This window comes from Nansenia antarctica, assembly GCF_963989245.1.
Source record: "Nansenia antarctica genome assembly, contig: SCAFFOLD_59, whole genome shotgun sequence".
Lineage (NCBI taxonomy): Eukaryota > Metazoa > Chordata > Actinopteri > Argentiniformes > Microstomatidae > Nansenia > Nansenia antarctica.
This window is the reverse complement of record NW_027663094.1, coordinates 520,259-592,347: the sequence shown is the minus strand read 5'-3', so window position 1 is coordinate 592,347 and position 72,089 is coordinate 520,259. Positions and strand designations below refer to the sequence as shown.

The following is a 72,089-nucleotide window of genomic DNA, read 5'->3' as shown; positions in this document are numbered from 1 at the left end:
TGTCATAAACTGTTTATTGTTGTTATTCATTCTGCTGATTCATTCATTTTCATTTCCTTAGTTTTCATTTTATTTCAATTGTACTGACACCAGTCTACAGAATATTGCATTCTTTGAGTACTGTAATTCCTTTAAGAAAGGGGGAAATGTTGTGTCCTGTTTATACCGCCAGTGGGCGCTAGTATGCTTGTGATGTATGCAGTGACGGAAGTGATGTATGCACTTACGGATGTTAAGAAGAGGAGTTGAATAAACGTGTGAAGTGAAAAGCAGCAGCGTGTCTCCCGGTCTCATTCTTTCCTAACTACGGTACTTTCTTACTACAGAATACCACAACTGTCCCAATAGAAGGTCTCTGTGTGTGTCCTGTGTGTCTGCGCGCGTGCCCGAGCGTGCTTGTTTTTGCTACGCTGACACAGAGGACAATGGCGTCAGACACACTTCTTTGCCACAGTTCTGAAGATTTACAAAACAGACTACACAGTCCAATTACACTTTAACACAATTTTACACACACACACTCACGATATTCCGTAATACCATCCAAACAAATCACAACTATTAGTTACTGTGGTATATTTTAAGTTACATGAAACACACACACATAACATGGATTATATGTAAGGCTTTGTAAAAGTCTGACCTCTCCTGAAGGCCTGCAAGGGCATGTTGTATTCTAACAAATGGGGGTTTTATGGCAGCCAGAGAACGCAAGGCGCCCAGGGGGGTTGAGACCGATTGTAAGCAACCACACACACACACATACTTTGAGTCTCACCCCTCCTGACTAAGTTTAAATTACTTGAAACACACACATACCATGAATTTGTATAAGGCTTTGTAATATTTACATTTACATTGTTGGCATTTGGCAGACGCCTTGTCCCAAGGCAACTTTCTTGTAAATACTTGCAATACTTGCCTGACCGCTCCCTTTCTCTGAAACAAGGGGGTCTTACGACAGACCACATGGTCAAACACACACACACACACACACACACAGGCACGCACACGCACGCGCACACACATACACACACACACAGAGGTTGAGGAACGATCGATCAGCTCCTTATTAGGGCAAAGGCTGAGGAGGAAGGGTCATCATTGGCCAAGAACTATGAAACAAGGATTGAACTGATACTGTGATGTGGTTGGCTCAAAGGTGAGCTGGGGTGGTATAAAACTTGAAGAGACACAAGGATCATTCTCTTTGTCCTCGGAAGCCCCCACCGTGATGCCTTGTGTGATGACCTGATCCTGTGATGACCTGATTGCTGACTTTTTTGAATAAACAGTCTTAATCTTTGCTCAGAACTTTTCCTCATTTTTGACAATCATCAGAAGACGAAAATATACAACATTACCAAACTAATATCTCAACACAATTTTACACAAAAAGCGAATTACCAAATTCGGCCCTATCACCAACCCAGGCTTATTAAAGATTATGAAAGGTTTGTTTCTATTCCAACAAGAGTTTAACTTTACACAAGATTATTTTGACTATAACTTATCTGAGATTTACAGTCCTTGCACACACCAATCGACGGGGGAGGGGTCCCTGCAGAAAACCTACCTTCCTTTGTTGGATTGAAGAGTTTGCAAAAGACTGTAAATCAAGCTATATTTATCTCCTGGCTAGCTCGCCACTTATGATGTTAATTATTGTTGGTTATGAATCAAAGAACAGTTATTGAGTTTAAGACGATTTAATCAAAGTACACAACAGATACATACATACATACATACATACATACATACAGCTGGAGTCTGATCTCTGCTCCTGTGCTGGTCTGGGCTGGAAAGAGAACCTCCCTCCCCCTGTCTTCTCTTTTTGTCCCAGTCACCTAGATGCCTGCCCTCTTATGCAAATATCTACCAGTGCCTTGTAGCTGGACAAGGGGAGAGACATCTGTTAATGATCAGTGTGTGTGTGTGTGTGTGTGCTTACAAGGGTCCCAACCCCCAGAGGTCTCTGTTGGTCATCTGGTTGCCATAGAACCCCCATTTGTTAGAGGGCATCATGCCCTTGCATGCCCTGGTATGTGTGTGTGTTTAAAATATACTACATACAGATATTTGGGTCTCACCCTGGTTCATCAAGAAGGCCGTCCCCTGTGATGTCACTATGGCCTTAAGTCAGGGGGCTATTGCCCAACATTGCACAACACTCAGGGGGCTATTTGCACAACATTGCACAACATTCCCCTACAGCATATATACAGGCCCCTATCATACTATCTATGCATGTGTGTGTGTTTAAGTAGAAATACACGACACAAGCATCATGATATATCCAGTAAGTGGCCATGTGTGAATCTGGAAAATGCAGCAATCTCTTTTCTTCACAATCGTTACCCTAACCTTAGCATTGACTTGATCTCATAATGCAGTAAGTGCTACACGTTGGGGTAGATTGAAGTGATTAATGCAACTACTACTCTTTAGAAGAGACTCTGTTTGTTGCTGGAAACACACATATATTTCTTCAAATGTCAGCATTACTTGATGCCTATGTCATGAGTGCTTCTCTTTGGCTTAGTCTCAAATGTTTAACAGTACTTTAGCTATGTCTCTGCAAGCAAACAGGCTTTCTTAGAACATCAAGAAGTATACTTCAACTTTAGCAGCTCTCTTGTATCTGGTCTAGGAAAGTGCTATCAAGTTGGGGTATGACTCTGGATGTAATGACCACAATGCTTTCAAAGCCCAACAATTACCTTGATTGATTGATTGATTGAAAACTTTATTAGAAGATTTGCAGAAGTAGGTACATGAAAGTACATAATACATACAAGGTCAACTAACAGGATAAAAACCCAAGAAAGCCACTGGCTTATTTCAATTGGGGTCCTTGACCTATGGCAAGTATCATTATGGGGTGAAATACCAGGTCAACTCTTGACTAAAAATGACATGGTTATAGTAAAGCATTCTTTCTTGAGATCACTGTAAGCTTTTAATAGGAAGGGGAATTAGCTCAAATGGTAGAGCGCTCGCTTAGCATGCGAGAAGTAGCGGGATCGATGCCCGCATTCTCCAATTGTATTTTGACACAAGCCCACCGCCGGATTGAACGGACACATGGAGAACAGCAGGCCTATTCCTTTCTTGTAAAGTATGTCCCCCATAATTTGTGTCGAAACATTGCTTCACAGTAAATGCTTGCGTATGGAAAGTGACCTTTTCTGAACCTCATGTAAAGATTCTTTGTAAGCCTGATGTTTATACTCCATGGGAATATGTTCAGTAAAATAGCCACAGGTGTGTGTTGAAGGTGGACATCTAAACTTGATGAGGGACTAAGGCTATTATAGTACAGTTGCTTCAACCAAGGAGTTACGGCATTGCTTATTTCCAGACATATGCAGAGGGCCATGGAAACCTCCAAAGTATTGGCCAGTACGGGTATCGAACCCGTGACCTTCGCGTTATTAGCACGGCGCTCTAACCAACTGAGCTAACCGGCCATGCACTGCTTGACTCAAAAAGACACTGTTAAAATATACCATTCTTTCTTGCGATCACTGTAGCCTTGTGATAGGAAGTGGAATTAGCTCAAATGGCAGTTCCTTCAACTAAGGAGTTATGGTAGTGGTAATTCATTTTGTATCCATTAAGTAAGTGCTACTCTCTGGGGTAGCAGTAACAGCCACTAGGTGGTGACCATGTGTACCAAGAGACACGACAATAACATGTCATAGCAGAGAAATTCTGATCACCATGGAAGATAACCTCAATTCAACCATGCTATTATGAATTCCATTGCCATGTATTTAACCCAATCTATAGACTAGAATGGGGATGTTGTAGTGACCGCTCGTTAGTGAGCAGAGTATTCGTAATTCACGGCGTTCCAGCCTGTACAAAGCACTGTTGATATGTTTGTGTTTACTCAATCACCCAGGCTGCTTAGCGGCTGATATGACGGGATATAAGTGGGACAAAGATGGATGAATGTTGTTGTTGTCAGTACGCATGCAGAGAGTGAGAATAAAGCACATGATTGTTTTTCTACCGGCAAACCGACTACATCGTCCTGTTATTGCCGTCACTCCTACATTGGTGACCCTGACATTCTCTCGAACGTTTTCGGAGATCATTTGAACATGACAACAAACGCAGTTTCACTCAAGCTGCCCGTTTTTTGGGAACAAAATGCCAACGCATGGTTTGCACAAGCTGAAGCTCAATTCGCCCTCAGGGATATTACCGTGGATCATACCAAATACTACTACGTGGTAGCAGCTTTAACCAATTCAACGGCAGCGAGAGTGGTGAGTCTTATTGAAAACCCACCGGCACAGCACAAATATGTTACCTTGAAGGCGCACCTCATAGATACGTTTTGTTTGTCTGAATCTGAACGTGCACGCCAGCTCCTCTCTCTCCCTGGGCTCGGTGACACGAAACCCTCTGAACTGATGGACCACATGCTAGCTCTGCTGGGCGACCATCAGCCGTGTTTTCTTTTTAAAGAGCTTTTTCTGCAACAGTTACCAGACCAGGTTCGTTTTTCAATGGCTAATTCCATCAAAACAGACTTTCGTCAGCTAGCCAAGGAAGCGGATATATTTTTCTCAGCTGGGAAGAAGTGTTTTACAGCCACCATGGATGAGTTTGGGTTCCAACCACTCTCCATCTCCACTACTGCTGTGGCCCGACGGGTGAGGCCGTCGGGGTTGTGCTTTTACCATATGAAATTCGGGGACAAAGCTAAGAAGTGCCTACCACCATGCAACTTCAGTGTGTCGGGAAACGCACAGGCCGCCACTCATTAGCAGCTGTGGGTGCCGGCCATTCTGCAGGCTTGCTGTACGTCACTGACTCCCTCTCCGGCCGCCGTTTTCTGTGTGACACAGGTGCCCAGGTGAGCGTGCTGCCTGTATCGGCAATAGACATTAAAACAGGGAAACAAGGACCCTCCCTTGAGGCTGCCAATGGCAGTGCTATCGCTACCTTCGGCAGGCGCACTGTGGGTTTGTGTTTTGCTGACCAGCGTTTTACCTGGAGTTTTGTGTTGGCCAAAGTGTCTACTCCCCTCTTAGGCGCTGACTTTCTCTGCGCTAACAGCCTCCTGGTGGACGTGGGGAACCGCCGACTCGTCAACGCTGAGACATTCGGCTCTTTGTCATGTGAGCGCAGTGACGCAGCCACAATGAAGCTGTCCAGTGCTGTCTCGCCGGCTGATGATTTCTCTCCTCTTCTATTGGAGTTCTCAGACATCACAACACCTACCTTCTCGGCTGCTACCACCAAACACGGCGTCATGCATTACATCTCCACGGAAGGCCCACCAGTGCATGCCAGGGCCCGTCGCCTCGACCCACACAAGCTCACCATCGCGAAAGAGGAGTTTGCAGCCATGGAGGCACTTGGCATCATTCGCCGTTCTGACAGTCCTTGGGCCTCGCCTCTCCATCTCGTTCCCAAGTCCAACGGAGGCTGGCGTCCGTGCGGCGACTACCGGCGTCTAAATGATGTCACCACACCTGACCGTTACCCCGTTCCACACATTCAAGACTTTTCAGCCCATCTAGCGGGCGCGTCTATTTTTTCTAAAGTGGATTTGGTACGGGGATACCACCAGGTGCCAGTTAGCCCTCAGGACGTCCCCAAGACAGCGGTTATAACACCATTCGGACTTTTTGAGTTTTTGAGGATGCCGTTTGGCCTCAAGAATGCTGCCCAGACCTTTCAGAGGTTGATGGACGCCATGCTGGGCAACCTCCCTTTTGTGTTTGTCTACCTAGACGATATCCTGGTAGCTAGCACGTCCAAGGCAGAGCACCTATCCCACCTCCGTCTCCTCTTCAGTCGCCTCCGGGAACATGGATTAATCATCAACCCAGCAAAGTGCCAGTTTGGACTGCCTGCCATGGATTTCCTCGGCCACCACATCACTACTGCTGGGGCGGTCCCGCTGCCATCAAAGGTGGACGCTGTGCTGCAGCTCCCACGCCCTACCAGCATTAGAGCTTTACAGGAGTTCCTGGGGATGGTGAATTTCTACCATCGATTCATCCCCCAGGCTGCCCACCTAATTCGACCCCTGTATGGGGCTCTCAAGGACAAGACCCCTAAGCACATCATCGCATGGTCCGACGAAATGTCAAAGGCATTCTCAGACACCAAGGAAGCCCTCGCGAGCGCGACCATGCTGACTCACCCCGTGCCTGAAGCTTCCGTGGCCTTGACAACTGATGCCTCAGATTATGCCGTTGGAGGCGTTTACGAACAGCTGGTCAAGGGGGTTTGGCAACCCCTGGCATTTTTCAGCCGACAACTCCGCTCCAGTGAGCAAAAATACAGCACCTTTGACCGAGAGCTCCTCGCTCTGTACTTGGCAGTCAGGCACTTCCGTTTCCTGCTGGAGGCTCGTCCATTCACAGTTTTTGTGGACCACAAACCCTTGATTTTTGCCATGGCTAAGGTGTCGGAGCCGTGGTCTGCCAGGCAGCAGCGTCATCTGGCTTATATCTCCGAGTTCACTACAGACATTCGGCATGTGGCGGGGAAGGACAACCCTGTAGCTGACTGCCTCTCTCGTGCCACTATCGGGGCTGTCCACCTCGGCATCGACTACGCCCATATGGCTGCGGATCAGGTTTCGGACCCAGACATCCAGGCATGCAGGACTGAAGTTTCTGGCCTCCAGTTGGCGGACATCCCCTTCAGTGACGACGGCACAACGCTGCTTTGTGACGTGTCCATGGAGCAGCCGCGCCCCGTGGTTCCACATGCATGGAGACGGCAAGTTTTCGAGGCCATACATGGCCTCTCACACCCAGGCAGGAAACCTTCGCAGCGCCTGATTGCGGCGAAATTCGTCTGGCCCAGGATGAAGGTTGACATTGGTGGGTGGGTCAAGACCTGCGTGCCATGCCAACGTGCGAAGGTCCATCGTCATGTTAAGGCCCCGCTGGAGCGGTTCACGGTCCCAGAAAGACGCTTCGACCATGTCAACATTGATCTGGTGGGTCCCCTTCCCGCCTCCAGGGGGTACACTCACCTTCTGACGATGGTGGACAGGACCACCCGTTGGCCAGAGGCCGTCCCACTGACGGAGACTACCACAGCTGAGGTGGCCCGCGCATTCATCGGCACCTGGGTCTCCCGGTTTGGGGTCCCCTCAGACCTTTCCTCTGATCGGGGGGCCCAGTTCACTTCTGGCTTATGGACTTCCATTACTCAGCAGCTGGGTGTCTCCCTCCACCGCACTACGGCTTACCACCCACAGGCCAATGGCCTGTGTGAACGTTTTCACCGGTCCATGAAGGCTGCCCTTAAAGCCGATCTCCGGGGCGACGGCTGGGTCGACAGGCTTCCTTGGGTGATGCTGGGACTCCGTACTGCACCTAAGGAGGACCTCCTTTCGTCCTCTGCTGAGCTGGTGTACGGCCAACCCCTCCGGGTTCCGGGGGATTTCCTCCCCTGTGCTACGGTCCCCTGGTCAGCACCAGAACAGCGAAGTGCGCTGCTGGACAAGGCCAAGTCCTTCCGGCCGATCCCTACCTCATGCCATGGCGTTCCTAAGGTACGTGTCCCGCCTGATCTGAAGGCAGCGGGGTATGTCTTTATCCGCCAAGACGCCCATCGAGCCCCTCTGCAACCGCCCTATGATGGTCCCTACCGGGTCGTGGAGACAGGCGACAAATCCTTTATTATCGACATGGGGGGTAGTAAGGAACGCATCTCGGTGGATCGCCTTAAGCCAGCTCATCTGGACTTGGACCGTCCCATCGAGGTGGCCCACCCGCCCCGCCGCGGTCGCCCCCCTGTTAAAACAGTCCCGACCCTAGCTCCTGCAGACCCCCTGCCCTGCCGTCCGAGGCCGGCCAAACGTCCGCCTGTTGTTTTTCCCCTGCCTCGGTCTCCTGTGCCTGCTCAAGGGCGCCAGAGTCGCTTTGGGCGAGTGATCAGAGTCCCTGACCGTTTTTTGGGGCCGGTTCTTGTGAATTCTGGGGGGACGTGTGTAGTGACCGCTCGTTAGTGAGCAGAGTATTCGTAATTCACGGCGTTCCAGCCTGTACAAAGCACTGTTGATATGTTTGTGTTTACTCAATCACCCAGGCTGCTTAGCGGCTGATATGACGGGATATAAGTGGGACAAAGATGGATGAATGTTGTTGTTGTCAGTACGCATGCAGAGAGTGAGAATAAAGCACATGATTGTTTTTCTACCGGCAAACCGACTACATCGTCCAGTTATTGCCGTCACTCCTACAATGTGCCTTTTTTCAAATCAAGACCCAGTTCAATTGTTGCCACACAATTGTTCAGGCTCATGAATCTGAATCGTTAATTGCACATTAACATGGTGATCACAGCGTATGTAACTGGGGGCGTGGCGTTTAACAACACAGCCACCATTTTCTGTCCAAAGTCATTTAAAATGAACTCATCCCTGGTCAGAAATGCACTTCAGTTGGACTCTTGGAGGACATACAGCTTGGAAAAGACCTCCTGGGAAAACAAGCATCATGATATATCCAGTAAGTGGCCATGTGTGAATCTGGAAAATGCAGCAATCTCTTTTCTTCACAATCGTTACCCTAACCTTAGCATTGACTTGATCTCATAATGCAGTAAGTGCTACACGTTGGGGTAGATTGAAGTGATTAATGCAACTACTACTCTTTAGAAGAGACTCTGTTTGTTGCTGGAAACACACATATATTTCTTCAAATGTCAGCATTACTTGATGCCTATGTCATGAGTGCTTCTCTTTGGCTTAGTCTCAAATGTTTAACAGTACTTTAGCTATGTCTCTGCAAGCAAACAGGCTTTCTTAGAACATCAATAAGTATACTTCAACTTTAGCAGCTCTCTTGTATCTGGTCTAGGAAAGTGCTATCAAGTTGGGGTATGACTCTGGATGTAATGACCACAATGCTTTCAAAGCCCAACAATTACCTTGATTGATTGATTGATTGAAAACTTTATTAGAAGATTTGCAGAAGTAGGTACATGAAAGTACATAATACATACAAGGTCAACTAACAGGATAAAAACCCAAGAAAGCCACTGGCTTATTTCAATTGGGGTCCTTGACCTATGGCAAGTATCATTATGGGGTGTAATACCAGGTCAACTCTTGACTAAAAAGGACATGGTTATAGTAAAGCATTCTTTCTTGAGATCACTGTAAGCTTTTAATAGGAAGGGGAATTAGCTCAAATGGTAGAGCGCTCGCTTAGCATGCGAGAAGTAGCGGGATCGATGCCCGCATTCTCCAATTGTATTTTGACACAAGCCCACCGCCGGATTGAACGGACACATGGAGAACAGCAGGCCTATTCCTTTCTTGTAAAGCATCTCCCCCATAATTTGTGTCGAAACATTGCTTCACAGTAAATGCTTGCGTATGGAAAGTGACCTTTTCTGAACCTCATGTAAAGATTCTTTGTAAGCCTGATGTTTATACTCCATGGGAATATGTTCAGTAAAATAGCCACAGGTGTGTGTTGAAGGTGGACATCTAAACTTGATGAGGGACTAGGGCTATTATAGTACAGTTGCTTCAACCAAGGAGTTACGGCATTGCTTATTTCCAGACATATGCAGAGGGCCATGGAAACCTCCAAAGTATTGGCCAGTACGGGTATCGAACCCGCGACCTTCGCGTTATTAGCACGACGCTCTAACCAACTGAGCTAACCGGCCATGCACTGCTTGACTCAAAAAGACACTGTTAAAATATACCATTCTTTCTTGCGATCACTGTAGCCTTGTGATAGGAAGTGGAATTAGCTCAAATGGCAGTTCCTTCAACTAAGGAGTTATGGTAGTGGTAATTCATTTTGTATCCATTAAGTAAGTGCTACTCTCTGGGGTAGCAGTAACAGCCACTAGGTGGTGACCATGTGTACCAAGAGACACCACAATAACATGTCATAGCAGAGAAATTCTGATCATCATGGAAGATAACCTCAATTCAACCATGCTATTATGAATTCCATTGCCATGTATTTAACCCAATCTATAGACTAGAATGGGGATGTGCCTTTTTTCAAATCAAGACCCAGTTCAATTGTTGCCACACAATTGTTCAGGCTCATGAATCTGAATCGTTAATTGCACATTAACATGGTGATCACAGCGTATGTAACTGGGGGCGTGGCGTTTAACAACACAGCCACCATTTTCTGTCCAAAGTCATTTAAAATGAACTCATCCCTGGTCAGAAATGCACTTCAGTTGGACTCTTGGAGGACATACAGCTTGGAAAAGACCTCCTGGGAAAACAAGCATCATGATATATCCAGTAAGTGGCCATGTGTGAATCTGGAAAATGCAGCAATCTCTTTTCTTCACAATCGTTACCCTAACCGTAGCATTGACTTGATCTCATAATGCAGTAAGTGCTACACGTTGGGGTAGATTGAAGTGATTAATGCAACTACTACTCTTTAGAAGAGACTCTGTTTGTTGCTGGAAACACACATATATTTCTTCAAATGTCAGCATTACTTGATGCCTATGTCATGAGTGCTTCTCTTTGGCTTAGTCTCAAATGTTTAACAGTACTTTAGCTATGTCTCTGCAAGCAAACAGGCTTTCTTAGAACATCAAGAAGTATACTTCAACTTTAGCAGCTCTCTTGTATCTGGTCTAGGAAAGTGCTATCAAGTTGGGGTATGACTCTGGATGTAATGACCACAATGCTTTCAAAGCCCAACAATTACCTTGATTGATTGATTGATTGAAAACTTTATTAGAAGATTTGCAGAAGTAGGTACATGAAAGTACATAATACATACAAGGTCAACTAACAGGATAAAAACCCAAGAAAGCCACTGGCTTATTTCAATTGGGGTCCTTGACCTATGGCAAGTATCATTATGGGGTGAAATACCAGGTCAACTCTTGACTAAAAATGACATGGTTATAGTAAAGCATTCTTTCTTGAGATCACTGTAAGCTTTTAATAGGAAGGGGAATTAGCTCAAATGGTAGAGAGCTCGCTTAGCATGCGAGAAGTAGCGGGATCGATGCCCGCATTCTCCAATTGTATTTTGACACAAGCCCACCGCCGGATTGAACGGACACATGGAGAACAGCAGGCCTATTCCTTTCTTGTAAAGTATGTCCCCCATAATTTGTGTCGAAACATTGCTTCACAGTAAATGCTTGCGTGTGGAAAGTGACCTTTTCTGAACCTCATGTAAAGATTCTTTGTAAGCCTGATGTTTATACTCCATGGGAATATGTTCAGTAAAATAGCCACAGGTGTGTGTTGAAGGTGGACATCTAAACTTGATGAGGGACTAGGGCGATTATAGTACAGTTGCTTCAACCAAGGAGTTACGGCATTGCTTATTTCCAGACATATGCAGAGGGCCATGGAAACCTCCAAAGTATTGGACAGTACGGGTATCGAACCCGCGACCTTCTCGTTATTAGCACGACGCTCTAACCAACTGAGCTAACCGGCCATGCACTGCTTGACTCAAAAAGACACTGTTAAAATATACCATTCTTTCTTGCGATCACTGTAGCCTTGTGATAGGAAGTGGAATTAGCTCAAATGGCAGTTCCTTCAACTAAGGAGTTATGGTAGTGGTAATTCATTTTGTATCCATTAAGTAAGTGCTACTCTCTGGGGTAGCAGTAACAGCCACTAGGTGGTGACCATGTGTACCAAGAGACACCACAATAACATGTCATAGCAGAGAAATTCTGATCATCATGGAAGATAACCTCAATTCAACCATGCTATTATGAATTCCATTGCCATGTATTTAACCCAATCTATAGACTAGAATGGGGATGTGCCTTTTTTCAAATCAAGACCCAGTTCAATTGTTGCCACACAATTGTTCAGGCTCATGAATCTGAATCGTTAATTGCACATTAACATGGTGATCACAGCGTATGTAACTGGGGGCGTGGCGTTTAACAACACAGCCACCATTTTCTGTCCAAAGTCATTTAAAATGAACTCATCCCTGGTCAGAAATGCACTTCAGTTGGACTCTTGGAGGACATACAGCTTGGAAAAGACCTCCTGGGAAAACAAGCATCATGATATATCCAGTAAGTGGCCATGTGTGAATCTGGAAAATGCAGCAATCTCTTTTCTTCACAATCGTTACCCTAACCTTAGCATTGACTTGATCTCATAATGCAGTAAGTGCTACACGTTGGGGTAGATTGAAGTGATTAATGCAACTACTACTCTTTAGAAGAGACTCTGTTTGTTGCTGGAAACACACATATATTTCTTCAAATGTCAGCAGTACTTGATGCCTATGTCATGAGTGCTTCTCTTTGGCTTAGTCTCAAATGTTTAACAGTACTTTAGCTATGTCTCTGCAAGCAAACAGGCTTTCTTAGAACATCAAGAAGTATACTTCAACTTTAGCAGCTCTCTTGTATCTGGTCTAGGAAAGTGCTATCAAGTTGGGGTATGACTCTGGATGTAATGACCACAATGCTTTCAAAGCCCAACAATTACCTTGATTGATTGATTGATTGAAAACTTTATTAGAAGATTTGCAGAAGTAGGTACATGAAAGTACATAATACATACAAGGTCAACTAACAGGATAAAAACCCAAGAAAGCCACTGGCTTATTTCAATTGGGGTCCTTGACCTATGGCAAGTATCATTATGGGGTGAAATACCAGGTCAACTCTTGACTAAAAATGACATGGTTATAGTAAAGCATTCTTTCTTGAGATCACTGTAAGCTTTTAATAGGAAGGGGAATTAGCTCAAATGGTAGAGAGCTTGCTTAGAATGCGAGAAGTAGCGGGATCGATGCCCGCATTCTCCAATTGTATTTTGACACAAGCCCACCGCCGGATTGAACGGACACATGGAGAACAGCAGGCCTATTCCTTTCTTGTAAAGTATGTCCCCCATAATTTATGTCGAAACATTGCTTCACAGTAAATGCTTGCGTGTGGAAAGTGACCTTTTCTGAACCTCATGTAAAGATTCTTTGTAAGCCTGATGTTTATACTCCATGGGAATATGTTCAGTAAAATAGCCACAGGTGTGTGTTGAAGGTGGACATCTAAACTTGATGAGGGACTAGGGCGATTATAGTACAGTTGCTTCAACCAAGGAGTTACGGCATTGCTTATTTCCAGACATATGCAGAGGGCCATGGAAACCTCCAATGTATTGGCCAGTACGGGTATCGAACCCGCGACCTTCACGTTATTAGCACGACGCTCTAACCAACTGAGCTAACCGGCCATGCACTGCTTGACTCAAAAAGACACTGTTAAAATATACCATTCTTTCTTGCGATCACTGTAGCCTTGTGATAGGAAGTGGAATTAGCTCAAATGGCAGTTCCTTCAACTAAGGAGTTATGGTAGTGGTAATTCATTTTGTATCCATTAAGTAAGTGCTACTCTCTGGGGTAGCAGTAACAGCCACTAGGTGGTGACCATGTGTACCAAGAGACACCACAAGAACATGTCATAGCAGAGAAATTCTGATCATCATGGAAGATAACCTCAATTCAACCATGCTATTATGAATTCCATTGCCATGTATTTAACCCAATCTATAGACTAGAATAGGGATGTGCCTTTTTTCAAATCAAGACCCAGTTCAATTGTTGCCACACAATTGTTCAGGCTCATGAATCTGAATCGTTAATTGCACATTAACATGGTGATCACAGCGTATGTAACTGGGGGCGTGGCGTTTAACAACACAGCCACCATTTTCTGTCCAAAGTCATTTAAAATGAACTCATCCCTGGTCAGAAATGCACTTCAGTTGGACTCTTGGAGGACATACAGCTTGGAAAAGACCTCCTGGGAAAACAAGCATCATGATATATCCAGTAAGTGGCCATGTGTGAATCTGGAAAATGCAGCAATCTCTTTTCTTCACAATCGTTACCCTAACCTTAGCATTGACTTGATCTCATAATGCAGTAAGTGCTACACGTTGGGGTAGATTGAAGTGATTAATGCAACTACTACTCTTTAGAAGAGACTCTGTTTGTTGCTGGAAACACACATATATTTCTTCAAATGTCAGCATTACTTGATGCCTATGTCATGAGTGCTTCTCTTTGGCTTAGTCTCAAATGTTTAACAGTACTTTAGCTATGTCTCTGCAAGCAAACAGGCTTTCTTAGAACATCAAGAAGTATACTTCAACTTTAGCAGCTCTCTTGTATCTGGTCTAGGAAAGTGCTATCAAGTTGGGGTATGACTCTGGATGTAATGACCACAATGCTTTCAAAGCCCAACAATTACCTTGATTGATTGATTGATTGAAAACTTTATTAGAAGATTTGCAGAAGTAGGTACATGAAAGTACATAATACATACAAGGTCAACTAACAGGATAAAAACCCAAGAAAGCCACTGGCTTATTTCAATTGGGGTCCTTGACCTATGGCAAGTATCATTATGGGGTGAAATACCAGGTCAACTCTTGACTAAAAATGACATGGTTATAGTAAAGCATTCTTTCTTGAGATCACTGTAAGCTTTTAATAGGAAGGGGAATTAGCTCAAATGGTAGAGAGCTTGCTTAGCATGCGAGAAGTAGCGGGATCGATGCCCGCATTCTCCAATTGTATTTTGACACAAGCCCACCGCCGGATTGAACGGACACATGGAGAACAGCAGGCCTATTCCTTTCTTGTAAAGTATGTCCCCCATAATTTGTGTCGAAACATTGCTTCACAGTAAATGCTTGCGTGTGGAAAGTGACCTTTTCTGAACCTCATGTAAAGATTCTTTGTAAGCCTGATGTTTATACTCCATGGGAATATGTTCAGTAAAATAGCCACAGGTGTGTGTTGAAGGTGGACATCTAAACTTGATGAGGGACTAGGGCGATTATAGTACAGTTGCTTCAACCAAGGAGTTACGGCATTGCTTATTTCCAGACATATGCAGAGGGCCATGGAAACCTCCAAAGTATTGGCCAGTACGGGTATCGAACCCGCGACCTTCGCGTTATTAGCACGACGCTCTAACCAACTGAGCTAACCGGCCATGCACTGCTTGACTCAAAAAGACACTGTTAAAATATACCATTCTTTCTTGCGATCACTGTAGCCTTGTGATAGGAAGTGGAATTAGCTCAAATGGCAGTTCCTTCAACTAAGGAGTTATGGTAGTGGTAATTCATTTTGTATCCATTAAGTAAGTGCTACTCTCTGGGGTAGCAGTAACAGCCACTAGGTGGTGACCATGTGTACCAAGAGACACCACAATAACATGTCATAGCAGAGAAATTCTGATCATCATGGAAGATAACCTCAATTCAACCATGCTATTATGAATTCCATTGCCATGTATTTAACCCAATCTATAGACTAGAATGGGGATGTGCCTTTTTTCAAATCAAGACCCAGTTCAATTGTTGCCACACAATTGTTCAGGCTCATGAATCTGAATCGTTAATTGCACATTAACATGGTGATCACAGCGTATGTAACTGGGGGCGTGGCGTTTAACAACACAGCCACCATTTTCTGTCCAAAGTCATTTAAAATGAACTCATCCCTGGTCAGAAATGCACTTCAGTTGGACTCTTGGAGGACATACAGCTTGGAAAAGACCTCCTGGGAAAACAAGCATCATGATATATCCAGTAAGTGGCCATGTGTGAATCTGGAAAATGCAGCATTCTCTTTTCTTCACAATCGTTACCCTAACCTTAGCATTGACTTGATCTCATAATGCAGTAAGTGCTACACGTTGGGGTAGATTGAAGTGATTAATGCAACTACTACTCTTTAGAAGAGACTCTGTTTGTTGCTGGAAACACACATATATTTCTTCAAATGTCAGCATTACTTGATGCCTATGTCATGAGTGCTTCTCTTTGGCTTAGTCTCAAATGTTTAACAGTACTTTAGCTATGTCTCTGCAAGCAAACAGGCTTTCTTAGAACATCAAGAAGTATACTTCAACTTTAGCAGCTCTCTTGTATCTGGTCTAGGAAAGTGCTATCAAGTTGGGGTATGACTCTGGATGTAATGACCACAATGCTTTCAAAGCCCAACAATTACCTTGATTGATTGATTGATTGAAAACTTTATTAGAAGATTTGCAGAAGTAGGTACATGAAAGTACATAATACATACAAGGTCAACTAACAGGATAAAAACCCAAGAAAGCCACTGGCTTATTTCAATTGGGGTCCTTGACCTATGGCAAGTATCATTATGGGGTGAAATACCAGGTCAACTCTTGACTAAAAATGACATGGTTATAGTAAAGCATTCTTTCTTGAGATCACTGTAAGCTTTTAATAGGAAGGGGAATTAGCTCAAATGGTAGAGAGCTCGCTTAGCATGCGAGAAGTAGCGGGATCGATGCCCGCATTCTCCAATTGTATTTTGACACAAGCCCACCGCCGGATTGAACGGACACATGGAGAACAGCAGGCCTATTCCTTTCTTGTAAAGTATGTCCCCCATAATTTGTGTCGAAACATTGCTTCACAGTAAATGCTTGCGTGTGGAAAGTGACCTTTTCTGAACCTCATGTAAAGATTCTTTGTAAGCCTGATGTTTATACTCCATGGGAATATGTTCAGTAAAATAGCCACAGGTGTGTGTTGAAGGTGGACATCTAAACTTGATGAGGGACTAGGGCGATTATAGTACAGTTGCTTCAACCAAGGAGTTACGGCATTGCTTATTTCCAGACATATGCAGAGGGCCATGGAAACCTCCAAAGTATTGGCCAGTACGGGTATCGAACCCGCGACCTTCTCGTTATTAGCACGACGCTCTAACCAACTGAGCTAACCGGCCATGCACTGCTTGACTCAAAAAGACACTGTTAAAATATACCATTCTTTCTTGCGATCACTGTAGCCTTGTGATAGGAAGTGGAATTAGCTCAAATGGCAGTTCCTTCAACTAAGGAGTTATGGTAGTGGTAATTCATTTTGTATCCATTAAGTAAGTGCTACTCTCTGGGGTAGCAGTAACAGCCACTAGGTGGTGACCATGTGTACCAAGAGACACCACAATAACATGTCATAGCAGAGAAATTCTGATCATCATGGAAGATAACCTCAATTCAACCATGCTATTATGAATTCCATTGCCATGTATTTAACCCAATCTATAGACTAGAATGGGGATGTGCCTTTTTTCAAATCAAGACCCAGTTCAATTGTTGCCACACAATTGTTCAGGCTCATGAATCTGAATCGTTAATTGCACATTAACATGGTGATCACAGCGTATGTAACTGGGGGCGTGGCGTTTAACAACACAGCCACCATTTTCTGTCCAAAGTCATTTAAAATGAACTCATCCCTGGTCAGAAATGCACTTCAGTTGGACTCTTGGAGGACATACAGCTTGGAAAAGACCTCCTGGGAAAACAAGCATCATGATATATCCAGTAAGTGGCCATGTGTGAATCTGGAAAATGCAGCAATCTCTTTTCTTCACAATCGTTACCCTAACCTTAGCATTGACTTGATCTCATAATGCAGTAAGTGCTACACGTTGGGGTAGATTGAAGTGATTAATGCAACTACTACTCTTTAGAAGAGACTCTGTTTGTTGCTGGAAACACACATATATTTCTTCAAATGTCAGCATTACTTGATGCCTATGTCATGAGTGCTTCTCTTTGGCTTAGTCTCAAATGTTTAACAGTACTTTAGCTATGTCTCTGCAAGCAAACAGGCTTTCTTAGAACATCAAGAAGTATACTTCAACTTTAGCAGCTCTCTTGTATCTGGTCTAGGAAAGTGCTATCAAGTTGGGGTATGACTCTGGATGTAATGACCACAATGCTTTCAAAGCCCAACAATTACCTTGATTGATTGATTGATTGAAAACTTTATTAGAAGATTTGCAGAAGTAGGTACATGAAAGTACATAATACATACAAGGTCAACTAACAGGATAAAAACCCAAGAAAGCCACTGGCTTATTTCAATTGGGGTCCTTGACCTATGGCAAGTATCATTATGGGGTGAAATACCAGGTCAACTCTTGACTAAAAATGACATGGTTATAGTAAAGCATTCTTTCTTGAGATCACTGTAAGCTTTTAATAGGAAGGGGAATTAGCTCAAATGGTAGAGAGCTTGCTTAGCATGCGAGAAGTAGCGGGATCGATGCCCGCATTCTCCAATTGTATTTTGACACAAGCCCACCGCCGGATTGAACGGACACATGGAGAACAGCAGGCCTATTCCTTTCTTGTAAAGTATGTCCCCCATAATTTGTGTCGAAACATTGCTTCACAGTAAATGCTTGCGTGTGGAAAGTGACCTTTTCTGAACCTCATGTAAAGATTCTTTGTAAGCCTGATGTTTATACTCCATGGGAATATGTTCAGTAAAATAGCCACAGGTGTGTGTTGAAGGTGGACATCTAAACTTGATGAGGGACTAGGGCGATTATAGTACAGTTGCTTCAACCAAGGAGTTACGGCATTGCTTATTTCCAGACATATGCAGAGGGCCATGGAAACCTCCAAAGTATTGGCCAGTACGGGTATCGAACCCGCGACCTTCGCGTTATTAGCACGACGCTCTAACCAACTGAGCTAACCGGCCATGCACTGCTTGACTCAAAAAGACACTGTTAAAATATACCATTCTTTCTTGCGATCACTGTAGCCTTGTGATAGGAAGTGGAATTAGCTCAAATGGCAGTTCCTTCAACTAAGGAGTTATGGTAGTGGTAATTCATTTTGTATCCATTAAGTAAGTGCTACTCTCTGGGGTAGCAGTAACAGCCACTAGGTGGTCACCATGTGTACCAAGAGACACCACAATAACATGTCATAGCAGAGAAATTCTGATCATCATGGAAGATAACCTCAATTCAACCATGCTATTATGAATTCCATTGCCATGTATTTAACCCAATCTATAGACTAGAATGGGGATGTGCCTTTTTTCAAATCAAGACCCAGTTCAATTGTTGCCACACAATTGTTCAGGCTCATGAATCTGAATCGTTAATTGCACATTAACATGGTGATCACAGCGTATGTAACTGGGGGCGTGGCGTTTAACAACACAGCCACCATTTTCTGTCCAAAGTCATTTAAAATGAACTCATCCCTGGTCAGAAATGCACTTCAGTTGGACTCTTGGAGGACATACAGCTTGGAAAAGACCTCCTGGGAAAACAAGCATCATGATATATCCAGTAAGTGGCCATGTGTGAATCTGGAAAATGCAGCAATCTCTTTTCTTCACAATCGTTACCCTAACCTTAGCATTGACTTGATCTCATAATGCAGTAAGTGCTACACGTTGGGGTAGATTGAAGTGATTAATGCAACTACTACTCTTTAGAAGAGACTCTGTTTGTTGCTGGAAACACACATATATTTCTTCAAATGTCAGCATTACTTGATGCCTATGTCATGAGTGCTTCTCTTTGGCTTAGTCTCAAATGTTTAACAGTACTTTAGCTATGTCTCTGCAAGCAAACAGGCTTTCTTAGAACATCAAGAAGTATACTTCAACTTTAGCAGCTCTCTTGTATCTGGTCTAGGAAAGTGCTATCAAGTTGGGGTATGACTCTGGATGTAATGACCACAATGCTTTCAAAGCCCAACAATTACCTTGATTGATTGATTGATTGAAAACTTTATTAGAAGATTTGCAGAAGTAGGTACATGAAAGTACATAATACATACAAGGTCAACTAACAGGATAAAAACCCAAGAAAGCCACTGGCTTATTTCAATTGGGGTCCTTGACCTATGGCAAGTATCATTATGGGGTGAAATACCAGGTCAACTCTTGACTAAAAATGACATGGTTATAGTAAAGCATTCTTTCTTGAGATCACTGTAAGCTTTTAATAGGAAGGGGAATTAGCTCAAATGGTAGAGAGCTTGCTTAGCATGCGAGAAGTAGCGGGATCGATGCCCGCATTCTCCAATTGTATTTTGACACAAGCCCACCGCCGGATTGAACGGACACATGGAGAACAGCAGGCCTATTCCTTTCTTGTAAAGTATGTCCCCCATAATTTGTGTCGAAACATTGCTTCACAGTAAATGCTTGCGTGTGGAAAGTGACCTTTTCTGAACCTCATGTAAAGATTCTTTGTAAGCCTGATGTTTATACTCCATGGGAATATGTTCAGTAAAATAGCCACAGGTGTGTGTTGAAGGTGGACATCTAAACTTGATGAGGGACTAGGGCGATTATAGTACAGTTGCTTCAACCAAGGAGTTACGGCATTGCTTATTTCCAGACATATGCAGAGGGCCATGGAAACCTCCAAAGTATTGGCCAGTACGGGTATCGAACCCGCGACCTTCGCGTTATTAGCACGACGCTCTAACCAACTGAGCTAACCGGCCATGCACTGCTTGACTCAAAAAGACACTGTTAAAATATACCATTCTTTCTTGCGATCACTGTAGCCTTGTGATAGGAAGTGGAATTAGCTCAAATGGCAGTTCCTTCAACTAAGGAGTTATGGTAGTGGTAATTCATTTTGTATCCATTAAGTAAGTGCTACTCTCTGGGGTAGCAGTAACAGCCACTAGGTGGTGACCATGTGTACCAAGAGACACCACAATAACATGTCATAGCAGAGAAATTCTGATCATCATGGAAGATAACCTCAATTCAACCATGCTATTATGAATTCCATTGCCATGTATTTAACCCAATCTATAGACTAGAATGGGGATGTGCCTTTTTTCAAATCAAGACCCAGTTCAATTGTTGCCACACAATTGTTCAGGCTCATGAATCTGAATCGTTAATTGCACATTAACATGGTGATCACAGCGTATGTAACTGGGGGCGTGGCGTTTAACAACACAGCCACCATTTTCTGTCCAAAGTCATTTAAAATGAACTCATCCCTGGTCAGAAATGCACTTCAGTTGGACTCTTGGAGGACATACAGCTTGGAAAAGACCTCCTGGGAAAACAAGCATCATGATATATCCAGTAAGTGGCCATGTGTGAATCTGGAAAATGCAGCAATCTCTTTTCTTCACAATCGTTACCCTAACCTTAGCATTGACTTGATCTCATAATGCAGTAAGTGCTACACGTTGGGGTAGATTGAAGTGATTAATGCAACTACTACTCTTTAGAAGAGACTCTGTTTGTTGCTGGAAACACACATATATTTCTTCAAATGTCAGCATTACTTGATGCCTATGTCATGAGTGCTTCTCTTTGGCTTAGTCTCAAATGTTTAACAGTACTTTAGCTATGTCTCTGCAAGCAAACAGGCTTTCTTAGAACATCAAGAAGTATACTTCAACTTTAGCAGCTCTCTTGTATCTGGTCTAGGAAAGTGCTATCAAGTTGGGGTATGACTCTGGATGTAATGACCACAATGCTTTCAAAGCCCAACAATTACCTTGATTGATTGATTGATTGAAAACTTTATTAGAAGATTTGCAGAAGTAGGTACATGAAAGTACATAATACATACAAGGTCAACTAACAGGATAAAAACCCAAGAAAGCCACTGGCTTATTTCAATTGGGGTCCTTGACCTATGGCAAGTATCATTATGGGGTGAAATACCATGTCAACTCTTGACTAAAAATGACATGGTTATAGTAAAGCATTCTTTCTTGAGATCACTGTAAGCTTTTAATAGGAAGGGGAATTAGCTCAAATTGTAGAGAGCTTGCTTAGCATGCGAGAAGTAGCGGGATCGATGCCCGCATTCTCCAATTGTATTTTGACACAAGCCCACCGCCGGATTGAACGGACACATGGAGAACAGCAGGCCTATTCCTTTCTTGTAAAGTATGTCCCCCATAATTTGTGTCGAAACATTGCTTCACAGTAAATGCTTGCGTGTGGAAAGTGACCTTTTCTGAACCTCATGTAAAGATTCTTTGTAAGCCTGATGTTTATACTCCATGGGAATATGTTCAGTAAAATAGCCACAGGTGTGTGTTGAAGGTGGACATCTAAACTTGATGAGGGACTAGGGCGATTATAGTACAGTTGCTTCAACCAAGGAGTTACGGCATTGCTTATTTCCAGACATATGCAGAGGGCCATGGAAACCTCCAAAGAATTGGCCAGTACGGGTATCGAACCCACGACCTTCGCGTTATTAGCACGACGCTCTAAACAACTGAGCTAACCGGCCATGCACTGCTTGAATCAAAAAGACACTGTTAAAATATACCATTCTTTCTTGCGATCACTGTAGCCTTGTGATAGGAAGTGGAATTAGCTCAAATGGCAGTTCCTTCAACTAAGGAGTTATGGTAGTGGTAATTCATTTTGTATCCATTAAGTAAGTGCTACTCTCTGGAGTAGCAGTAACAGCCACTAGGTGGTGACCATGTGTACCAAGAGACACCACAATAACATGTCATAGCAGAGAAATTCTGATCATCATGGAAGATAACCTCAATTCAACCATGCTATTATGAATTCCATTGCCATGTATTTAATCCAATCTATAGACTAGAATGGGGATGTGCCTTTTTTCAAATCAAGACCCAGTTCAATTGTTGCCACACAATTGTTCAGGCTCATGAATCTGAATCGTTAATTGCACATTAACATGGTGATCACAGCGTATGTAACTGGGGGCGTGGCGTTTAACAACACAGCCACCATTTTCTGTCCAAAGTCATTTAAAATGAACTCATCCCTGGTCAGAGATGCACTTCAGTTGGACTCTTGGAGGACATACAGCTTGGAAAAGACCTCCTGGGAAAACAAGCATCATGATATATCCAGTAAGTGGCCATGTGTGAATCTGGAAAATGCAGCAATCTCTTTTCTTCACGATCGTTACCCTAACCTTAGCATTGACTTGATCTCATAATGCAGTAAGTGCTACACGTTGGGGTAGATTGAAGTGATTAATGCAACTACTACTCTTTAGAAGAGACTCTGTTTGTTGCTGGAAACACACATATATTTCTTCAAATGTCAGCATTACTTGATGCCTATGTCATGAGTGCTTCTCTTTGGCTTAGTCTCAAATGTTTAACAGTACTTTAGCTATGTCTCTGCAAGCAAACAGGCTTTCTTAGAACATCAATAAGTATACTTCAACTTTAGCAGCTCTCTTGTATCTGGTCTAGGAAAGTGCTATCAAGTTGGGGTATAACTCTGGATGTAATGACCACAATGCTTTCAAAGCCCAACAATTACCTTGATTGATTGATTGATTGAAAACTTTATTAGAAGATTTGCAGAAGTAGGTACATGAAAGTACATATTACATACAAGGTCAACTAACAGGATAAAAACCCAAGAAAGCCACTGGCTTATTTCAATTGGGGTCCTTGACCTATGGCAAGTATCATTATGGGGTGAAATACCAGGTCAACTCTTGACTAAAAATGACATGGTTATAGTAAAGCATTCTTTCTTGAGATCACTGTAAGCTTTTAATAGGAAGGGGAATTAGCTCAAATGGTAGAGCGCTCGCTTAGCATGCGAGAAGTAGCGGGATCGATGCCCGCATTCTCCAATTGTATTTTGACACAAGCCCACCGCCGGATTGAACGGACACATGGAGAACAGCAGGCCTATTCCTTTCTTGTAAAGTATGTCCCCCATAATTTGTGTCGAAACATTGCTTCACAGTAAATGCTTGCGTATGGAAAGTGACCTTTTCTGAACCTCATGTAAAGATTCTTTGTAAGCCTGATGTTTATACTCCATGGGAATATGTTCAGTAAAATAGCCACAGGTGTGTGTTGAAGGTGGACATCTAAACTTGATGAGGGACTAGGGCGATTATAGTACAGTTGCTTCAACCAAGGAGTTACGGCATTGCTTATTTCCAGACATATGCAGAGGGCCATGGAAACCTCCAAAGTATTGGCCAGTACAGGTATCGAACCCGCGACCTTCGCGTTATTAGCACGACGCTCTAACCAACTGAGCTAACCGGCCATGCACTGCTTGACTCAAAAAGACACTGTTAAAATATACCATTCTTTCTTGCGATCACTGTAGCCTTGTGATAGGAAGTGGAATTAGCTCAAATGGCAGTTCCTTCAACTAAGGAGTTATGGTAGTGGTAATTCATTTTGTATCCATTAAGTAAGTGCTACTCTCTGGGGTAGCAGTAACAGCCACTAGGTGGTGACCATGTGTACCAAGAGACACCACAAGAACATGTCATAGCAGAGAAATTCTGATTATCATGGAAGATAACCTCAATTCAACCATGCTATTATGAATTCCATTGCCATGTATTTAACCCAATCTATAGACTAGAATGGGGATGTGCCTTTTTTCAAATCAAGACCCAGTTCAATTGTTGCCACACAATTGTTCAGGCTCATGAATCTGAATCGTTAATTGCACATTAACATGGTGATCACAGCGTATGTAACTGGGGGCGTGGCGTTTAACAACACAGCCACCATTTTCTGTCCAAAGTCATTTAAAATGAACTCATCCCTGGTCAGAAATGCACTTCAGTTGGACTCTTGGAGGACATACAGCTTGGAAAAGACCTCCTGGGAAAACAAGCATCATGATATATCCAGTAAGTGGCCATGTGTGAATCTGGAAAATGCAGCAATCTCTTTTCTTCACAATCGTTACCCTAACCTTAGCATTGACTTGATCTCATAATGCAGTAAGTGCTACACGTTGGGGTAGATTGAAGTGATTAATGCAACTACTACTCTTTAGAAGAGACTCTGTTTGTTGCTGGAAACACACATATATTTCTTCAAATGTCAGCATTACTTGATGCCTATGTCATGAGTGCTTCTCTTTGGCTTAGTCTCAAATGTTTAACAGTACTTTAGCTATGTCTCTGCAAGCAAACAGGCTTTCTTAGAACATCAAGAAGTATACTTCAACTTTAGCAGCTCTCTTGTATCTGGTCTAGGAAAGTGCTATCAAGTTGGGGTATGACTCTGGATGTAATGACCACAATGCTTTCAAAGCCCAACAATTACCTTGATTGATTGATTGATTGAAAACTTTATTAGAAGATTTGCAGAAGTAGGTACATGAAAGTACATAATACATACAAGGTCAACTAACAGGATAAAAACCCAAGAAAGCCACTGGCTTATTTCAATTGGGGTCCTTGACCTATGGCAAGTATCATTATGGGGTGTAATACCAGGTCAACTCTTGACTAAAAAGGACATGGTTATAGTAAAGCATTCTTTCTTGAGATCACTGTAAGCTTTTAATAGGAAGGGGAATTAGCTCAAATGGTATAGCGCTCGCTTAGCATGCGAGAAGTAGCGGGATCGATGCCCGCATTCTCCAATTGTATTTTGACACAAGCCCACCGCCGGATTGAACGGACACATGGAGAACAGCAGGCCTATTCCTTTCTTGTAAAGTATGTCCCCCATAATTTGTGTCGAAACATTGCTTCACAGTAAATGCTTGCGTATGGAAAGTGACCTTTTCTGAACCTCATGTAAAGATTCTTTGTAAGCCTGATGTTTATACTCCATGGGAATATGTTCAGTAAAATAGCCACAGGTGTGTGTTGAAGGTGGACATCTAAACTTGATGAGGGACTAGGGCTATTATAGTACAGTTGCTTCAACCAAGGAGTTACGGCATTGCTTATTTCCAGACATATGCAGAGGGCCATGGAAACCTCCAAAGAATTGGCCAGTACGGGTATCGAACCCACGACCTTCGCGTTATTAGCACGACGCTCTAAACAACTGAGCTAACAGGCCATGCACTGCTTGAATCAAAAAGACACTGTTAAAATATACCATTCTTTCTTGCGATCACTGTAGCCTTGTGATAGGAAGTGGAATTAGCTCAAATGGCAGTTCCTTCAACTAAGGAGTTATGGTAGTGGTAATTCATTTTGTATCCATTAAGTAAGTGCTACTCTCTGGAGTAGCAGTAACAGCCACTAGGTGGTGACCATGTGTACCAAGAGACACCACAATAACATGTCATAGCAGAGAAATTCTGATCATCATGGAAGATAACCTCAATTCAACCATGCTATTATGAATTCCATTGCCATGTATTTAATCCAATCTATAGACTAGAATGGGGATGTGCCTTTTTTCAAATCAAGACCCAGTTCAATTGTTGCCACACAATTGTTCAGGCTCATGAATCTGAATCGTTAATTGCACATTAACATGGTGATCACAGCGTATGTAACTGGGGGCGTGGCGTTTAACAACACAGCCACCATTTTCTGTCCAAAGTCATTTAAAATGAACTCATCCCTGGTCAGAGATGCACTTCAGTTGGACTCTTGGAGGACATACAGCTTGGAAAAGACCTCCTGGGAAAACAAGCATCATGATATATCCAGTAAGTGGCCATGTGTGAATCTGGAAAATGCAGCAATCTCTTTTCTTCACGATCGTTACCCTAACCTTAGCATTGACTTGATCTCATAATGCAGTAAGTGCTACACGTTGGGGTAGATTGAAGTGATTAATGCAACTACTACTCTTTAGAAGAGACTCTGTTTGTTGCTGGAAACACACATATATTTCTTCAAATGTCAGCATTACTTGATGCCTATGTCATGAGTGCTTCTCTTTGGCTTAGTCTCAAATGTTTAACAGTACTTTAGCTATGTCTCTGCAAGCAAACAGGCTTTCTTAGAACATCAATAAGTATACTTCAACTTTAGCAGCTCTCTTGTATCTGGTCTAGGAAAGTGCTATCAAGTTGGGGTATAACTCTGGATGTAATGACCACAATGCTTTCAAAGCCCAACAATTACCTTGATTGATTGATTGATTGAAAACTTTATTAGAAGATTTGCAGAAGTAGGTACATGAAAGTACATATTACATACAAGGTCAACTAACAGGATAAAAACCCAAGAAAGCCACTGGCTTATTTCAATTGGGGTCCTTGACCTATGGCAAGTATCATTATGGGGTGAAATACCAGGTCAACTCTTGACTAAAAAGGACATGGTTATAGTAAAGCATTCTTTCTTGAGATCACTGTAAGCTTTTAATAGGAAGGGGAATTAGCTCAAATGGTAGAGCGCTCGCTTAGCATGCGAGAAGTAGCGGGATCGATGCCCGCATTCTCCAATTGTATTTTGACACAAGCCCACCGCCGGATTGAACGGACACATGGAGAACAGCAGGCCTATTCCTTTCTTGTAAAGTATGTCCCCCATAATTTGTGTCGAAACATTGCTTCACAGTAAATGCTTGCGTATGGAAAGTGACCTTTTCTGAACCTCATGTAAAGATTCTTTGTAAGCCTGATGTTTATACTCCATGGGAATATGTTCAGTAAAATAGCCACAGGTGTGTGTTGAAGGTGGACATCTAAACTTGATGAGGGACTAGGGCTATTATAGTACAGTTGCTTCAACCAAGGAGTTACGGCATTGCTTATTTCCAGACATATGCAGAGGGCCATGGAAACCTCCAAAGAATTGGCCAGTACGGGTATCGAACCCACGTCCTTCGCGTTATTAGCACGACGCTCTAACCAACTGAGCTAACCGGCCATGCACTGCTTGAATCAAAAAGACACTGTTAAAATATACCATTCTTTCTTGCGATCACTGTAGCCTTGTGATAGGAAGTGGAATTAGCTCAAATGGCAGTTCCTTCAACTAAGGAGTTATGGTAGTGGTAATTCATTTTGTATCCATTAAGTAAGTGCTACTCTCTGGGGTAGCAGTAACAGCCACTAGGTGGTGACCATGTGTACCAAGAGACACCACAAGAACATGTCATAGCAGAGAAATTCTGATCATCATGGAAGATAACCTCAATTCAACCATGCTATTATGAATTCCATTGCCATGTATTTAACCCAATCTATAGACTAGAATGGGGATGTGCCTTTTTTCAAATCAAGACCCAGTTCAATTGTTGCCACACAATTGTTCAGGCTCATGAATCTGAATCGTTAATTGCACATTAACATGGTGATCACAGCGTATGTAACTGGGGGCATGGCGTTTAACAACACAGCCACCATTTTCTGTCCAAAGTCATTTAAAATGAACTCATCCCTGGTCAGAAATGCACTTCAGTTGGACTCTTGGAGGACATACAGCTTGGAAAAGACCTCCTGGGAAAACAAGCATCATGATATATCCAGTAAGTGGCCATGTGTGAATCTGGAAAATGCAGCAATCTCTTTTCTTCACGATCGTTACCCTAACCTTAGCATTGACTTGATCTCATAATGCAGTAAGTGCTACACGTTGGGGTAGATTGAAGTGATTAATGCAACTACTACTCTTTAGAAGAGACTCTGTTTGTTGCTGGAAACACACATATATTTCTTCAAATGTCAGCATTACTTGATGCCTATGTCATGAGTGCTTCTCTTTGGCTTAGTCTCAAATGTTTAACAGTACTTTAGCTATGTCTCTGCAAGCAAACAGGCTTTCTTAGAACATCAATAAGTATACTTCAACTTTAGCAGCTCTCTTGTATCTGGTCTAGGAAAGTGCTATCAAGTTGGGGTATGACTCTGGATGTAATGACCACAATGCTTTCAAAGCCCAACAATTACCTTGATTGATTGATTGATTGATTGAAAACTTTATTAGAAGATTTGCAGAAGTAGGTACATGAAAGTACATATTACATACAAGGTCAACTAACAGGATAAAAACCCAAGAAAGCCACTGGCTTATTTCAATTGGGGTCCTTGACCTATGGCAAGTATCATTATGGGGTGAAATAACAGGTCAACTCTTGACTAAAAAGGACATGGTTATAGTAAAGCATTCTTTCTTGAGATCACTGTAAGCTTTTAATAGGAAGGGGAATTAGCTCAAATGGTATAGCGCTCGCTTAGCATGCGAGAAGTAGCGGGATCGATGCCCGCATTCTCCAATTGTATTTTGACACAAGCCCACCGCCGGATTGAACGGACACATGGAGAACAGCAGGCCTATTCCTTTCTTGTAAAGTATGTCCCCCATAATTTGTGTCGAAACATTGCTTCACAGTAAATGCTTGCGTATGGAAAGTGACCTTTTCTGAACCTCATGTAAAGATTCTTTGTAAGCCTGATGTTTATACTCCATGGGAATATGTTCAGTAAAATAGCCACAGGTGTGTGTTGAAGGTGGACATCTAAACTTGATGAGGGACTAGGGCTATTATAGTACAGTTGCTTCAACCAAGGAGTTACGGCATTGCTTATTTCCAGACATATGCAGAGGGCCATGGAAACCTCCAAAGAATTGGCCAGTACGGGTATCGAACCCACGACCTTCGCGTTATTAGCACGACGCTCTAAACAACTGAGCTAACCGGCCATGCACTGCTTGAATCAAAAAGACACTGTTAAAATATACCATTCTTTCTTGCGATCACTGTAGCCTTGTGATAGGAAGTGGAATTAGCTCAAATGGCAGTTCCTTCAACTAAGGAGTTATGGTAGTGGTAATTCATTTTGTATCCATTAAGTAAGTGCTACTCTCTGGAGTAGCAGTAACAGCCACTAGGTGGTGACCATGTGTACCAAGAGACACCACAATAACATGTCATAGCAGAGAAATTCTGATCATCATGGAAGATAACCTCAATTCAACCATGCTATTATGAATTCCATTGCCATGTATTTAATCCAATCTATAGACTAGAATGGGGATGTGCCTTTTTTCAAATCAAGACCCAGTTCAATTGTTGCCACACAATTGTTCAGGCTCATGAATCTGAATCGTTAATTGCACATTAACATGGTGATCACAGCGTATGTAACTGGGGGCGTGGCGTTTAACAACACAGCCACCATTTTCTGTCCAAAGTCATTTAAAATGAACTCATCCCTGGTCAGAAATGCACTTCAGTTGGACTCTTGGAGGACATACAGCTTGGAAAAGACCTCCTGGGAAAACAAGCATCATGATATATCCAGTAAGTGGCCATGTGTGAATCTGGAAAATGCAGCAATCTCTTTTCTTCACGATCGTTACCCTAACCTTAGCATTGACTTGATCTCATAATGCAGTAAGTGCTACACGTTGGGGTAGATTGAAGTGATTAATGCAACTACTACTCTTTAGAAGAGACTCTGTTTGTTGCTGGAAACACACATATATTTCTTCAAATGTCAGCATTACTTGATGCCTATGTCATGAGTGCTTCTCTTTGGCTTAGTCTCAAATGTTTAACAGTACTTTAGCTATGTCTCTGCAAGCAAACAGGCTTTCTTAGAACATCAATAAGTATACTTCAACTTTAGCAGCTCTCTTGTATCTGGTCTAGGAAAGTGCTATCAAGTTGGGGTATGACTCTGGATGTAATGACCACAATGCTTTCAAAGCCCAACAATTACCTTGATTGATTGATTGATTGAAAACTTTATTAGAAGATTTGCAGAAGTAGGTACATGAAAGTACATATTACATACAAGGTCAACTAACAGGATAAAAACCCAAGAAAGCCACTGGCTTATTTCAATTGGGGTCCTTGACCTATGGCAAGTATCATTATGGGGTGAAATACCAGGTCAACTCTTGACTAAAAAGGACATGGTTATAGTAAAGCATTCTTTCTTGAGATCACTGTAAGCTTTTAATAGGAAGGGGAATTAGCTCAAATGGTAGAGCGCTCGCTTAGCATGCGAGAAGTAGCGGGATCGATGCCCGCATTCTCCAATTGTATTTTGACACAAGCCCACCGCCGGATTGAACGGACACATGGAGAACAGCAGGCCTATTCCTTTCTTGTAAAGTATGTCCCCCATAATTTGTGTCGAAACATTGCTTCACAGTAAATGCTTGCGTATGGAAAGTGACCTTTTCTGAACCTCATGTAAAGATTCTTTGTAAGCCTGATGTTTATACTCCATGGGAATATGTTCAGTAAAATAGCCACAGGTGTGTGTTGAAGGTGGACATCTAAACTTGATGAGGGACTAGGGCTATTATAGTACAGTTGCTTCAACCAAGGAGTTACGGCATTGCTTATTTCCAGACATATGCAGAGGGCCATGGAAACCTCCAAAGAATTGGCCAGTACGGGTATCGAACCTGCGACCTTCGCGTTATTAGCACGACGCTCTAACCAACTGAGCTAACCGGCCATGCACTGCTTGACTCAAAAAGACACTGTTAAAATATACCATTCTTTCTTGCGATCACTGTAGCCTTGTGATAGGAAGTGGAATTAGCTCAAATGGCAGTTCCTTCAACTAAGGAGTTATGGTAGTGGTAATTCATTTTGTATCCATTAAGTAAGTGCTACTCTCTGGGGTAGCAGTAACAGCCACTAGGTGGTGACCATGTGTACCAAGAGACACCACAATAACATGTCATAGCAGAGAAATTCTGATCATCATGGAAGATAACCTCAATTCAACCATGCCATTATGAATTCCATTGCCATGTATTTAACCCAATCTATAGACTAGAATGGGGATGTGCCTTTTTTCAAATCAAGACCCAGTTCAATTGTTGCCACACAATTGTTCAGGCTCATGAATCTGAATCGTTAATTGCACATTAACATGGTGATCACAGCGTATGTAACTGGGGGCGTGGCGTTTAACAACACAGCCACCATTTTCTGTCCAAAGTCATTTAAAATGAACTCATCCCTGGTCAGAAATGCACTTCAGTTGGACTCTTGGAGGACATACAGCTTGGAAAAGACCTCCTGGGAAAACAAGCATCATGATATATCCAGTAAGTGGCCATGTGTGAATCTGGAAAATGCAGCAATCTCTTTTCTTCACGATCGTTACCCTAACCTTAGCATTGACTTGATCTCATAATGCAGTAAGTGCTACACGTTGGGGTAGATTGAAGTGATTAATGCAACTACTACTCTTTAGAAGAGACTCTGTTTGTTGCTGGAAACACACATATATTTCTTCAAATGTCAGCATTACTTGATGCCTATGTCATGAGTGCTTCTCTTTGGCTTAGTCTCAAATGTTTAACAGTACTTTAGCTATGTCTCTGCAAGCAAACAGGCTTTCTTAGAACATCAATAAGTATACTTCAACTTTAGCAGCTCTCTTGTATCTGGTCTAGGAAAGTGCTATCAAGTTGGGGTATGACTCTGGATGTAATGACCACAATGCTTTCAAAGCCCAACAATTACCTTGATTGATTGATTGAAAACTTTATTAGAAGATTTGCAGAAGTAGGTACATGAAAGTACATAATACATACAAGGTCAACTAACAGGATAAAAACCCAAGAAAGCCACTGGCTTATTTCAATTGGGGTCCTTGACCTATGGCAAGTATCATTATGGGGTGTAATACCAGGTCAACTCTTGACTAAAAAGGACATGGTTATAGTAAAGCATTCTTTCTTGAGATCACTGTAAGCTTTTAATAGGAAGGGGAATTACCTCAAATGGTAGAGCGCTCGCTTAGCATGCGAGAAGTAGCGGGATCGATGCCCGCATTCTCCAATTGTATTTTGACACAAGCCCACCGCCGGATTGAACGGACACATGGAGAACAGCAGGCCTATTCCTTTCTTGTAAAGTATGTCCCCCATAATTTGTGTCGAAACATTGCTTCACAGTAAATGCTTGCGTATGGAAAGTGACCTTTTCTGAACCTCATGTAAAGATTCTTTGTAAGCCTGATGTTTATACTCCATGGGAATATGTTCAGTAAAATAGCCACAGGTGTGTGTTGAAGGTGGACATCTAAACTTGATGAGGGACTAGGGCTATTATAGTACAGTTGCTTCAACCAAGGAGTTACGGCATTGCTTATTTCCAGACATATGCAGAGGGCCATGGAAACCTCCAAACAATTGGCCAGTACGGGTATCGAACCCGCGACCTTCGCGTTATTAGCACGACGCTCTAACCAACTGAGCTAACCGGCCATGCACTGCTTGACTCAAAAAGACACTGTTAAAATATACCATTCTTTCTTGCGATCACTGTAGCCTTGTGATAGGAAGTGGAATTAGCTCAAATGGCAGTTCCTTCAACTAAGGAGTTATGGTAGTGGTAATTCATTTTGTATCCATTAAGTAAGTGCTACTCTCTGGGGTAGCAGTAACAGCCACTAGGTGGTGACCATGTGTACCAAGAGACACCACAATAACATGTCATAGCAGAGAAATTCTGATCATCATGGAAGATAACCTCAATTCAACCATGCTATTATGAATTCCATTGCCATGTATTTAACCCAATCTATAGACTAGAATGGGGATGTGCCTTTTTTCAAATCAAGACCCAGTTCAATTGTTGCCACACAATTGTTCAGGCTCATGAATCTGAATCGTTAATTGCACATTAACATGGTGATCACAGCGTATGTAACTGGGGGCGTGGCGTTTAACAACACAGCCACCATTTTCTGTCCAAAGTCATTTAAAATGAACTCATCCCTGGTCAGAAATGCACTTCAGTTGGACTCTTGGAGGACATACAGCTTGGAAAAGACCTCCTGGGAAAACAAGCATCATGATATATCCAGTAAGTGGCCATGTGTGAATCTGGAAAATGCAGCAATCTCTTTTCTTCACGATCGTTACCCTAACCTTAGCATTGACTTGATCTCATAATGCAGTAAGTGCTACACGTTGGGGTAGATTGAAGTGATTAATGCAACTACTACTCTTTAGAAGAGACTCTGTTTGTTGCTGGAAACACACATATATTTCTTCAAATGTCAGCATTACTTGATGCCTATGTCATGAGTGCTTCTCTTTGGCTTAGTCTCAAATGTTTAACAGTACTTTAGCTATGTCTCTGCAAGCAAACAGGCTTTCTTAGAACATCAATAAGTATACTTCAACTTTAGCAGCTCTCTTGTATCTGGTCTAGGAAAGTGCTATCAAGTTGGGGTATGACTCTGGATGTAATGACCACAATGCTTTCAAAGCCCAACAATTACCTTGATTGATTGATTGAAAACTTTATTAGAAGATTTGCAGAAGTAGGTACATGAAAGTACATAATACATACAAGGTCAACTAACAGGATAAAAACCCAAGAAAGCCACTGGCTTATTTCAATTGGGGTCCTTGACCTATGGCAAGTATCATTATGGGGTGAAATACCAGGTCAACTCTTGACTAAAAATGACATGGTTATAGTAAAGCATTCTTTCTTGAGATCACTGTAAGCTTTTAATAGGAAGGGGAATTACCTCAAATGGTAGAGCGCTCGCTTAGCATGCGAGAAGTAGCGGGATCGATGCCCGCATTCTCCAATTGTATTTTGACACAAGCCCACCGCCGGATTGAACGGACACATGGAGAACAGCAGGCCTATTCCTTTCTTGTAAAGTATGTCCCCCATAATTTGTGTCGAAACATTGCTTCACAGTAAATGCTTGCGTATGGAAAGTGACCTTTTCTGAACCTCATGTAAAGATTCTTTGTAAGCCTGATGTTTATACTCCATGGGAATATGTTCAGTAAAATAGCCACAGGTGTGTGTTGAAGGTGGACATCTAAACTTGATGAGGGACTAGGGCTATTATAGTACAGTTGCTTCAACCAAGGAGTTACGGCATTGCTTATTTCCAGACATATGCAGAGGGCCATGGAAACCTCCAAAGTATTGGCCAGTACGGGTATCGAACCCGCGACCTTCGCGTTATTAGCACGACGCTCTAACCAACTGAGCTAACCGGCCATGCACTGCTTGACTCAAAAAGACACTGTTAAAATATACCATTCTTTCTTGCGATCACTGTAGCCTTGTGATAGGAAGTGGAATTAGCTCAAATGGCAGTTCCTTCAACTAAGGAGTTATGGTAGTGGTAATTCATTTTGTATCCATTAAGTAAGTGCTACTCTCTGGGGTAGCAGTAACAGCCACTAGGTGGTGACCATGTGTACCAAGAGACACCACAATAACATGTCATAGCAGAGAAATTCTGATCATCATGGAAGATAACCTCAATTCAACCATGCTATTATGAATTCCATTGCCATGTATTTAACCCAATCTATAGACTAGAATGGGGATGTGCCTTTTTTCAAATCAAGACCCAGTTCAATTGTTGCCACACAATTGTTCAGGCTCATGAATCTGAATCGTTAATTGCACATTAACATGGTGATCACAGCGTATGTAACTGGGGGCGTGGCGTTTAACAACACAGCCACCATTTTCTGTCCAAAGTCATTTAAAATGAACTCATCCCTGGTCAGAAATGCACTTCAGTTGGACTCTTGGAGGACATACAGCTTGGAAAAGACCTCCTGGGAAAACAAGCATCATGATATATCCAGTAAGTGGCCATGTGTGAATCTGGAAAATGCAGCAATCTCTTTTCTTCACAATCGTTACCCTAACCTTAGCATTGACTTGATCTCATAATGCAGTAAGTGCTACACGTTGGGGTAGATTGAAGTGATTAATGCAACTACTACTCTTTAGAAGAGACTCTGTTTGTTGCTGGAAACACACATATATTTCTTCAAATGTCAGCATTACTTGATGCCTATGTCATGAGTGCTTCTCTTTGGCTTAGTCTCAAATGTTTAACAGTACTTTAGCTATGTCTCTGCAAGCAAACAGGCTTTCTTAGAACATCAAGAAGTATACTTCAACTTTAGCAGCTCTCTTGTATCTGGTCTAGGAAAGTGCTATCAAGTTGGGGTATGACTCTGGATGTAATGACCACAATGCTTTCAAAGCCCAACAATTACCTTGATTGATTGATTGATTGAAAACTTTATTAGAAGATTTGCAGAAGTAGGTACATGAAAGTACATAATACATACAAGGTCAACTAACAGGATAAAAACCCAAGAAAGCCACTGGCTTATTTCAATTGGGGTCCTTGACCTATGGCAAGTATCATTATGGGGTGAAATACCAGGTCAACTCTTGACTAAAAAGGACATGGTTATAGTAAAGCATTCTTTCTTGAGATCACTGTAAGCTTTTAATGGGAAGGGGAATTAGCTCAAATGGTAGAGCGCTCGCTTAGCATGCGAGAAGTAGCGGGATCGATGCCGCATTCTCCAATTGTATTTTGACACAAGCCCACCGCCGGATTGAACGGACACATGGAGAACAGCAGGCCTATTCCTTTCTTGTAAAGTATGTCCCCCATAATTTGTGTCGAAACATTGCTTCACAGTAAATGCTTGCGTATGGAAAGTGACCTTTTCTGAACCTCATGTAAAGATTCTTTGTAAGCCTGATGTTTATACTCCATGGGAATATGTTCAGTAAAATAGCCACAGGTGTGTGTTGAAGGTGGACATCTAAACTTGATGAGGGACTAGGGCTATTATAGTACAGTTGCTTCAACCAAGGAGTTACGGCATTGCTTATTTCCAGACATATGCAGAGGGCCATGGAAACCTCCAAAGTATTGGCCAGTACGGGTATCGAACCCGCGACCTTCGCGTTATTAGCACGACGCTCTAACCAACTGAGCTAACCGGCCATGCACTGCTTGACTCAAAAAGACACTCTTAACATATACCATTCTTTCTTGCGATCACTGTAGCCTTGTGATAGGAAGTGGAATTAGCTGAAATGGCAGTTCCTTCAACTAAGGAGTTATGGTAGTGGTAATTCATTTTGTATCCATTAAGTAAGTGCTACTCTCTGGGGTAGCAGTAACAGCCACTAGGTGGTGACCATGTGTACCAAGAGACACCACAATAACATGTCATAGCAGAGAAATTCTGATCATCATGGAAGATAACCTCAATTCAACCATGCTATTATGAATTCCATTGCCATGTATTTAACCCAATCTATAGACTAGAATGGGGATGTGCCTTTTTTCAAATCAAGACCCAGTTCAATTGTTGCCACACAATTGTTCAGGCTCATGAATCTGAATCGTTAATTGCACATTAACATGGTGATCACAGCGTATGTAACTGGGGGCTTGGCGTTTAACAACACAGCCACCATTTTCTGTCCAAAGTCATTTAAAATGAACTCATCCCTGGTCAGAAATGCACTTCAGTTTCAATTGTTGCCACACAATTGTTCAGGCTCATGAATCTGAATCGTTAATTGCACATTAACATGGTGATCACAGCGTATGTAACTGGGGGCTTGGCGTTTAACAACACAGCCACCATTTTCTGTCCAAAGTCATTTAAAATGAACTCATCCCTGGTCAGAAATGCACTTCAGTTGGACTCTTGGAGGACATACAGCTTGGAAAAGACCTCCTGGGAAAACAAGCATCATGATATATCCAGTAAGTGGCCATGTGTGAATCTGGAAAATGCAGCAATCTCTTTTCTTCACGATCGTTACCCTAACCTTAGCATTGACTTGATCTCATAATGCAGTAAGTGCTACACGTTGGGGTAGATTGAAGTGATTAATGCAACTACTACTCTTTAGAAGAGACTCTGTTTGTTGCTGGAAACACACATATATTTCTTCAAATGTCAGCATTACTTGATGCCTATGTCATGAGTGCTTCTCTTTGGCTTAGTCTCAAATGTTTAACAATACTTTAGCTATGTCTCTGCAAGCAAACAGGCTTTCTTAGAACATCAAGAAGTATACTTCTACTTTAGCAGCTCTCTTGTATCTGGTCTAGGAAAGTGCTATCAAGTTGGGGTATGACTCTGGATGTAATGACCACAATGCTTTCAAAGCCCAACAATTACCTTGATTGATTGATTGATTGAAAACTTTATTAGAAGATTTGCAGAAGTAGGTACATGAAAGTACATAATACATACAAGGTCAACTAACAGGATAAAAACCCAAGAAAGCCACTGGCTTATTTCAATTGGGGTCCTTGACCTATGGCAAGTATCATTATGGGGTGTAATACCAGGTCAACTCTTGACTAAAAAGGACATGGTTATAGTAAAGCATTCTTTCTTGAGATCACTGTAAGCTTTTAATAGGAAAGGGAATTAGCTCAAATGGTAGAGCGCTCGCTTAGCGTGCGAGGGCCAGTCGAGTATTGCTATAACGGAGATTTTTAACCATTTATTGCAGTGGTGTGCCGTCAGGGCCAGCAAGGCCTTCTCTGCTGGCCTAAACATCATCAGAATATACATTTTATTTTAATATATATTTTCCACAAATATGTATTAATGATTCCCCATAGTCTATTCTCTTCATTTCATAGCTTTCCTCTTGGTTGCGCTGCTTCCAGTCTCCGATTGAGATTTGGAGGGCTGGCCTTTATGTTAGAGCTTTTATCCAATCAAAATGTGTTGCTAGGGGGCTCAAAAATCTGCCCGCCTTCACATTAAACGGTGAAGCGGATTCGACCTGTAACTTAACGTTGGAACGAGAAAACATGTGGCGTACCTAGTAAACCTACGTAGATGCGAGCAAAAGCAACAACGGCGCCTGCTGTAAGGCTCAATGATGTCAGCACCCAGCACGTCTTTTGATTGGATACGCACTATTGCTACGCACTATTGCTACGCACTATTGATATTCACTATTGAGATGCGGAACTATGCCGGTAGATGTGAAACGTTTGAAAGTGCACAGGGAAACGGAGCCTCACAACGAAAGCTTTCGTTGACTGATCGATAATACTGATCGATTGTGTCCTGTTTGGGTAAACAATAACTTTCATTTAGGGGACAGGATGAAAGCGCCAAGTCCACAAACAGAGGAAACTACGTTGAGCTTCTTTCTTTTCTGGCTGAAAACAACCCAGATTTACATTACCACCTGTCCACAAACAAAGTGTTTACTGGGACGTCAGGCAAAATACAAAACGACCTGATTTTTGCTATTGCTGAAGTGATGGAAGAAGAGATCAAAATGGAGATTAAAAAGGCACCCTTTGTCGCTATTATGGTGGACGAGACGACAGAAGTGGGTAATGTAGCGATCTTAAAGATGTTAGTTTAACACTCTTCATTGTAAATGCGGATTTATTGATTAAAAATGCTTCGGAAATATTAATATAACTCTGTTGTACTTGTCTGACTATGTTAAGGTGATGCAACGCCCGGTTATACTGTGTTTCTGTCTAGTTTCTAGAGCCATGGCGTCATAACGATGGTATTAAGAGGTAGAATAATTCAGGTAGGAATGTGTCGGACATCACTGAAGGCCTAGGTGTGAAATGCACCGCCCGCCACTGGTTTATTGACCCTTTCTTGCCGTCTTTTCAGCCGCGGGTTCGAATCCACCTGAGGACATTACTGTCAAAAATATTTTCTTTTTTAAAGTCTTAATCAATTAAATGTTTAATGTAACACAACATGTTTTGATGATTTATAATTCATTTCATTAAAGAAAACAGTACATCTTATGCTATTTATTGGTTTAACATTGCAATGTATTCTGCCCTGTTGAGTTCTCTAACCCTAAGCTCCATTGTTGATGTTAATGTAACCATTATACTGTTTTAAAACATACACAGACACGTGGATGTATTGAACTCCACACTTGATTTATTAAAAAGCACACACGCACAACTGCTAAACCATGTACATAAAAAATAAACAAAACTGATTAAACCTTGGTTGTATCGAACTAAAACAAAATGTGCATATTTAAAACAATTTCCAACAGTGTTACAACATTAATTAATCATTTCATTGTAAATAAAAACTCTACTATGTGTGTGTGTGTGTGTGTGTGTGTGTGTGTGTGTGTGTGTGTGTACAGTCTCTTTCCCTTCTAAGGTGCCACACTGATCAGGACCCTGGCCACCCAACCCATGGCCATTCAGCCCCATCTTCATCCAGATGCTCTGATGGGGACAGCAGTTCCAGCGGCCGACATTGTGATCGTAGCTGGGGATGGAAGGCTCAGCTGCAGGCTGTGTTGGGGGCGGAGGGAGAGAGGCTGCAGGCTGCGTTGGGGGCGGAGGGAGAGAGGCTGCAGACTGTGATGGAGGAGCATGGTGTGGCAGTGCTGCATGACAACAAAATAAATAGGAAACACATGTTAAACCAAAAAGGAGCTGTGCATAGACTTCAGTTAAAAAACATGCCAGAGAGTATTGAGGCAGCACTGTATGCTGCTCTGCTCTGGTAGGGGCAGGGTGCTTCACATGACACTTCTAGTATCAGAGAGAGTAGTACATTCACCATTTTTAAATCTAGAACCCAAAAATTACAGAAAGAACATCAGTTCTGTGATCATTAATTGTATTGATGATGATGATGATGATGTGTGTGTGTCTTAACTAGTGTAATGTTGTGTTGTAATGTTTTTACTTTATTTTTATTTTTATTATCAACATCATTTATATATATATATATCAGACCTGGTTGAAATTGTGTGCAATATAAATAAACTGAAATGACATACTGTATTCCCACACGGCGGGTTCTAGAGTGTAGGCCTAAGGATGGGGCCCAGGCAAGCCGCTGAGGAGGTATTGGCAGCAGGACCTTCACTGGAGCTGAAGGAGCAGGTAACATGAAACTTCACACAACTGGAAATCACTTTGACAGTGAATTAAGATGGGACACAGTAATGTACATGAATTAACCTTGCAAAGGAGACGCAGTCACATCGGATTCATCATCATGAGCTGGTCTCAAGAGTGTAACTGAAGCAGTCAGTTTGCTCCTCACTGTAAAAGAAAATAAAGTGTTATTCTCTCCCTCACTAATGCCTGGCTTATTCATCATGCTTGTAAATGGGATATAGCCACATTCTGTCATTACCTGTTATAGTCTGTCAAGCTGATTTGAACATTAATAAGTCTCAGTATGTCTACTCTGATGTGAATATGTCTCATCTGATGAGAATTACATATACATTGGTATATAGGCTATTTGTTATGAATGGATATTTAGTTCAATGTTCACTTCTTTAAAGCAGGTAAAGCCTCAGTGACGGTATGCATGTTTAAACACATTGATTGTGAAATCAAGGGTTTGGTATGTTTCTAAATTGTATGGGTGTCACCTGCTCAAAATGCCTCTTACATACTGTAATGTACATGCCAAACCCTTGAAACACATCTTCAAAAAGGATGCAAAAAGAGAACTCGTATGAACACTTATCCTCCTCCTACAAATAGATACAATATGGAATGTAATAAAACATGCAATTACACATGTACTGTACAGAGCAGACATACATTGTAAATACATGTAGGCTAACTAAACTTGTAAATAAACTAACTGTACATACATTTACAGTTGAATTGCCCTATAATATAAACTACACGTTATACGTTTGCAGGAATAGTGCTATACAAATAAAAGTTGTTGTTGTTATTATTATTATAATGATATTACTTGTTGGGGCTTTATTGAATGACAACACTGGAATATAGCTATGATGTACAGTAGCCCAGTGTGTAGACCAGCCAGGCTATCATTGTGCAAAACTGTGTAGACTAGCATTGCAGTAGTATCTGTTATACTCTCTTATCTGTTATAATCTCTTATCTGTTATAATCTCTTATCTGTTATAATCTCTTATCTGTTATAATCTGTTATCTGTTATAATCTCTTATCTGTTATACTCTGTTATCTGTTATACTCTCTTATCTGTTATACTCTCTTATCTGTTATACTCTGTTATCTGTTATAATCTCTTATCTGTTATACTCTCTTATCTGTTATACTCTCTTATCTGTTATACTCTGTTATCTGTTATAATCTCTTATCTGTTATACTCTGTTATCTGTTATACTCTCTTATCTGTTATACTCTCTTATCTGTTATACTCTCTTATCTGTTATACTCTGTTATCTGTTATAATCTCTTATCTGTTATAATCTCTTATCTGTTATACTCTCTTATCTGTTATAATCTGTTATCTGTTATAATCTCTTATCTGTTATACTCTGTTATCTGTTATACTCTCTTATCTGTTATACTCTGTTATCTGTTATAATCTCTTATCTGTTATACTCTCTTATCTGTTATAATCTGTTATCTGTTATAATCTCTTATCTGTTATAATCTCTTATCTGTTATACTCTCTTATCTGTTATAATCTGTTATCTGTTATACTCTCTTATCTGTTATACTCTCTTATCTGTTATATTCTCTTATCTGTTATAATCTCTTATCTGTTATACTCTCTTATCTGTTATACTCTCTTATCTGTTATACTCTCTTATCTGTTATAATCTCTTATCTGTTATAATCTCTTATCTGTTATACTCTCTTATCTGTTATACTCTCTTATCTGTTATAATCTCTTATCTGTTATACTCTCTTATCTGTTATACTCTCTTATCTGTTATATTCTCTTATCTGTTATAATCTCTTATCTGTTATACTCTCTTATCTGTTATACTCTCTTATCTGTTATACTCTCTTATCTGTTATAATCTCTTATCTGTTATAATCTCTTATCTGTTATACTCTCTTATCTGTTATACTCTGTTATCTGTTATAATCTCTTATCTGTTATACTCTCTTATCTGTTATAATCTCTTATCTGTTATAATCTCTTATCTGTTATTAACAACTGCTGACATATTGTAGATAGAAATGTTGGAGTAGGCTATGGCTGTTAGCGATGTAGCATCTACTACTGTAATCATCTGCTGTACTGCCCTGTTGATGGAGTCTCTACTCAGACAGAAGATTACAGTTAATGTTTGTGACTTACCTATTAACCAAACGAAGAAAGTAAACTTGAGAGTTTAGAACGCGAGAAAGACGGTACGATGTCTTTGCCTTTCAGGAAATAGTGCAGTCGAGTCGATTTCAGTGTTGTGACGTGACGTCACTGCTCAATGCGCCACAAAACCATCCGGTGGCCGAAAATATATGAACTATATAGAACTACCAAAGTGAACGGGATCTTAACTACTACCATAGACAATGAATGGGCCAATGCAAAGTCTATGGTTGTAGTATAGGCATATCTCTCGATTGCCGCGCGGGAGGTCCCGGGTTCAAATCCCGGACGAGCCCTTTGACTAAACCTTTCACCAGCTGGGACCACCAAATGGAAGTGCTTTGGCTCAATGCTTCAACAGATCTTGCCTCGGGTCACTACAAAATTCCATGTTCAAAAACTGCTTTGACACGTCCTGGCTTTAAAGATCCGGTGGGTAGCGCTACTGGTTCAAAGTGAGGGCATGACGAGGTGGCAGAGTGGTTAAGGCGATGGACTGCTAATCCATTGTGCTCTCCACTCTTGGGTTCGAATCCCATCCTCGTCGCACAGCCTTGCTGCTTTTTCCGCTTGACAGCCCCGTTGGAACACCTTGTCAACAGAGGAGGTGGTGGAGAAACAATGCAAAGCATCCGGAACGTCTTTCGTAGAGCTCATTCAAATGGGACATCGTTGAATAGCTTCTTTGAGTGCGTAAACTGCTTCAATATGGAAGGCAGAGGCGTTGTTGGAAGCCACGCTATCAACGAGCCTGCAGTGTCGGCCAGTCGAGTATTCCCGGAGAGTATTAATGGAGATTTGACCCTTTATTGACCCTTTCTTGCCGTCTTTTCAGCCGTGGGTTCGAATCCACCTGAGGACATTACTGTCAAAAATATTTTCCCGCCCGGCCCGGCCGGGGTTCGACTCCCTGTATGGGAACTCGTTCTTCTTGAAAACTCAAGTATGTCCTTACAATCTGTAATCAGGATGTCCTGACGATCACATTGATTATCATGTGACGTGATATCCCTTCAATCCCTCAATGACCCTCCTGGGAAATATAAATATAAGGAATACAATGAATATCATAACAATCATTATTACGTTTATATTTCTATAACAATCGCCCTTCATCTACTGAAAGAGGAGGTATAACAAAAAAAGAACAATGGGAAAGAAGTGAAGAAAGAAGAAACAAACACACCTCTCTCTCACCGACGTATTGGCCATGATCATTTCAACTGCTTCTTGCCATAATGGTATGAGCACAGGACACACCAGCCGTCGTGGCACACAAGTGGTTACAGGCCGTGATCGTATAGTGGTTAGTACTCTGCGTTGTGGCCGCAGCAACCCCGGTCCGAATCCGGGTCACGGCAGCCTTTGAAAGATGGTTCAAATCTTTTGACCTTAGCAGAACCCAAAGTTCTACTTCTATTCCAATGAACTGTAGTTTCTTCCCCTGCCATTCGGTTTACACAAACAGCATAGGCTAAATTCCGGACTATTTATCCCTCTTCCCTGAGGATCTCAACAGGCCCTGCTCGGAAAGATAGAGTGGGCCAGTGGCGCAATGGATAACGCGTCTGACTACGGATCAGAAGATTCTAGGTTCGACTCCTGGCTGGCTCGGCCTCATTTAGTTTCCAGTAGAACCAACAACAGAAACACATTGAAACACCGCCACCGATTTCGGGATGCTCTAACAGACAGCAGACTTGTGCTTGTCAAAATACCATGTAGCCTCCATCGGAGAGATGGTAAAAACTCTCTGCTGAAGGAAGCTGGAGTACAACTTGTGGCTACATGTGGAAAGGACTCTGTGACGTGCACTTTTACGAAGTAAAATCATTAATGATATCTGTTTTGAACATTGCACGTATCCATTCAGGGCAGTATTTGGATACTAGTAGCACAGTTGGTTTATTTGAATTGGTCAGTAAAGCAGTAATTGTCTCTATCGGGGGGAGGTGGCTGCTCTATTCAGCTTTGGACGTGTGTCTCTATGCTTCAGACGCTTCAGCTGGTTACGCATCCTGCTTCGTGGTCACCTTTCAAAGCTTATATAGTAATGACATAATTCATGTTTACATTTCTTCATTTGTGACATATCAATAGCCAATTGGTTACATGGCAATGCAATTAATGAAGCGTAATGAAAGAGCATGTGAACTACAATCTCTACAGCACATTTGTGTCGCTCGTGCCATAAGGCCCAGAATCCGCACCGCCTTTGAAATGACACTCAGATCTTAGGCTCTAGCGTAATGGATGTCTTCCCATATGGTCTAGCGGTTAGGATTCCTGGTTTTCACCCAGGCGGCCCGGGTTCGACTCCCGGTATGGGAACTCGTTCTTCTTGAAAACTCAAGTATGTCCTTACAATCTGTAATTAGGATGTCCTGACGATCACATTGATTATCATCTGATGTGATATCCCTTCAATCCCTCAATGACCCTCCTGGGAAATATAAATATAAGGAATACAATGAATGTCATTACAATCATTATTACGTTTATATTTCTATAACAATCGCCCTTCATCTACAGAAAGAGGAGGTATAACACAAAAAGAACAATGGGAAAGAAGTGAAGAAAGAAGAAACAAACACACCTCTCTCTCACCGACGTATTGGCCATGATCATTTCAACTGCTTCTTGCCATAATGGTATGAGCACAGGACACACCAGCCGTCGTGGCACAGAAGTGGTTACAGGCCGTGATAGTATAGTGGTTAGTACTCTGCGTTGTGGCCGCAGCATCTCCGGGTCACGGCAGCCTTTGAAAGATGGTTCGAATCTTTTGACCATAGCAGAACCCAAAGTTCTACTTCTATTCCAATGAACTGTAGTTTCTTCCCCTGCCATTCGGTTTACACAAACAGCATAGGCTAAATTCCGGACTATTTATCCCTCTTCCCTGAGGATCTCAACAGGCCCTGCTCGGTAAGATAGAGTAGGCCAGTGGCGCAATGGATAACGCGTCTGACTACGGATCAGAAGTTTCTAGGTTCGACTCCTGGCTGGCTCGGCCTCATTTAGTTTCCAGTAGAACCAACAACAGAAACACATTGAAACACCGCCACCGATTTCGGGATGCTCTAACAGACAGCAGACTTGTGCTTGTCAAAATACCATGTAGCCTCCATCGGAGAGATGGTAAAAACTCTCTGCTGAAGGAAGCTGGAGTACAACTTGTGGCTACATGCGGAAAGGACTCTGTGACACGCACTTTTACGACGTAAAATCATTCATGATATCTGTTTTGAACATTGCACGTATCCATTCAGGGCAGTATTTGGATACTAGTAGCACAGTTGGTTTATTTGAATTGGTCAGTAAAGCAGTAATTGTCTCTGTCGGGGGGAGGTGGCTGCTCTATTCAGCTTTGGACGTGTGTCTCTATGCTTCAGACGCTTCAGCTGGTTACGCATCCTGCTTCGTGGTCACCTTTCAAAGCTTATATAGTAATGACATAATTCATGTTTACATTTCTTCATTTGAACATATCAATAGCCAATTGGTTACATGGCAATGCAATTAATGAAGCGTAATGAAAGAGCATGTGAACTACAATCTCTACAGCACATTTGTGTCGCTCGTGCCATAAGGCCCAGAATCCACACCGCCTTTGAAATGACACTCAGATCTTAGGCTCTAGCTGAATGGATGTCTTCCCATATGGTCTAGCGCAGGGGTCGGGAACCTTTTTGACTGGGAGAGCCATAAAAGCCAAATATTTCTAAATGTATTTCATTGAGAGCCATATAGTATTTTTTACATATAATAAATTAAATATGTCTTACTTTTAATGCGATTTCTGGTGCTGCATGGTTTTGCTGATGTCCTTGTAGTCTGGTTCATACGTGGTGAGGTTGAGCTTCATGCAGGCGTTGAGGCTTCCCTCAGTTAAACGTGAGCGTAGGTTGGTCTTAATGTTCCTCTTATGCGAGAATGACTGCTCACATACAGTATGTAGAGCCAAACATGGTCAATACGGCAATACTAACACGCTGCATTGTGTGGTATGTCACAGGAAGCTCGTTCCAAGTTTTCAGAATCAGCTGGTCTTCAGGTTGAAGTTTTTTCATTTCTGTCCACTTGTGTTCCCTCGCCAGCTCTGCTCGCTGTCGCGCAAGACTTTCCAACTCTCCATTAAGTGTCTTGAACTTACTCATCCACATGTCTGATGCCTTCAGGTCAGCAACTTCCAGCTCAAAGTCTCCCATAGAGACCCCAGGGATGCATGTCAGGTCGATTTTGTCCACTGCACACTCATGTGGATGAGTGATGAACTTGAAAAGACCAGTGCGCGCAGGAAATTCTCCAAAACGTGCTTTGAATGACTGCAGGAGATTGGACGTAAAGCCAGCTAGCTGCTGGAGATCCAGATGTTGAGTGGAGTCACTTGCTAAGCATGCATCTCTAAATTGTTGCAGTGTTACAAAGTGCAGAAGACGACCTGTTTCAATGTCCCTGAGAAAGACTTCCAGCTTGCTTTCAAATGCAAACACTGCTTGTTGAAGGGATGAGATTGTATTTCCAATACCTTGCATTTTCACATTGAGCTGGTTCAGATGGCCTGTTATGTCCACGAGATAGTGAAACTGCAGGAGCCAGTCAGTGTTGTCTAGCTCAGGATGCTTGACGCCTTTCATTTGAAGAAAAGTCCGGATTTCACTCAGGCAAGCTGCAAAACGTCTGAGCACCTTTCCCCTTGACAACCAACGCACGTTGCTGTGTAAAAGCAGACTGGGATAATGATTCCCAACTTCTTCTAACAGAGCTTTAAACTGGCGATCATTTAAAGCTCGGGCAACAATGAAGTTGACCACTCGAATGACCAGCGACATCACCTCACCTAGCTCCTGGCCACACGTCTGAGCGCAAAGCGCCTCCTGGTGCAGGATGCAATGAAAACAACGACCTCTGACACTCTCGCGAGACATTGGTTCCCGACCCGACCCACGGGTCACGGGTCATGGGTCCCGTGAAGAGTCCCGTGAAATTTAACTTCAAAACTAATTTCTGTTTACTTTAAAATGACACAGTATTATTACGCAATATCACAAGTATTTTAAAATCAGTTCCAAACTGATTTTTTTTTTTCAACGTTTTATTTTTTTTATTTTTTTTACTTTTCAACCCATATAACCCTCGCGAGCCATAGGTTCCCGACCGCTGCCTAGACCAACGAGCCGTCTGAAGAAAGCGTTCCCCTCCCCCGCAGCGGAGCCTCAGGTTGGGAGAAGTGTCCGCCTGAAAGGCCTAAAGAAGGGACTTTTATTAAGCCGTGATATATCAATGCATCCTCATGTCATGAATGCATTGGTGGTATAGTGGTGAGCATAGCTGCCTTCCAAGCAGTTGACCCGGGTTCGGTTCTCGGCCAATGCCTTTTCCAAAGGGGCCCATGCCTGCAGTTCCGAAGAAGCTATTCGATGATTTCCCATTTGAATGAGCTCTACGAAAGACGTTCCGGATGATTTTCATTGTTTCTCCACCACCACCTCCTCCGTTGACACGGTGTTCCAACGGGGCTGTGGTGAGCATAGCTGCCTTCCAAGCAGTTGACCCGGGTTCGATTCCCGGCCAATGCAAGTAAGCTAACCTTTTCCCAAGGGGCCCATGCCTGCAGTTCCAAAAGTGCTGGCCTGACACTGCAGGCTCGTTGATAGCGTGGCTTCCAACAACGCCTGTGCCTTCCATATTGAAGCAGTTTCCGCACTCAAAGAAGTTATTCGATGATTTCCCATTTGAATGAGCTCTACAAAAGACGTTCCGGATGCTTTGCATTGTTTCTCCACCACCACCTCCTCTGTTGACACGGTGTTCCAACGGGGCTGTCAAGCGGAAAAAGCAGAAAGGCTGTGCGACGAGGATGGGATTCGAACCCACGCGTGCAGAGCACAATGGATTAGCAGTCCATCACCTTAACCACTCGGCCACCTCGTCATGCTCTCACTTTGACCCAGTAGCGCTTCCCACCGGATCTTTAAAGCCAGGACGTGACAAAGCGGTTTTGACCATGGAATTTTGCAGACCTGAGGCAAGATCTGTTGAAGCATTGAGCCAAAGAACTTCCATTTGGTTTTCCCAGCTGGTGAAAGGTTTAGTCAAAGGGTTCATCCAGGATTCTCGCACACACAGCGAGAATCATACCGATTGACCAACTAGCCGTTTAAAAAGCAGGTGCCCCTCCCCCGCAACGGAGCCTCAGGTTGGGAGAAGTGTCCGCCCTGTAGGCGTAAAGCAGGGACTTTCATTAAGGTGTGTGCAACGAATTTGACGTTGAAGAATAGATGTTTACTGAGTTGATATCTGTTTTCCTAAAGAAGTGTTCATGCATTGGCCAGGAATCGAACCCGGGCTTGCCGCGTGGCAGGCGAGAATTCTACCACTGAACAACCAATGCTCAGATGTTTGCTGAAATTGACCTTGAATAATAGATGTTTACTTAGTTGATATCTGTTCTTTGAATTGTCCTAAAGGTGGGTTCATGCATTGGCCGGGAATCGAAACCGGGCCTCCCGCGTGGCAGGCGAGAATTCTACCACTGTACCACCAATGCTTAGATGTCTGCTGAACTTGGCCTTGAAGATTGGATATTGAAATGTATTGGTTGTTGACATAGTTCATCTGGGTTGTTTCCAATTGTTTCATTTTCAATTTCCCACTGATGTCCCGATGCTTCGATGTCTGCTGAATTTGGGCAGGATAATTCTGGTCCATGGCCTTAAAGCCAGGACGTGTCAAAGCAGTTTTTGAACATGGAATATTGCAGTGACCCGAGGCAAGATCTGTTGAATGAATGGTCTTTATTGTCATTGATATAGTACAGGTACCAAATAACGAAATTTGGGGCATTGAGCCAAAGCACTTCCATTTGGTGGTCCCAGCTGGTGAAAGGTTTAGTCGAAGGGCTCGTCCGGGATTTGAACCCGGGGGCCCTCGCGCGGCAATCGAGAGATATGCCTATACTACAACCATAGACTTTGCATTGGCCCATTCATTGTCTATGGTAGTAGTTAAGATCCCGTTCACTTTGGTAGTTCTATATAGTTCATATATTTTCGGCCACCGGATGGTTTTGTGGCACATTGAGCAGTGACGTCACGTCACAACACTGAAATCGACTCGACTGCACTATTTCCTGAAAGGCAAAGACATCGTACCGTCTTTCTCGCGTTCTAAACTCTCAAGTTTACTTTCTTCGTTTGGTTAATAGGTAAGTCACAAACATTAACTGTAATAATATATAATAAGTAGACATACAAGAGGGGCTGCAGAAAGCACTGCACTTTATATATGTTGCACTATCCAATGCACTGTTGTCTGTCCTGTGTTGTCCTGTTTTTTTGCATTTGTTTTTGTATACACGTGAAAAAAGTATAAACGCACTTACTGTAATGCCGAAGCAAATTCCTATATGTGTATGCATAATGGCAATAAACGTTATCTGAATCTGAATCTGAATCTGAAAAGCGGACAGTTTTCAGTTTACGGTACTTTTGCTGTACTTGACTCGTTATCGGACATGTCTGTCAGGTCCGGACATGTCTGTCAGGTCCGGACGTGTCTACGGTAAAATATATGTATATATATATCAGTGGCGGCTGGCCGATAGAGGGCGCTGGGGCGCCGCCCCCACCTTCACTTCCTGGTTGCGATTTGTAAAAGTTTTTTTTTTAAATAAACATTGTTTATTCACAAAATGCGGCTGATATTCTGTCGGCGCCTATCAGCATTCATTAAAAATCCTCCAATACAATAAACATTTTTATCTGTGTGTGTGTGTGTGTGTGTGTAAAACTCACTGTTAAAATACATAGGGAGAGAACGCGGGGCGCCGTGTCAATGCAAGTCTATGCCAGGACGAAAACTTTTCGCTTACACGTGAGCTGTAGCAGCGCTCCAATTGGCTGTCTCTATTTCTTGGCCAGGACGCACATTTGTGCGCCCTGGCCAAGAAATCTCCGGTTGTATTGCAGACAATGCATTATGCTGAGGACTCCCGACTTCCGGTTTTCCGGACTTCGGGCTTCCGGAGTATTTTAAATGAACATTCGTAATGTCTGTCTCTGATGTTCATGGTCAATTAAATCAGCCTATTTTGTGCAACTAATAATGTTCCCGCTAATGGGTTAACCAAGCAGCCTTGCACCTAACGTGCAAGCACCTATCTTCGAACTATTCATTGCAATATGCGCGGGGCAAGGCGGAGGTACGGGTAAACACGGCTCATGTTCTGTCATCAAAGGTAAGAGTTGGTTTTCTTTAACTCAGCTGATGCATTGTTGTGTTTCTGACATGGTCTGGTTGTGTTTCTGACATGGTCTGGTTGTGTTACAGACATGGTCTGGTTGTGTTACTGACATGGTCTGGTTGTGTTTCTGACATGGTCTGGTTGTGTTTCTGACATGGTCTGGTTGTGTTACAGACATGGTCTGGTTGTGTTTCTGACATGGTCTGGTTGTGATACAGACATGGTCTGGTTGTGTTTCTGACATGGTCTGGTTGTGTTTCTGACATGGTCTGGTTGTGTTTCTGACATGGTCTGGTTGTGTTTCTGACATGGTCTGGTTGTGTTTCTGACATGGTCTGGTTGTGTTTCTGACATGGTCTGGTTGTGTTACAGACATGGTCTGGTTGTGTTACAGACATGGTCTGGTTGTGTTACAGACATGGTCTGGTTGTGTTTCTGACATGGTCTGGTTGTGTTTCTGACATGGTCTGGTTGTGTTACAGACATGGTCTGGTTGTGTTACAGTCATGGTCTGGTTGTGTTACAGACATGGTCTGGTTGTGTTACAGTCATGGTCTGGTTGTGTTTCTGACATGGTCTGGTTGTGTTACAGACATGGTCTGGTTGTGTTTCTGACATGGTCTGGTTGTGTTTCTGACATGGTCTGGTTGTGTTACAGTCATGGTCTGGTTGTGTTACAGACATGGTCTGGTTGTGTTACAGACATGGTCTGGTTGTGTTTCTGACATGGTCTGGTTGTGTTTCTGACATGGTCTGGTTGTGTTACAGACATGGTCTGGTTGTGTTACAGACATGGTCTGGTTGTGTTTCTGACATGGTCTGGTTGTGTTTCTGACATGGTCTGGTTGTGTTACAGACATGGTCTGGTTGTGTTACAGACACGGTCTGGTTGTGTTTCTGACATGGTCTGGTTGTGTTTCTGACATGGTCTGGTTGTGTTTCTGACATGGTCTGGTTGTGTTACAGACATGGTCTGGTTGTGTTTCTGACATGGTCTGGTTGTGTTACAGTCATGGTCTGGTTGTGTTTCTGACATGGTCTGGTTGTGTTTCTGACATGGTCTGGTTGTGTTACAGACATGGTCTGGTTGTGTTTCTGACATGGTCTGGTTGTGATACAGACATGGTCTGGTTGTGTTACAGACATGGTCTGGTTGTGTTACAGACATGGTCTGGTTGTGTTTCTGACATGGTCTGGTTGTGTTACAGACATGGTCTGGTTGTGTTACAGACATGGTCTGGTTGTGTTTCTGACATGGTCTGGTTGTGTTACAGACATGGTCTGGTTGTGTTTCTGACATGGTCTGGTTGTGTTTCTGACATGGTCTGGTTGTGTTACAGTCATGGTCTGGTTGTGTTACAGACATGGTCTGGTTGTGTTACAGACATGGTCTGGTTGTGTTACAGACATGGTCTGGTTGTGTTTCTGACATGGTCTGGTTGTGTTTCTGACATGGTCTGGTTGTGTTACAGACATGGTCTGGTTGTGTTACAGACATGGTCTGGTTGTGTTTCTGACATGGTCTGGTTGTGTTTCTGACATGGTCTGGTTGTGTTACAGACATGGTCTGGTTGTGTTACAGACACGGTCTGGTTGTGTTTCTGACATGGTCTGGTTGTGTTTCTGACATGGTCTGGTTGTGTTTCTGACATGGTCTGGTTGTGTTACAGACATGGTCTGGTTGTGTTTCTGACATGGTCTGGTTGTGTTACAGTCATGGTCTGGTTGTGTTTCTGACATGGTCTGGTTGTGTTTCTGACATGGTCTGGTTGTGTTACAGACATGGTCTGGTTGTGTTTCTGACATGGTCTGGTTGTGATACAGACATGGTCTGGTTGTGTTACAGACATGGTCTGGTTGTGTTACAGACATGGTCTGGTTGTGTTACAGACATGGTCTGGTTGTGTTACAGACATGGTCTGGTTGTGTTACAGACATGGTCTGGTTGTGTTTCTGACATGGTCTGGTTGTGTTTCTGACATGGTCTGGTTGTGTTTCTGACATGGTCTGGTTGTGTTTCTGACATGGTCTGGTTGTGATACAGACATGGTCTGGTTGTGATTCTGACATGGTCTGGTTGTGTTACAGTCATGGTCTGGTTGTGATACAGACATGGTCTGGTTGTGTTTCTGACATGGTCTGGTTGTGTTTCTGACATGGTCTGGTTGTGTTTCTGACAGGGTCTGGTTGTGTTACAGACATGGTCTGGTTGTGTTTCTGACATGGTCTGGTTGTGTTTCTGACATGGTCTGGTTGTGTTACAGACATGGTCTGGTTGTGTTACAGACATGGTCTGGTTGTGTTACAGACATGGTCTGGTTGTGTTTCTGACATGGTCTGGTTGTGTTACAGACATGGTCTGGTTGTGTTACAGACATGGTCTGGTTGTGTTTCTGACATGGTCTGGTTGTGTTTCTGACATGGTCTGGTTGTGTTTCTGACATGGTCTGGTTGTGTTTCTGACATGGTCTGGTTGTGTTTCTGACATGGTCTGGTTGTGATACAGACATGGTCTGGTTGTGTTTCTGACATGGTCTGGTTGTGTTTCTGACATGGTCTGGTTGTGTTTCTGACATGGTCTGGTTGTGTTTCTGACATGGTCTGGTTGTGTTACAGACATGGTCTGGTTGTGTTTCTGACATGGTCTGGTTGTGTTTCTGACATGGTCTGGTTGTGTTTCTGACATGGTCTGGTTGTGATACATCATTGAATGTGTTGACCTGCTGTGATGTGTTGACCACCATCACTCTCCATCATCATCCATCATGTGTCTATGAAATAGATAGTTACTGTACTACTGACTGCAGCATTCATCTCTGCTCATTGATGTAGCCATGTCACACAGACACATAGTACACATATTCATCTGCTACCTTTATTAACCTGAGTGTAGCTGTGAGGCCTGTACTAGCCTTGTTGACTAGACTTCCTCCTTGTCTGACACTGGGTATTGGACCGTACCGACGTCCATAGACCGGTCACTCTTCCACCTCAGTGTCTGTAGTTGACAGGGTAACTTCTCCATGGCCCACACGGTCATTTTAAGGGTGAAAGTTGAAATTATACAGTGGTTGTAATGCCAGTGCGTGTTTTATGCGCGTGCACGCGAAAAAAAGTCGTGCACGCGAAAAAAAATCGCGCGCGGCGCGCGCGAAAGAGGACCCCCCCGCCACACTGCTGTGCCCCACCCAAATTTTTTTGCACCAGCCGCCACTGATATATATATATAGGTAACATATTCAAAGCTATTTCGATATTGATTTGCCAAGCTACTGTACGGCTACACATCGGACAAGTCTGCTGTCTCAATACTTTGTTCAACAGTTGTTAAATTAACAATGTTAATAACAGTGTGTGGGTTTTGCGAACCGTCTTGCGAGTTATTCATAGTGTTATGGTTGTGCAATGTTTTAGATACTACTGCAATGCTAGTCTACACAGTTTTGCACAATGATAGCCTGGCTGGTCTACACACTGGGCTACTGTACATCACAGCTATATTCCAGTGTTGTCATTCAATAAAGCCCCAACAAGTAATATCATTATAATAATAATAATAACAACAACAACTTTTATTTGTATAGCACTATTCCTGCAAACGTATAACGTGTAGTTTATATTATAGGCCAATTCAACTGTAAATGTATGTACAGTTAGTTTATTTACAAGTTTAGTTAGCCTACATGTATTTACAATGTATGTCTGCTCTGTACAGTACATGTGTAATTGCATGTTTTATTACATTCCATATTGTATCTATTTGTAGGAGGAGGATAAGTGTTCATACGAGTTCTCTTTTTGCATCCTTTTTGAAGATGTGTTTCAAGGGTTTGGCATGTACATTACAGTATGGGCAAAAGAGGCATTTTGAGCAGGTGACACCCATACAATTTAGAAACATACCAAACCCTTGATTTCACAATCAATGTGTTTAAACATGCATACCGTCACTGATGCTTTACCAGGGCCCTATTCCACAAAGCTCGATAAAGTTCTAAGCCTCGATAAAGTTCTATGCCTCGAAAATGTTAGCTTGCGTTCGGTGCCATCAATGTGGCTCAAATAATTCGCTGCTTGGTTGAGCTCCTTCTGAGTCAGATATAATTAGCCTGGTCCCGACCAGGCTAAAACACAGGCTATAGTCATCCGTGCGTCAAAAAAGGCTCACAGGCGGAAACTAAACTCTGTACGAAAGTTCCTCATGTGTCTTTTAGGAAATATTAGTTCCCACTTCACATGAGATAGATAGATTAGATAGTTTGACTGTGTGATAGATAGATAATTTGATATTTTGAAAGTGTGATCGATCGATAGATAGTTTGATTGTGTGATAGATAACTTGATATTTTGAAAGTGTGATAGATAGATAAAGAAAAGAGTGTAAAAAATAAATAAAAATAATTGTCTCAACTTGCATTGCCGTCATGACAGCGGTCTGGCTGGCGTAGTGGTTAAGGCTGCGGACTCGAGTTCCAAAGGTTGCGAGTTCGAGACTTGACTAAGTCATTCATTTTTATTTTTTTTTACATTTAACCGAAGATTTCATGCAAAGGTTTCAAACACCATTGTAATCGTGTCAGTTCTTGTAAATTAGCCTGCACCATAATTTTATAGCCTACAATACTTTTTTAGATGAGATTTTAGATTAGATTCAGACAACGAAATGCAGTAAAAAGTGCGTCTGTAGAGGGATTCGAACCACTGATATAAAATGAAGAATAAATCCTATGGCAGCAGTCAATACCACTAGGCCATTGTGGCGATATGCTGGTTTGTAGCCTGCTGCGGATATCACCACAGTAGTAATATTCATTTATTAAAATATGAACATATAACAATAACTGGGGCTAGTATGACCTACGCATTTAATCGGTCAGCAAATTCTTGCCAAACCATTTCCCTCGCCTTGTTAATTGCGGCAGTATTGCACTATTTTACATCTTATTTCTCCGTCTTCATAAAAATCAATAATTCGGAATGCTGCGCAAATGTAGTACCCCTGCAGAGTGGAGTATCTTCATTTCGACAGATCGACTCTTCTGGGCTGCGTATGTCTGCGTGCACGCGCCCATATCGAAGATTTGTAAGCCTGTCTTCTGTGAACACTGATGACACAAGGCTGATCCTCATTCGAGGAATCACCTGAGGCTTGAATTCCAATCTCGAGTTCCCTGAGCGCCGCATTTATTTATAGCGCAGCTAAACTGATCCACCTTTAGTGGAATGACCCCCTGCTTTAAAGAAGTGAACATTGAACTAAATATCCATTCATAACAAATAGCCTATATACCAATGTATATGTAATTCTCATCAGATGAGACATATTCACATCAGAGTAGACATACTGAGACTTATTAATGTTCAAATCAGCTTGACAGACTATAACAGGTAATGACAGAATGTGGCTATAACCCATTTACAAGCATGATGAATAAGCCAGGCGTTAGTGAGGGAGAGAATAACACTTTATTTTCTTTTACAGTGAGGAGCAAACTGACTGCTTCAGTTACACTCTTGAGACCAGCTCATGATGATGAATCCGATGTGACTGCGTCTCCTTTGCAAGATTAATTCATGTACATTACTGTGTGTCCCATCTTTATTCACTGTCAAAGTGATTTCCAGTTGTGTGAAGTTTCATGTTACCTGCTCCTTCAGCTCCAGTGAAGGTCCTGCTGCCAATACCTCCTCAGCGGCTTGCCTGGGCCCCATCCTTAGGCCTACACTCTAGAACCCGCCGTGTGGGAATACAGTATGTCATTTCAGTTTATTTATATTGCACACAATTTCAACCAGGTCTGTTATTTTGATTGAAAGTCATCTGTAAATGTTGGTACTTTGCTGTGGATATTTAACAAACTATTGAGACTTCTTTTGCATCCTATTACCTTAGATCCTACATTACATGTTTGTTTATTAGTTTATTTGACAGGGATAATGCACAATACATATATTGCTTCAGATATAGTTCAGAGCTAATTTCCATCTGTAGTCCCTGGGGGAAGGGTAACAAGACAATAGGGAAACAGGATACACTAATACAAATGACTAAGATACAATAAAGTTCTAATCAACAATGGAATAATAATATATATATATATATATATATATATATATATATGTTACGGTACATGTGAGAAGACGGCACATGTGGGAAAACTAGTGTTAGGGTTAGGTGCTACGTCGACTTGGTACATGATGGCATGTCTAACCCTAACCCAAATCCTATCCCTATCCCTAACCGTAGCACCTTAGCACCTAACCCTAACCCTAGTTTTCCCACATGTACCGTATTCCCACATGTACCGTAACATATATAAATGATGTTGATAATAAAAATAAAAATAAAGTAAAAACATTACAACACAACATTACACTAGTTAAGACACACACACATCATCCTCATCATCATCAATACAATTAATGATCACAGAACTGATGTTCTTTCTGTAATTTTTTGGTTCTAGATTTTAAAATGGTGAATGTACTACTCTCTCTGATACTAGAAGTGTCATGTGAAGCACCCTGCCCCTACCAGAGCAGAGCAGCATACAGTGCTGCCTCAATACTCTCTGGCATGTTTTTTAACTGAAGTCTATGCACAGCTCCTTTTTGGTTTAACATGTGTTTCCTATTTATTTTGTTGTCATGCAGCACTGCCACACCATGCTCCTCCATCACAGCCTGCAGCCTCTCTCCCTCCGCCCCCAACGCAGCCTGCAGCCTCTCTCCCTCCGCCCCAACACAGCCTGCAGCTGAGCCTTCCATCCCCAGCTACGATCACAATGTCGGCCGCTAGAACTGCTGTCCCCATCAGAGCATCTGGATGAAGATGGGGCTGAATGGCCATGGGTTGAGTGGCCAGGGTCCTGATCAGTGTGGCACCTTAGAAGGGAAAGAGACTGTACACACACACACACACACACACACATAGTAGAGTTTTTATTTACAATGAAATGATTAATTAATGTTGTAACACTGTTGGAAATTGTTTTAAATATGCACATTTTGTTTTAGTTCGATACAACCAAGGTTTAATCAGTTTTGTTTATTTTTTATGTACATGGTTTAGCAGTTGTGCGTGTGTGCTTTTTAATAAATCAAGTGTGGAGTTCAATACATCCACGTGTCTGTGTATGTTTTAAAACAGTATAATGGTTACATTAACATCAACAATGGAGCTTAGGGTTAGAGAACTCAACAGGGCAGAATACATTGCAATGTTAAACCAATAAATAGCATAAGATGTCCTGTTTTCTTTAATGAAATGAATTATAAATCATCAAAACATGTTGTGTTACATTAAACATTTAATTGATTAAGAAAATATTTTTGACAGTAATGTCCTCAGGTGGATTCGAACCCGCGGCTGAAAAGACGGCAAGAAAGGGTCAATAAACGGTTAAAAATCTCCGTTACGGGAATACTCGACTGGCCTCTTCATGTCATGAATGCTTTGGTGGTATAGTGGTGAGCATAGCTGCCTTCCAAGCAGTTGACCCGGGTGTGATTCCCGGCCAATGCAAGTAAGCGAACCTTTTCCCAAGGGGCCCATGCCTGCAGTTCCAAAAGTGCTGGCCTGACACTGCAGGCTCGTTGATAGCGTGGCTTCCAACAACGCCTGTGCCTTCCATATTGAAGCAGTTTCCGCACTCAAAGAAGCGATTCGATGACATCCCATTTGAATGTGCTCTACAAAAGACGTTCCGGATGCTTTGCATTGTTTCTCCACCACCTCCTCTGTTGACAAGGTGTTCCAACGGGGCTGTCAAGCGGAAAAAGCAGTAAGGCTGTACGACGAGGATGGGATTCGAACCCACGCGTGCAGAGCACAATGGATTAGCAGTCCATCGCCTTAACCACTCGGCCACCTCGTCATGTGCTCACTTTGAACCAGTAGCGCTTCCCACCGGATCTTTAAAGCCAGGACGTGTCAAAGCAGTTTTTGAACATGGAATATTGCAGTGACCCGAGGCAAGATCTGTTGAAGCATTGAGCCAAAGTACTTCCATTTGGTGGTCCCAGCTGGTGAAAGGTTTAGTCAATGGGCTCGTCCGGGATTTGAACCCTGGACCTCTCTTACCCAAAGCGAGAATCATACCCCTAGACCAACGAGACGCCTGAAGATAGCGTTCCCCTCCCCCGCAACGGAGCCTCAGGTTGGGAGAAGTGTCCCCCTGAAAGGCCTAAAGAAGGGACTTTTATTAAGCCGTGATATATCATTGTTGCGGTCCATCTTCATGTCGTGAATGCTTTGGTGGTATAGTGGGGAGCATAGCTGCCTTCCAAGCAGTTGACCCGGGTTCGATTCCCGGTCAATGCAAGTAAGCGAACCTTTTCCCAAGGGGCCCATAACTGCAGTTCCAAAAGTGCTGGCCTGACACTGCAGGCTCGTTGATAGCGTGGCTTCCAACAACGCCTGTGCCTTCCATATTGAAGCAGTTTCCGCACTCAAAGAAGCTATTCGATGACGTCCCATTTGAATGTGCTCTACGAAAGACGTTCCGGATGCTTTGCATTGTTTCTCCACCGCCTCCTCTGTTGACAAGGTGTTCCAACGGGGCTGTCAAGCGGAAAAAGCAGTGAGGCTGTGCGACGAGGATAGGATTCGAACCCACTCGTGCAGAGCACAACGGATTAGCAGTCCATCGCCTCAACCACTCGGCCACCTCGTCATGCACTCACTTTGAACCAGTAGCGCTTCCCACCGGATCTTTAAAGCCAGGACGTGACAAAGCGGTTTTGACCATGGAATTTTGCAGTGGCCTGAGGCAAGATCTGTTGAAGCATTGAGCCAAATAACTTCCATTTGGTTTTCCCAGCTGGTGAAAGGTTTAGTCAAAGGGTTCATCCGGGATTCTCGCACCCACAGCGAGAATCATACCGATTAACCAACTAGCCGTTTAAAAAGCAGGTGCCCCTCCCCGCAACGGAGCCTCAGGTTGGGAGAAGTGTCCGCCATGTAGGCGTAAAGCAGGGACTTTCATTAAGGTGTGTGCAACGAATTTGACGTTGAAGAATAGATGTTTACTGAGTTGATATCTGTTTTCCTAAAGAAGTGTTCATGCATTGGCCAGGAATCGAACCTGGGCCTCCCGCGTGGCAGGCGAGAATTCTACCACTGAACCACCAATGCTTAGATGTTTGCTGAAATTGACCTTAAATAATAAATGTTTACTTAGTTGATATTTGTTCTTTGAATTGTCCTAAAGGTGGGTTCATGCATTGGCCGGGAATGGAAACCGGGCCTCCCGCGTGGCAGGCGAGAATTCTACCAGTGAACCACCAATGCTTAGATGTCTGCTGAACTGGCCTTGAAGATTGGATATTGAAATGTATTGGTTGTTGACATAGTTCACCTGGGTTGTTTCCAATTGTTTCATTTTAAATTTCCCACTGATGTCCCGATGCTTCGATGTCTGCTGAATTTGGGCAGGAGAATTCTGGTCCATGGCCTTAAAGCCAGCCGGCTCGTTGATAGCGTGGCTTCCAACAACGCCTGTGCCTTCCATATTGAGGCAGTTTCCGCACTCAAAGAAGCTACTCGATGATGTCCCATTTGAATGTGCTCTACGAAAGACGTTCCGAATGCTTTGCATTGTTTCTCCACCACCAACTCCTCTGTTGACAAGGTGTTCCAACGGGGCTGTCAAGCGGAAAAAGCAGTAAGGCTGTGCGACGAGGATGGGATTCGAACCCACGCGTGCAGAGCACAATGGATTAGCAGTCCATCGCCTTAAAGCGTGTCAAAGCAGTTTTTGAACATGGAATTTTGCAGTGACCCGAGGCAAGATCTGTTGAAGCATAGAGCCAAAGCACTTGCATTTGGTGGTCCCAAATGGTGAAAGGTTTAGTCAAAGGGCTCGTCCGGGATTTGAAGCCGGGACATCTCGCACCCAAAGCGAGAATCATAGCGCTAGACAAACGAGCCTTCTGAAGAAAGCGTTCCCCTCCCCCGCAACAGAGCCTCAGGTTGGGAGAAGTGTCCGCCCTGAAAGGCCTAAAGAAGGGACTTTTATTAAGCCGTGATATATCATTGTTGCGGTCCATCCTCATGTCATGAATCCATTGGTGGTATAGTGGTGTCCCATTTGAATGTGCTCTACGAAAGACGTTCCGGATGCTTTGCATTGTTTCTTCACCACCACCTCCTCTGTTGACAAGGTGTTCCAACGGGGCTGTCAAGCGGAAAAAGGCAGTAAGGCCTTGCGACGAGGATGGGATTCGAACCCACGCATGCAGAGCACAATGGATTAGCAGTCCATCGCCTTAACCACTCGGCCACCTCGTCATGCGCACACTTTGAACCAGTAGCGCTTTCCACCGGATCTTTAAAGCCAGGACGTGTCAAAGCAGTTTTTGAACATGGATTTTTGCAGTGACCCGAGGCAAGATCTGTTGAAGCATTGAGCCAAAGCACTTCCATTTGGTGGTACCAGCTGGTGAAAGGTTTAGTCAAAGGGCTCGTCCGGGATTTGAACCCGGGACCTCCCGCGCGGCAATCGAGAGATATGCCTACACTACTGCCATAGACTTTGCATTGGCCCATTCATTGTCTATGGCAGTAGTTAAGATCCCGTTCACTTTGGTAGTTCTATATAGTTCATATATTTTCGGCCACCGGATGGTTTTGTGGCGCATTGAGCAGTGACGTCACGTCACAACACTGAAATCAACTCGACTGCACTATTTCCTGAAAGGCAAAGACAGCATACCGTCTTTCTCGCGTTCTAAACTCTCAAGTTTACTTTCTTCGTTTGGTTAATAGGTAAGTCACAAACATTAACTGTAATAATATATAATAAGTAGACATACAAGAGGGGCTGCAGAAAGCACTGCACTTTATATATGTTGCACTATCCAATGCACTGTTGTCTGTCCTGTGTTGCCCTGTTTTTTTGCATTTGTTTTTGTATACACGTGAAAAAAGTATAAACGCACTTACTGTAATGCCGAAGCAAATTCCTATATGTGTATGCATAATGGCAATAAACGTTATCTGAATCTGAATCTGAATCTGAAAAGCGGACAGTTTTCAGTTTACGGTACTTTTGCTGTACTTGACTCGTTATCGGACATGTCTGTCAGGTCCGGACGTGTCTACGGTAACATATATGTATATATATATATATATGTATATATATATAGGTAACATATTCAAAGCTATTTCGATATTGATTTGCCAAGCTACTGTACGGCTACACATCGGACAAGTCTGCTGTCTCAATACTTTGTTCAACAGTTGTTAAATTAACAATGTTAATAACAGTGTGTGGGTTTTGCGAACCGTCTTGCGAGTTATTCATAGTGTTATGGTTGTGCAATGTTTTAGATACTACTGCAATGCTAGTCTACACAGTTTTGCACAATGATAGCCTGGCCATACTATACAGCATTAGGCTACTGTACATAATATGTACACCAGTATTGTACATACTAATGTGCAAATGATATGACTGCTGCCTAGCAGTGCCCACAATGTTGTCATTTAGTAAATCCCCCAGTGTTACACTGTGATATTAACTTTCAAATAGGCCTAAATCAAATCAAATCAATCAGGTGTAATTTATATTATAGGACAATTAAAGTGTAAATGTATGTACAGTTAGTTTATTTACAAGTTTAGTTAGCCTACATGTATTTACAATGTATGTCTGCTCTGTACAGTACATGTGTAATTGCATGTTTTATTACATTCCATATTGTATCTATTTGTAGGAGGAGGATAAGTGTTCATACGAGTTCTCTTTTTGCATCCTTTTTGAAGATGTGTTTCAAGGGTTTGGCATGTACATTACAGTATGTAAGAGGCATTTTGAGCAGGTGACACCCATACAATTTAGAAACATACCAAACCCTTGATTTCACAATCAATGTGTTTAAACATGCATACCGTCACTGAGGCTTTACCTGCTTTAAAGAAGTGAACATTGAACTAAATATCCATTCATAACAAATAGCCTATATACCAATGTATATGTAATTCTCATCAGATGAGACATATTCACATCAGAGTAGACATACTGAGACTTATTAATGTTCAAATCAGCTTGACAGACTATAACAGGTAATGACAGAATGTGGCTATAACCCATTTACAAGCATGATGAATAAGCCAGGCATTAGTGAGGGAGAGAATAACACTTTATTTTCTTTTACAGTGTGGAGCAAACTGACTGCTTCAGTTACACTCTTGAGACCAGCTCATGATGATGAATCCGATGTGACTGCGTCTCCTTTGCAAGGTTAATTCATGTACATTACTGTGTGTCCCATCTTTATTCACTGTCAAAGTGATTTCCAGTTGTGTGAAGTTTCATGTTACCTCCTCCTTCAGCTCCAGTGAAGGTCCTGCTGCCAATACCTCCTCAGCGGCTTGCCTGGGCCCCATCCTTAGGCCTACACTCTAGAACCCGCCGTGTGGGAATACAGTATGTCATTTCAGTTTATTTATATTGCACACAATTTCAACCAGGTCTGTTATTTTGATTGAAAGTCATCTGTAAATGTTGGTACTTTGCTGTGGATATTTAACAAACTATTGAGACTTCTTTTGCATCCTATTACCTTAGATCCTACATTACATGTTTGTTTATTAGTTTATTTGACAGGGATAATGCACAATACATATATTGCTTCAGATATAGTTCAGAGCTAATTTCCATCTGTAGTCCCTGGGGGAAGGGTAACAAGACAATAGGGAAACAGGATACACTAATACAAATGACTAAGATACAATAAAGTTCTAATCAACAATGGAATAATAATAATAAATATATATATATATGTTACGGTACATGTGAGAAGACGGCACATGTGGGAAAACTAGTGTTAGGGTTAGGTGCTACGTCGACTTGGTACATGATGGCATGTCTAACCCTAACCCTATCCCTATCCCTAACCCTAACCGTAGCACCTTAGCACCTAACCCTAACCCTAGTTTTCCCACATGTACCGTATTCCCACATGTACCGTAACATATATATATATATATATAAATGATGTTGATAATAAAAATAAAAATAAAGTAAAAACATTACAACACAACATTACACTAGTTAAGACACACACACATCATCATCATCATCATCATCAATACAATTAATGATCACAGAACTGATGTTCTTTCTGTAATTTTTTGGTTCTAGATTTAAAAATGGTGAATGTACTACTCTCTCTGATACTAGAAGTGTCATGTGAAGCACCCTGCCCCTACCAGAGCAGAGCAGCATACAGTGCTGCCTCAATACTCTGGCATGTTTTTTAACTGAAGTCTATGCACAGCTCCTTTTTGGTTTAACATGTGTTTCCTATTTATTTTGTTGTCATGCAGCACTGCCACACCATGCTCCTCCATCACAGTCTGCAGCCTCTCTCCCTCCGCCCCCAACGCAGCCTGCAGCCTCTCTCCCTCCGCCCCCAACACAGCCTGCAGCTGAGCCTTCCATCCCCAGCTACGATCACAATGTCGGCCGCTGGAACTGCTGTCCCCATCAGAGCATCTGGATGAAGATGGGGCTGAATGGCCATGGGTTGAGTGGCCAGGGTCCTGATCAGTGTGGCACCTTAGAAGGGAAAGAGACTGTACACACACACACACACACACACACACACACACACACACATAGTAGAGTTTTTATTTACAATGAAATGATTAATTAATGTTGTAACACTGTTGGAAATTGTTTTAAATATGCACATTTTGTTTTAGTTCGATACAACCAAGGTTTAATCAGTTTTGTTTATTTTTTATGTACATGGTTTAGCAGTTGTGCGTGTGTGCTTTTTAATAAATCAAGTGTGGAGTTCAATACATCCACGTGTCTGTGTATGTTTTAAAACAGTATAATGGTTACATTAACATCAACAATGGAGCTTATGGTTAGAGAACTCAACAGGGCAGAATACATTGCAATGTTAAACCAATAAATAGCATAAGATGTCCTGTTTTCTTTAATGAAATGAATTATAAATCATCAAAACATGTTGTGTTACATTAAACATTTAATTGATTAAGACTTTAAAAAAGAAAATATTTTTGACAGTAATGTCCTCAGGTGGATTCGAACCCGCGGCTGAAAAGACGGCAAGAAAGGGTCAATAAACGGTTAAAAATCTCCGTTATAGCAACACGCGACTGGCCCCCGCGCCCTAAGCAAGAATCATACCCCTAGACCAACGAGCCGACTGAAGATAGCGTTCCCCTCCCCCGCAACGGAGCCTCAGGTTGGGAGAAGTGTCCGCCTGAAAGGCCTAAAGAAGGGACTTTTATTAAGCCGTGATATATCATTGTTGCGGTCCATCTTCATGTCGTGAATGCTTTGGTGGTATAGTGGTGAGCATAGCTGCCTTCCAAGCAGTTGACCTGGGTTTGATTCCCGGCCAATGCAAGTAATCGAACCTTTTCCCAAGGGGCCCATGCCTGCAGTTCCAAAAGTGCTGGCCTGACACTGCAGGCTCGTTGATAGCGTGGCTTCCAACAACGCCTGTGCCTTCCATATTGAAGCAGTTTCCACACTCAAAGAAGCTATTCGATTACGTCCCATTTGAATGTGCTCTACGAAAGACGTTCCGGATGCTTTGCATTGTTTCTCCACCACCTCCTCTGTTGACAAGGTGTTCCAACGGGGCTGTCAAGCGGAAAAAGCAGTAAGGCTGTGCGACGAGGATGGGATTCGAACCCACACGTGCAGAGCACAATGGATTAGCAGTCCATCGCCTTAAAGCGTGTCAAAGCAGTTTTTGAACATGGAATTTTGCAGTGACCCGAGGCAAGATCTGTTGAAGCATAGAGCCAAAGCACTTCCATTTGGTGGTCCCAAATGGTGAAAGGTTTAGTCAAAGGGCTCGTCCGGGATTTGAAGCCGGGACATCTCGCACCCAAAGCGAGAATCATAGCCCTAGACAAACGAGCCTTCTGAAGAAAATGTTCCCCTCCCCCGCAACAGAGCCTCAGGTTGGGAGAAATGTCCGCCCTGAAAGGCCTAAAGAAGCAACTTTTATTAAGCCGTGATATATCATTGTTGCGGTCCATCTTCATGTCATGAATGCATTGGTGGTATAGTGGTGAGCATAGCTGCCTTCCAAGCAGTTGACCCGGGTTCGATTCCCGGCCAATGCAAGTAAGCGTACGTTTTCCCAAGGGGCCCATGCCTGCAGTTCCAAAAGTACTGGCCTGACACTGCAGGCTCGTTGATAGCGTGGCTTCCAACAACGCCTGTGCCTTCCATATTGAAGCAGTTTCCGCACTCAAAGAAGCTACTCGATGATGTCCCATTTGAATGTGCTCTACGAAAGACCTTCCGGATGCTTTGCATTGTTTCTTCACCACCACCTCCTCTGTTGACAAGGTGTTCCAACGGGGCTGTCAAAAGGAAAAAGGCAGTAAGGCTGTGATTCCTGGCCAATGCAAGTAAGCGAACCTTTTCCCAAGGGGCCCATGCCTGCAGTTCCAAAAGTGTTGGCCTGACACCGCAGGCTCGTTTATAGCGTGGCTTCCAACAACGCTTGAGGCGTGAGGCTTGAAAAGACTCTGTGGCGCAACGGTAGCGCGTCTTACTCCAGATCAGAAGGTTGCGTGTTCAAATCACGTCAGGGTGTTTTAGTTGAAAGCCACTGGCTTGGAGAAGAAGCCACATTTCATTGTCAGGATGTAACCCTCTGTTCCGCACTAGAAGCAAAGCGTCATTGTGAAGACCTTCAAATGCAGGATGCGCATTATCTCAGCTCTATTGCAATCAAATTGCCAATGGAGCAGTCAAAGGAAGGTCCGCCCGAACAGGGACTTGAACCCTGGACCCTCAGATTAAAAGTCTGATGCTCTACCGACTGATCTATCCGGGCTCTTGAAGATGAAGCGAACAGGATGTTCCGTTTCCATACAGGCTTCCTACTTCTTACTTGGACTTTTTCAAAACATTTTCTTTAAAACGATAGGCATATTGAAAAGACTCTGTATCGCAACTGTAGCGCGTCTGACTCCAGATCAGAAGGTTGCGGGTTCAAATCACGTCAGGGTCAGGGTGTTTTAGTTGAAAGCCACTGGCTTGGAGAAGAAGCCACATTTCATTGTCAGGATGTGGACATGCAGGATGAACGTCTCACTCCAGATCAGAAGGTGTCAGAGTTCGATTAGATTGACCTTTTTTGTCATTGCACTGAGTACAATTACTGAGACATACTTGTGGCGCAACAATAGCCACTTAGTCCAGATGAGAAGGCTGAGTCTCCAAATCACGTCAGGGTGAATAAGCAGTCAACATGTAACCCTCTGTTCCGCACTAGAAGCAAAGCGTCATTGTGAAGACCTTCAAATGCAGGATGCGCATTATCTCAGCACTATTGCAATCAAATTGCCAATGGAGCAGTCAAAGGAAGGTCCGCCCGAACAGGGACTTGAACCCTGGACCCTCAGATTAAAAGTATGATGCTCTACCGACTGAGCTATCCGGGCTCTTGAAGATGAGGCGAACATGATGTTCCGTTTCCATACAGGCTTTCTACTTCTTACTTTGACGTTTTCTTTAAAACGATAGGCCTATTGAAAAGACTCTGTGGCGCAACGGTAGCGCGTCTGACTCCAGATGAATGAATGGTCTTTATTGTCATTGCTACAGTACAGGTACCAAACAACGAAATTTAGGAGGGGTGGCTCCCCTGGTGTTAGGAAAGAAAAGAAAAAAAAAGAAAAAAAAAACTTTTAAAAAAAGACACAAGAAGGGAAGGAGCTGGTTGACATAAATAAAGGCTATGTACACTATCCACTATACTATACTGTACAGATAGACGACTAGGGTTGTCATATTGCACATAGTGTTATTGCACATTTATGTGTCGCAGTTTGCAGGCTTGAAATGTACATATTTGTGCCTCAGCACTACACCTGATTTTTTCAGTCCAGCAGCTGCCATCAATCCGTCCAGACTGTCCAGGGCCCAGAACCTAGGTCTTTGCTGTGTTCAGGGCCTGGACGGCCCTGTGGTAGAAGCTGTTCTTCAGTCTGTTTGTCCTTGCGGCCATGGTCCTGAACCGCCTTTTCGAGGGCAGCCGGGTAAAGTGTACGTACCCAGGGTGGGTTGGGTCCCTGGAGATCTTGGAGGCCTTCCTGAGACAGCGTGTGTTGTACAGCTCTTCCAGAGAGGGGAGGGGGGCGCCGGTGATCTTCTGGGCTGTTCTCACGACTCTCTAGCGCATTTCTCTCCGCGGTTGTGCAGCTGGAGAACCAGTTGCAGATGCCGTAGGTGAGGATGCTCACCACTGCGCCGCGGTAGAAGGCCACCAGTATCTCCTGCTTGCTGTGTTCCTTCCTGAGGACTCTCAGGGTGTATAGCCGCTGTTGTGCCCTCTTGATGGTGGCTTTTGTGTTGTCCTTCCAGGTCAGGTCATCCTGCATGTGCACCCCCAGGAATCGGAGGGTTGAGACTCTCTCCACGCTCTCTCCGTCGATGAGCAGGGGCTGGATCTCGGACTTTTTCCTCCTGAAGTCTACGATGATTTCCTGGGTCTTTGACTTGTTCAGCAGCAGGTTGTTAACCTTGCACAGCTTGCTCAGTTGCTCTACCTCATCCCTGTACGCCGCCTCGTCCCCCCCCGAGATGCATCCCACCACGGTGGTGTCGTCTGCAAACTTTACGATGGAGTTGCTGGGGTGGACGGGGGTGAAGTCGTAGGTGTAGAGGTTGAAGAGGATGGGGCTTAGCACGCAGCCCTGGGGGGACCCAGTGCTGAGTCTGAGGGCTGTGGAGGTGTGGGGTCCCTGTTGGATCTGCCTCCAGTCAGGCCCTCCCTCAACAACCCGTTCCGGCCGTGGTCCTATCTCACACCCAGCTTCCTGGCTCAGACACACCTGCCCCTCAATCCTAGGGAGTCGGGAGAGAAGGTCAGCATTTTGATTAGAGCTGCCGGGGCGGTACTTTACTTCTAACTGGTAGCAGGCCAATTGGGCCACCCATCGCTGTTCGACTGCCCCTAGCCTTGCAGTGTCTAGGTGTACCAGTGGGTTATTATCTGTATAGACTGTAACATCAGCCCCCCATAGATAGTCCCGAAACTTGTCCGTCATTGCCCACTTCAGTGCTAATAGTTCTAGCTTGAAAGAGCTATAGTTCTGGTCATTTCTCTCTGGGGGAGACAAGCTGCGGCTAGCATAGGCGATGACCCTCTCTTGGCCACCCTGGACTTGGGATAGTACCGCCCCCAGGCCATCAAAGCTAGCGTCGGTATACAGGATGAATGGCTTGGTGAAGTCCGCATATGCTAGGATCGGGGCACTCAGGAGGGCGGCCTTCAGCTGCTTGAACGCTCTCTGGCATTCTCAACTAAATAACCCTGACCTGACGTGATTTGAACACGCAACCTTCTGATCTGGAGTCAGACTCGCTACCGTTGCGTCACAGAGTCTTTTCAATAGGCCTATCGTTTTAAAGAAAACGTTTTGAAAAAGTCAAAGTAAGAAGTAGGAAGCCTGTATGGAAATGGAACATCATGTTCACCTCATCTTCAAGAGCCTGGATAGCTCAGTTGGTAGAGCATCAGACTTTTTATCTGAGGGTCCAGGGTTCAAGTACCTGTTCGGGTGGACCTTCCTTTGACTGCTACATTGGCAATTTGATTGCAATAGTGCTGAGATAATGCGCATCCTGCATTTGAAGGTCTTCACAATGACGCTTTGCTTCTAGTGCGGAACAGAGGGTTACATGTTGACTGCTAATTCACCCTGACGTGATTTGGAGACTCAGTCTTCTCATCTGGACTAAGTGGCTATTGTTGCGCCACAAGTATGTCTCAGTAATTGTACTCAGTGCAATGACAAAAAAGGTCAATCTAATCAAACACCTTCTGATCTGGAGTGAGACGTTCATCCTGCATGTCCACATCCTGACAATGAAATGTGGCTTCTTCTCCAAGCCAGTGGCTTTCAACTAAAACACCCTGACCCTGACGTGATTTGAACACGCAACCTTCTGATCTGGAGTCAGACTCGCTACCGTTGCGTCACAGAGTCTTTTCAGTCGGCGTATCGTTTTAAAGAAAAAGTTTTGAAAATGTCAAAGTAAGAAGTAGGAAGCCTGTATGGAAACGGAACATCATGTTCGCCTCTTCTTCAAGAGCCCGGATAGCTCAGTCGGTAGAGCATCAGACTTTTAATCTGAGGGTCCAGGGTTCAAGTCCCTGTTCGGGCTGACCTTCCTTTGATGATGGGACAGTGTGGAGAGGAGGAAGATTAGCTGGAAGGACATGTGGGCCATGGAAGCGAGGCAGTTGAGCTTTATTATCAGAGCTACATACGACGTCCTTCCGACACCAGTTAATCTTGGCCAGTGGTATGGTGAAGACCCGGGGTGTGCCCTTTGTTCCACGCCAACCACCCTCAGGCACATTCTTTCAGGATGCAAAACTAGTCTCGCCCAAGGACGCTACACGTGGCGTCACAACCAAGTCCTGAAGATCTTTGCATCCACCCTGGAGGACAAACGAGCTGCCACCAACTCCCTACCGCCATCAGCATCCAACCACCAACAGGCAATTACCTTTGTCCATGAGGGGGCAAAGGTTACCAGGAGCAGCTCGACACCATCTGAGCGAGGCCAGCTACGGTTGGCCCGCGACTGGAAGATGCTGACTGATATTGGACGACAGCTTGTGTTTCCTAAAGAGATCGCCATAACCACCCTGAGACCTGACTTGGTTCTCTGGTCCCCTTCTCTAAAAAAGGTGTACATCATTGAACTAACCGTACCCTGGGAGGACGCAGTGGATGAAGCTTACGAGCGGAAACATCTACGCTATGCTGAGCTCGCCGCCGAAGCACAACACCGCGGCTGGAACACTGAAGTCCGCCCAGTGGAGGTGGGGTGCAGAGGGTTTGTGGCAAGATCTACCACCAGATTGTTTACAGACCTGGGAATCAGAGGCCAAAGCCTGCGTTCAGCCATCAAAGCTGCATCGGAAGCAGCCGAAAGAAGCAGCCAGTGGCTTTTTATGAGAAGGAAAGATCCCTGCTGGGCCCCGAAGTAGCCAGCCAGAAGGTATGCGGTCAGCTTAGGCCTGACTCAGGGAAAAGGACGCCCCTGCCTTGCATAGTCTCATGAGACGTCAGCCATTCTCATGACGAATTAGGATTGACGCAAGTTCGGGGCTGATCCCCCTGAGCTGGCCACCTCTGGCGAGGGTGTATAGTGTGATGGCCGAAACACCCCATGACCTGGAGGAACACTACTGATGATGCGTCCGAAATTAAACATAACCCCAGCCCCCCCCGCATGAACCACTCACCACCAAGACGACTCACACGCACACACACACACTCTCACGTACGTGCCTGCACAAAGGAATTTACATCTTATCCTGTGTTTCATAAATCTGACTGCTCCATTGGCAATTTGATTGCAATAGTGCTGAGATAATGCGCATCCTGCATTTGAAGGTCTTCACAATGACGCTTTGCTTCTAGTGCGGAACAGAGGGTTACATGTTGCCTGCTAATTCACCCTGACGTGATTTGGAGACTCAGCCTTCTCATCTGGACTAAGTGGCTATTGTTGCGCCACAAGTATGTCTCAGTAATTGTACTCAGTGCAATGACAAAAAAGTCAATCTAATCGAACTCTGACACCTTCGGATCTGGAGTGAGACGTTCATCCTGCATGTCCACATCCTGACAATGAAATGTGGCTTCTTCTCCAAGCCAGTGGCTTTCAACTAAAACACCCTGACCCTGACGTGATTTGAACACGCAACCTTCTGATCTGGAGTCAGACGCGCTACCGTTGCGCCACAGAGTCTTTTCAAGCCTCATGCCTCAAGCGTTGTTGGAAGCCACGCTATCAACGAGCCTGCAGTGTCAGGCCAGCACTTTTGGAACTGCAGGCATGGGCCCCTTGGGAAAAGGTTCGCTTAATTGCATTGGCCGGGAATCGAACCCGGGTCAACTGCTTGGAAGGCAGCTATGCTCACCACTATACCACCAAAGCACTCACGACATGAAGATGGACCGCAACAATGATATATCACGGCTTAATAAAAGTCCCTTCTTTAGGCCTTTCAGGCGGACACTTCTCCCAACCTGAGGCTCCGTTGCGGGGGAGGGGAACGCTATCTTCAGTCGGCTCGTTGGTCTAGGGGTATGATTCTCGCTTAGGGTGAGAGAGGTCCCGGGTTCTAATCCCGGACGAGCCCATTGACTAAACCTTTCACCAGCTGGGACCACCAAATGGAAGTGCATTGGCTCAATGCTTCAACAGATCTTTCCTCGGGTCACTGCAAAAATCCATGTTCAAAAACTGCTTTAACACGTCCTGGCTTTAAAGATCCGGTGGAAAGCGCTACTGGTTCAAAGTGTGCGCATGACGAGGTGGCCGAGTGGTTAAGGCGATGGACTGCTAATCCATTGTGCTCTGCACGCGTGGGTTCGAATCCCATCCTCGTCGCAAGGCCTTACTGCCTTTTTCCGCTTGACAGCCCCGTTGGAACACCTTGTCAACAGAGGAGGTGC

At 43.3% G+C, this 72,089-nt stretch overlaps 2 long non-coding RNA genes across 2 annotated transcripts; one reads left to right on the top strand and one right to left on the bottom strand.

Annotated features, from left to right (window-relative positions):
- Nucleotides 1-39,484: 39,484 nt before the first annotated feature.
- Nucleotides 39,485-42,420, bottom strand: LOC308175311. The gene is made up of 4 exons (XR_013937952.1): nucleotides 42,337-42,420; nucleotides 40,250-40,333; nucleotides 40,066-40,159; nucleotides 39,485-39,666 (listed from the first exon to the last, which is right to left on the bottom strand). It is a non-coding gene; the product is annotated as an uncharacterized lncRNA (long non-coding RNA).
- Nucleotides 42,421-61,301: 18,881 nt separating this feature from the next.
- LOC308175310 lies at nucleotides 61,302-64,405 on the top strand. The gene is made up of 4 exons (XR_013937951.1): nucleotides 61,302-61,364; nucleotides 62,758-62,841; nucleotides 62,934-63,027; nucleotides 63,930-64,405. It is a non-coding gene; the product is annotated as an uncharacterized lncRNA (long non-coding RNA).
- Nucleotides 64,406-72,089: the final 7,684 nt, after the last annotated feature.